This window comes from Melospiza melodia, chromosome 2, assembly GCF_035770615.1.
Source record: "Melospiza melodia melodia isolate bMelMel2 chromosome 2, bMelMel2.pri, whole genome shotgun sequence".
Taxonomy (NCBI): Eukaryota; Metazoa; Chordata; class Aves; order Passeriformes; family Passerellidae; genus Melospiza; species Melospiza melodia.
In genome coordinates, this window is record NC_086195.1 from 49,254,133 (window position 1) to 49,326,221 (window position 72,089).

A 72,089-nucleotide genomic window follows, 5' to 3' on the forward strand; every position below is an offset into this window, starting at 1 on the left:
GAACCATCCTGTGTATCGTGGATTTTCAGGGGCCAGCCAGCCACTCTCAGCCATATGCCCCCAAAAACAAACCACGGCCCTTTTCTCTGGCAAACAAAACTCAACTGCCCCTCTTCTGGATGGCAAATTTTAGGACGCACTTTGTACTACGAAAACCGCCCGACGTGGCACTGGTGCCACCTTGTGTCAGGGAACCATCCTGCATATCGAGCTTTTTAAGGAGCCAGCCGGCCAGGCCCAGCCATATACCCCCAAAAACAAACCACGGACCATTTCTCATGGAAACAAAAATCCGCTGCCCCGCGTCTGGATGGCAGATTTCCGGAGCCACTTTGCACCATCAAACCAGCCCGACTTGGCACTGGTGCCACCTTGGGTCTGGGAACAATCCTGCGTATCGTACATATTCAGGAACCAGCCGAACACTCCCAGCCACAGGCCCCCAAACACAAACAACGGCCCATTTCCCTGGCAAACAAAACTCAGCTGCCCCGCTTCTGGATGGCAGTTTGCAGGAGCCACTTGGGACTATCAAACCAGCCCGACTTGGCACTGGTGCCACCTTGGGTCTGGGAACCATCCTGCGTATGGTGGATTCTAAGGAGCCAGCCGGCCACTCCCAGCCACAGGCCCCCAACAAAAACCACGGCCCTTTTTTCTGGCAAACAAAACTTAGCTGCCTCACTTCTGGATGGCAGATTGCAGGAGCCACTTGGTGTAATCAAACCAGCCCAACTTGGCACTGGTGCCACCTTGGGTCTGGGAACCATCCTGCGTATCGTGGATTCTAAGGAGCCAGCCGGCCACTCCCAGCCACAGGCCCCCAAACACAAACAACGGCGCTGTTCCCTGGAAAACAAAACACGCCTGCCAACTTTTTGATGGAGTTTGCAGGAGCCACTTGGTACTATCAAACCAGCCCGACTTGGCACTGGTGCCACCTTGGGTCTGGGAAACATCCTGCGTATCGTGGATTCTTAGGAGCCAGCCGGCCACTCCTAGCCACAGGCCCCCAGACAAAAACCTAGGCCTATTTCTCTGGCAAACAAAAGTAAGCTGCCCCGCTTCTGGATGGCAGATTGCAGGAGACACTTGGTACTATCAAACCAGCCCAACTTGGCACTGGTGCCACCTTGGATCTGGGAACCATGCTGTGTATCGTGGATATTCAGGGGCCAGCCGGCCACTCTCAGCCATATGTCCCCAAACAGAAACCTCGGCCCGTTTCTCTGGCAAACAAAACTCAACTGCCCCTCTTCTGGATGGCAAATTGCAGGATGAACTTGATACTAAAACCGCAGGCCGACTTGGTAGTGGTGACACCTTGGACCTGGGAACCATCATGCGTATCGAGCATTTTAAGGAGCCAGCCGGCCACTCCCAGCAATATGCCCCCAAAAACAATCCACGGAATTTTTCTCTGGCAAACAAAAATCAGCTGCCCCGCTTCTGGATGGCAGATTGCAGGAGCCACTTTGCACCATCAAACCAGCCCGACTTGGCACTGGTGCCACCTTGCATCTGGGAACCATGCTGCCTAGCGTGGATTTTCAGGAGCCAGCCGGCCACTCTCAGCCATAGGCCCCCAAACAAAACCCACGGCCCGTTTCCCTGGCAAACAAAATTAAGCTGCCCCGCTTCTGGATGGCAGATTGCAGGACGCACTTGGTAGTATCAAACCAGCCCGACTTGGCACTGGTGCCACCTTGGGTCTGGGAACCATCCTGCGTATTGTGGGTTCAAAGGAGCCAGCCGGCCACTCCCAGCCACAGGCCCCCAAATACAAACAACGGCGCTTTTCCCTGGAAAACAAAACTCGCCTGACAACTTTTTGATGGCAGATTGCAGGAGCCACTTGGTACTATCAAACCAGCCCAACTTGGCACTGGTGCCACCATGGGTCTGGTCACCATCCTGCCTATCATAGCTTTTCAGGAGCCAGCCGGTCACTCCCAGCCATAGGTCCCCAGTCACAAACCTCGGCCCGTTTCCCTGGCAAACAAAAGTAAGCTGCCCCGCTTCTGGATGGCAGATTGCAGGAGCCACTTGGTACTATCAAACCAGCCCAACTTGGCACTGGTGCCACCTCTGGTCTGGGAACCATGCTGCGTAACACAGATTCTACGGCGCCAGTTGGCCACTCCCAGCCACAAGCTCCCAAACACAAACAACGGCGCTATTCTCTGGCAAACAAAACTCCACTGCCCCTCTTCTGGATGGCAAATTGCAGGACGCACTTGGTACTATAAAAACAGCCCGACTTGGCACTGGTGCCACCTTGGGTCTGGGAACCATCCTGCGTATCGATCTTTTTAATGAGACAGCCGGCCACTCCCAGCCATATGCCCCCAAACACAACCCACGGCCCTTTTCTCTGGCAAACAAAACTCAACTGCACCGCTTCTGGATGGCAGATTGCAGGAGCCACTTGGTACTATCAAACCAGCCCGACTTGGCACTGGTGCCACCTTGGGTCTGGGAAACATCCTGCGTATCGTGGATTCTAAGGAGCCAGCCGGCCACTCCCAGCCACAGGCCCCCAACAAAAACCACGGCCCTTTTTTCTGGCAAACAAAACTTAGCTGCCTCACTTCTGGATGGCAGATTGCAGGAGCCACTTGGTGTAATCAAACCAGCCCGACTTGGCACTGGTGCCACCTTGGGTCTGGGAACCATCCTGCGTATCGTGGATTCTAAGGAGCCAGCCGGCCACTCCCAGCCACAGGCCCCCAAACAAAATCAACGGCGTTGTTCCCTGGAAAACAAAACACGCCTGCCAACTTTTTGATGGAGTTTGCAGGAGCCACTTGGTACTATCAAACCAGCCCGACTTGGCACTGGTGCCACCTTGGGTCTGGGAAACATCCTGCGTATCGTGGATTCTTAGGAGCCAGCCGGCCACTCCTAGCCACAGGCCCCCAGACAAAAACCTAGGCCTATTTCTCTGGCAAACAAAAGTAAGCTGCCCCGCTTCTGGATGGCAGATTGCAGGAGACACTTGGTACTATCAAACCAGCCCAACTTGGCACTGGTGCCACCTTGGATCTGGGAACCATGCTGTGTATCGTGGATATTCAGGGGCCACCCGGCCACTCTCAGCCATATGTCCCCAAACAGAAACCTCGGCCCGTTTCTCTGGCAAACAAAACTCAACTGCCCCTCTTCTGGATGGCAAATTGCAGGATGAACTTGATACTAAAACCGCAGGCCGACTTGGTAGTGGTGACACCTTGGACCTGGGAACCATCATGCGTATCGAGCATTTTAAGGAGCCAGCCGGCCACTCCCAGCAATATGCCCCCAAAAACAATCCACGGAATTTTTCTCTGGCAAACAAAAATCAGCTGCCCCGCTTCTGGATGGCAGATTGCAGGAGCCACTTTGCACCATCAAACCAGCCCGACTTGGCACTGGTGCCACCTTGCATCTGGGAACCATGCTGCCTAGCGTGGATTTTCAGGAGCCAGCCGGCCACTCTCAGCCATAGGCCCCCAAACAAAACCCACGGCCCGTTTCCCTGGCAAACAAAATTAAGCTGCCCCGCTTCTGGATGGCAGATTGCAGGACGCACTTGGTAGTATCAAACCAGCCCGACTTGGCACTGGTGCCACCTTGGGTCTGGGAACCATCCTGCGTATTGTGGGTTCAAAGGAGCCAGCCGGCCACTCCCAGCCACAGGCCCCCAAATACAAACAACGGCGCTTTTCCCTGGAAAACAAAACTCGCCTGACAACTTTTTGATGGCAGATTGCAGGAGCCACTTGGTACTATCAAACCAGCCCAACTTGGCACTGGTGCCACCATGGGTCTGGTCACCATCCTGCCTATCGTAGCTTTTCAGGAGCCAGCCGGTCACTCCCAGCCATAGGTCCCCAGTCACAAACCTCGGCCCGTTTCCCTGGCAAACAAAAGTAAGCTGCCCCACTTCTGGATGGCAGATTGCAGGAGCCACTTGGTACTATCAAACCAGCCCAACTTGGCACTGGTGCCACCTCTGGTCTGGGAACCATGCTGCGTAACACAGATTCTAAGGCGCCAGTCGGCCACTCCCAGCCACAAGCCCCCAAACACAAACAACGGCGCTATTCTCTGGCAAACAAAACTCCACTGCCCCTCTTCTGGATGGCAAATTGCAGGACGCACTTGGTACTATAAAAACAGCCCGACTTGGCACTGGTGCCACCTTGGGTCTGGGAACCATCCTGCGTATCGATCTTTTTAATGAGACAGCCGGCCACTCCCAGCCATATGCCCCCAAACACAACCCACGGCCCTTTTCTCTGGCAAACAAAACTCAACTGCACCGCTTCTGGATGGCAGATTGCAGGAGCCACTTGGTACTATCAAACCAGCCCGACTTGGCACTGGTGCCACCTTGGGTCTGGGAACCATCCAGCCTATCGTGGATTTTAAGGAGCCAGCCGGCTACTCCCAGCCACAGGCCCCCAACAAAAACCACGGCCCTTTTTTCTGGCAAACAAAACTTAGCTGCCTCACTTCTGGATGGCAGATTGCAGGAACCACTTGGTGTAATCAAACCAGCCCGACTTGGCACTGGTGCCACCTTGGGTCTGGGAACCATCCTGCGTATCGTGGATTCTAAGGAGCCAGCCGGCCACTCCCAGCCACAGGTCCCCAAACAAAATCAACGGCGCTGTTCCCTGGAAAACAAAACACGTCTGCCAACATTTTGATGGAGTTTGCAGGAGCCACTTGGTACTATCAAACCAGCCCGACTTGGCACTGGTGCCACCTTGGGTCTGGGAAACATCCTGCGTATCGTGGATTCTAAGGAGCCAGCCGGCCACTCCTAGCCACAGGCCCCCAGACAAAAACCTAGGCCTATTTCTCTGGCAAACAAAAGTAAGCTGCCCCGCTTCTGGATGCCAGATTGCAGGAGACACTTGGGACTATCAAACCAGCCCAACTTGGCACTGGTGCCACCTTGGATCTGGGAACCATGCTGTGTATCGTGGATATTCAGGGGCCACCCGGCCACTCTCAGCCATATGTCCCCAAACAGAAACCTCGGCCCGTTTCTCTGGCAAACAAAACTCAACTGCCCCTCTTCTGGATGGCAAATTGCAGGATGAACTTGATACTAAAACCGCAGGCCGACTTGGTAGTGGTGACACCTTGGGCCTGGGAACCATCATGCGTATCGAGCATTTTAAGGAGCCAGCCGGCCACTCCCAGCAATATGCCCCCAAAAACAATCCACGGAATTTTTCTCTGGCAAACAAAAATCAGCTGCCCCGCTTCTGGATGGCAGATTGCAGGAGCCACTTTGCACCATCAAACCAGCCCGACTTGGCACTGGTGCCACCTTGCATCTGGGAACCATGCTGCCTAGCGTGGATTTTCAGGAGCCAGCCGGCCACTCTCAGCCATAGGCCCCCATACAAAACCCACGGCCCGTTTCCCTGGCAAACAAAATTAAGCTGCCCCGCTTCTGGATGGCAGATTGCAGGACGCACTTGGTAGTATCAAACCAGCCCGACTTGGCACTGGTGCCACCTTGGGTCTGGGAACCATGCTGCGTATCATGGATTTTCAGGAGCCAGCCGTCCACTGCCAGCCACAGGCCCCGAAACACAAACAACAGCCTTTTTCTCTGGCAAACAAAATTCAGCTGCCCCGCTTCTGGATGGCAGATTGCAGGAACCACTTGGTACTAACAAACCAGCCCGACTTGGCACTGGTGCCACCTTGGGTCTGGGAACCATCCTGCGTATCGTGGATTCTAAGGAGCCAGCTGGCCACTCCCAGCCACAGGCCCCAAAACACACACAAAGGTGCTTTTCCCTGGAAAACAAGACTCGCCTGCCAAACATTTGATGGCAGATTGCAGGAGCCACTTGGTACTATCAAACCAGCCCAACTTGGCACTGGTGCCACCATGGGTCTGGTCACCATCCTGCCTATCGTAGCTTTTCAGGTGCCAGCCAGCCACCCCCAGCCAGAGGCCCCTAGACAAATATTTCGGCCCGTTTCCCTGGCAAACAAAAGTAAGCTACCCCGCTTCTGGATGGCAGATTGCAGGAGCCACTTTGCATCATCAAACCAGCCCAACTTGGCACTGGTGCCACCTCTGGTCTGGGAACCATCCTGCGTATCGTGGGTTCTAAGGAGCCAGCTGGCCACTCCCAGCCACAGGCCCCCAAACACAAACAACGGCGCTTTGCCCTGGAAAACAAAACTCGCCTGCCAACTTTTTGATGGCAGATTGCAGGAGCCACTTGGTACTATCAAACCAGCCCAACTTGGCACTGGTGCCACCATGGGTCTGGTCACCATCCTGCCTATCGTAGCTTTTCAGGAGCCAGCCGGTCACTCCCAGCCATAGGCCCCCAAACACAAACCTCGGCCCGTTTCCCTGGCAAACAAAAGTTAGCTGCCCCGCTTCTGCATGGCAGATTGCAGGAGCTATTTAGTACTATCAAACCAGCCCGACTTGGCAATGGTGACACCTCTGGTCTGGGAACCATCCTGCCTATCGTGGATTTTCAGGGGCCAGCCGGCCACTCTCAGCCATATGCCCCCAAAAACAAACCACGGCCCTTTTCTCTGGCAAACAAAACTCAACTGCCCCTCTTCTGGATGGCAAATTTTAGGACGCACTTTGTACTACGAAAACCGCCCGACGTGGCACTGGTGCCACCTTGTGTCAGGGAACCATCCTGCATATCGAGCTTTTTAAGGAGCCAGCCGGCCAGGCCCAGCCATATACCCCCAAAAACAAACCACGGACCATTTCTCATGGAAACAAAAATCCGCTGCCCCGCGTCTGGATGGCAGATTGCAGGAGCCACTTTGCACCATCAAACCAGCCCGACTTGGCACTGGTGCCACCTTGGGTCTGGGAACAATCCTGCATATCGTGGATTCTAAGGAGCCAGCCGGCCACTCCCAGCCACAGGCCCCCAGACACAAACAACGGCGCTTTTCCCTGGAAAACAAAACTCGCCTGCCAGCTTTTTGATGGCAGATTGCAGGAGCCACTTGGTACTATCAAACCATCCCAACTTGGCACTGGTGCCACTATGGGTCTGGGAACCATCCTGCCTATTGTAGCATTTCAGGAGCCAGCCGGTCACTCCCAGCCATAGTCCCCCAGACACAAACCTCGGCCCGTTTCCCTGGCAAACAAAATTAAGCTGCCCCGATTCTGGATGGCAGATTGCAGGAGCCACTTGGTAGTGTCAAACCAGCCCGACTTGGCACTGGTGCCACCTTGGGTCTGGGAACCATCCTGCGTATCGTGGATTCTAAGCAGCCACCCGGCCACTCTGAGCCACAGGCGCCCAAACACAAACAACGGCGCTTTTCCCTGGAAAACAAAACACGCCTGCCAACATTTTGATGGCAGATTGCAGGAGCCACTTGGTGCTATCAAACCAGCCCAACTTGGCACTGGTGCCACCATGGGTCTGGTCACCATCCTGCCTATCGTAGCTTTTCAGGAGCCAGCCGGTCACTCCCAGCCATAGGTCCCCAGTCAAAAACCTCGGCCCGTTTCCCTGGCAAACAAAAGTAAGCTGCCCCGCTTCTGGATGGCAGATTGCAGGAGCTACTTAGTACTATCAAATCAGCCCGACTTGGCACAGGTGCCACCTTGGATCTGGGAACCATCCTGTGTATCGTGGATTTTCAGGGGCCAGCCAGCCACTCTCAGCCATATGCCCCCAAAAATAAACCACGGACCTTTTCTCTGGCAAACAAAACTCAACTGCCCCTCTTCTGGATGGCAAATTTTAGGACGCACTTTGTACTACGAAAACCGCCCGACGTGGCACTGGTGCCACCTTGTGTCAGGGAACCATCCTGCATATCGAGGTTTTTAAGGAGCCAGCCGGCCACGCCCAGCCATATACCCCCAAAAACAAACCACGGACCATTTCTCATGGAAACAAAAACCCGCTGCCCCGCGTCTGGATGGCAGATTGCAGGAGCCACTTTGCACCATCAAACCAGCCCGACTTGGCACTGGTGCCACCTTGGGTCTGGGAACAATCCTGCGTATCGTACATATTCAGGAACCAGCCGAACACTCCCAGCCACAGGCCCCCAAACACAAACAACGGCCCATTTCCCTGGCAAACAAAACTCAGCTGCCCCGCTTCTGGATGGCAGTTTGCAGGAGCCACTTGGGACTATCAAACCAGCCCGACTTGGCACTGGTGCCACCTTGGGTCTGGGAACCATCCTGCGTATGGTGGATTCTAAGGAGCCAGCCGGCCACTCCCAGCCACAGGCCCCCAACAAAAACCACGGCCCTTTTTTCTGGCAAACAAAACTTAGCTGCCTCACTTCTGGATGGCAGATTGCAGGAGCCACTTGGTGTAATCAAACCAGCCCAACTTGGCACTGGTGCCACCTTGGGTCTGGGAACCATCCTGCGTATCGTGGATTCTAAGGAGCCAGCCGGCCACTCCCAGCCACAGGCCCCCAAACACAAACAACGGCGCTGTTCCCTGGAAAACAAAACACGCCTGCCAACTTTTTGATGGAGTTTGCAGGAGCCACTTGGTACTATCAAACCAGCCCGACTTGGCACTGGTGCCACCTTGGGTCTGGGAAACATCCTGCGTATCGTGGATTCTTAGGAGCCAGCCGGCCACTCCTAGCCACAGGCCCCCAGACAAAAACCTAGGCCTATTTCTCTGGCAAACAAAAGTAAGCTGCCCCGCTTCTGGATGGCAGATTGCAGGAGACACTTGGTACTATCAAACCAGCCCAACTTGGCACTGGTGCCACCTTGGATCTGGGAACCATGCTGTGTATCGTGGATATTCAGGGGCCAGCCGGCCACTCTCAGCCATATGTCCCCAAACAGAAACCTCGGCCCGTTTCTCTGGCAAACAAAACTCAACTGCCCCTCTTCTGGATGGCAAATTGCAGGATGAACTTGATACTAAAACCGCAGGCCGACTTGGTAGTGGTGACACCTTGGACCTGGGAACCATCATGCGTATCGAGCATTTTAAGGAGCCAGCCGGCCACTCCCAGCAATATGCCCCCAAAAACAATCCACGGAATTTTTCTCTGGCAAACAAAAATCAGCTGCCCCGCTTCTGGATGGCAGATTGCAGGAGCCACTTTGCACCATCAAACCAGCCCGACTTGGCACTGGTGCCACCTTGCATCTGGGAACCATGCTGCCTAGCGTGGATTTTCAGGAGCCAGCCGGCCACTCTCAGCCATAGGCCCCCAAACAAAACCCACGGCCCGTTTCCCTGGCAAACAAAATTAAGCTGCCCCGCTTCTTGATGGCAGATTGCAGGACGCACTTGGTAGTATCAAACCAGCCCGACTTGGCACTGGTGCCACCTTGGGTCTGGGAACCATCCTGCGTATTGTGGGTTCAAAGGAGCCAGCCGGCCACTCCCAGCCACAGGCCCCCAAATACAAACAACGGCGCTTTTCCCTGGAAAACAAAACTCGCCTGCCAACTTTTTGATGGCAGATTGCAGGAGCCACTTGGTACTATCAAACCAGCCCAACTTGGCACTGGTGCCACCATGGGTCTGGTCACCATCCTGCCTATCATAGCTTTTCAGGAGCCAGCCGGTCACTCCCAGCCATAGGTCCCCAGTCACAAACCTCGGCCCGTTTCCCTGGCAAACAAAAGTAAGCTGCCCCGCTTCTGGATGGCAGATTGCAGGAGCCACTTGGTACTATCAAACCAGCAAGACTTGGCACTGGTGCCACCTCTGGTCTGGGAACCATGCTGCGTAACACAGATTCTAAGGCGCCAGTCGGCCACTCCCAGCCACAAGCTCCCAAACACAAACAACGGCGCTATTCTCTGGCAAACAAAACTCCACTGCCCCTCTTCTGGATGGCAAATTGCAGGACGCACTTGGTACTATAAAAACAGCCCGACTTGGCACTGGTGCCACCTTGGGTCTGGGAACCATCCTGCGTATCGATATTTTTAATGAGACAGCCGGCCACTCCCAGCCATATGCCCCCAAACACAACCCACGGCCCTTTTCTCTGGCAAACAAAACTCAACTGCACCGCTTCTGGATGGCAGATTGCAGGAGCCACTTGGTACTATCAAACCAGCCCGACTTGGCACTGGTGCCACCTTGGGTCTGGGAACCATCCTGCGTATGGTGGATTCTAAGGAGCCAGCCGGCCACTCCCAGCCACAGGCCCCCAACAAAAACCACGGCCCTTTTTTCTGGCAAACAAAACTTAGCTGCCTCACTTCTGGATGGCAGATTGCAGGAGCCACTTGGTGTAATCAAACCAGCCCGACTTGGCACTGGTGCCACCTTGGGTCTGGGAACCATCCTGCGTATCGTGGATTCTAAGGAGCCAGCCGGCCACTCCCAGCCACAGGCCCCCAAACAAAATCAACGGCGCTGTTCCCTGGAAAACAAAACACGCCTGCCAACTTTTTGATGGAGTTTGCAGGAGCCACTTGGTACTATCAAACCAGCCCGACTTGGCACTGGTGCCACCTTGGGTCTGGGAAACATCCTGCGTATCGTGGATTCTTAGGAGCCAGCCGGCCACTCCTAGCCACAGGCCCCCAGACAAAAACCTAGGCCTATTTCTCTGGCAAACAAAAGTAAGCTGCCCCGCTTCTGGATGGCAGATTGCAGGAGACACTTGGTACTATCAAACCAGCCCAACTTGGCACTGGTGCCACCTTGGATCTGGGAACCATGCTGTGTATCGTGGATATTCAGGGGCCAGCCGGCCACTCTCAGCCATATGTCCCCAAACAGAAACCTCGGCCCGTTTCTCTGGCAAACAAAACTCAACTGCCCCTCTTCTGGATGGCAAATTGCAGGATGAACTTGATACTAAAACCGCAGGCCGACTTGGTAGTGGTGACACCTTGGACCTGGGAACCATCATGCGTATCGAGCATTTTAAGGAGCCAGCCGGCCACTCCCAGCAATATGCCCCCAAAAACAATCCACGGAATTTTTCTCTGGCAAACAAAAATCAGCTGCCCCGCTTCTGGATGGCAGATTGCAGGAGCCACTTTGCACCATCAAACCAGCCCGACTTGGCACTGGTGCCAGCTTGCATCTGGGAACCATGCTGCCTAGCGTGGATTTTCAGGAGCCAGCCGGCCACTCTCAGCCATAGGCCCCCAAACAAAACCCACGGCCCGTTTCCCTGGCAAACAAAATTAAGCTGCCCCGCTTCTGGATGGCAGATTGCAGGACGCACTTGGTAGTATCAAACCAGCCCGACTTGGCACTGGTGCCACCTTGGGTCTGGGAACCATCCTGCGTATTGTGGGTTCAAAGGAGCCAGCCGTCCACTGCCAGCCACAGGCCCCCAAATACAAACAACGGCGCTTTTCCCTGGAAAACAAAACTCGCCTGACAACTTTTTGATGGCAGATTGCAGGAGCCACTTGGTACTATCAAACCAGCCCAACTTGGCACTGGTGCCACCATGGGTCTGGTCACCATCCTGCCTATCGTAGCTTTTCAGGAGCCAGCCGGTCACTCCCAGCCATAGGTCCCCAGTCACAAACCTCGGCCCGTTTCCCTGGCAAACAAAAGTAAGCTGCCCCACTTCTGGATGGCAGATTGCAGGAGCCACTTGGTACTATCAAACCAGCCCAACTTGGCACTGGTGCCACCTCTGGTCTGGGAACCATGCTGCGTAACACAGATTCTAAGGCGCCAGTCGGCCACTCCCAGCCACAAGCCCCCAAACACAAACAACGGCGCTATTCTCTGGCAAACAAAACTCCACTGCCCCTCTTCTGGATGGCAAATTGCAGGACGCACTTGGTACTATAAAAACAGCCCGACTTGGCACTGGTGCCACCTTGGGTCTGGGAACCATCCTGCGTATCGATCTTTTTAATGAGACAGCCGGCCACTCCCAGCCATAGGCCCCCAAACACAACCCACGGCCCTTTTCTCTGGCAAACAAAACTCAACTGCACCGCTTCTGGATGGCAGATTGCAGGAGCCACTTGGTACTATCAAACCAGCCCGACTTGGCACTGGTGCCACCTTGGGTCTGGGAACCATCCAGCCTATCGTGGATTTTAAGGAGCCAGCCGGCTACTCCCAGCCACAGGCCCCCAACAAAAACCACGGCCCTTTTTTCTGGCAAACAAAACTTAGCTGCCTCACTTCTGGATGGCAGATTGCAGGAGCCACTTGGTGTAATCAAACCAGCCCGACTTGGCACTGGTGCCACCTTGGGTCTGGGAACCATCCTGCGTATCGTGGATTCTAAGGAGCCAGCCGGCCACTCCCAGCCACATGTCCCCAAACAAAATCAACGGCGCTGTTCCCTGGAAAACAAAACACGTCTGCCAACATTTTGATGGAGTTTGCAGGAGCCACTTGGTACTATCAAACCAGCCCGACTTGGCACTGGTGCCACCTTGGGTCTGGGAAACATCCTGCGTATCGTGGATTCTAAGGAGCCAGCCGGCCACTCCTAGCCACAGGCCCCCAGACAAAAACCTAGGCCTATTTCTCTGGCAAACAAAAGTAAGCTGCCCCGCTTCTGGATGGCAGATTGCAGGAGACACTTGGGACTATCAAACCAGCCCAACTTGGCACTGGTGCCACCTTGGATCTGGGAACCATGCTGTGTATCGTGGATATTCAGGGGCCAGCCGGCCACTCTCAGCCATATGTCCCCAAACAGAAACCTCGGCCCGTTTCTCTGGCAAACAAAACTCAACTGCCCCTCTTCTGGATGGCAAATTGCAGGATGAACTTGATACTAAAACCGCAGGCCGACTTGGTAGTGGTGACACCTTGGGCCTGGGAACCATCATGCGTATCGAGCATTTTAAGGAGCCAGCCGGCCACTCCCAGCAATATGCCCCCAAAAACAATCCACGGAATTTTTCTCTGGCAAACAAAAATCAGCTGCCCCGCTTCTGGATGGCAGATTGCAGGAGCCACTTTGCACCATCAAACCAGCCCGACTTGGCACTGGTGCCACCTTGCATCTGGGAACCATGCTGCCTAGCGTGGATTTTCAGGCGCCAGCCGGCCACTCTCAGCCATATGTCCCCAAACACAAACCACGGCCCTTTTCTCTGGTAAACAAAACTCAACTGCCCCTCTTCTGGATGGCAAATTGCAGGACGCACTTGGTACTACGAAAACAGCCCGACTTGGCACTGGTGCCACCATGAGTCTGGTAACCATCCTGCCTATCGTAGCTTTTCAGTAGCCAGCCGGTCACTCCCAGCCATAGGCCCCCAGACACAAACCTCGGCCCGTTTCCCTGGGAAACAAAAGTAAGCTGACCCGCTTCTGGATGGCAGATTGCAGGAGCCACTTGGTACTATCAAACCAGCCCAACTTGGCACTGGTGCCACCTTGGCTCTGGGAACCATCCTGCGTATCCTGGGTTCAAAGGAGGCAGCCGGCCACTCCCAGCCACAGGCCTCTAAACAAGAACAACGGCGCTTTTCCCTGGAAAACAAAAGTCGCCTGACAACTTTTTGATGGCAGATTGCAGGAGCCACTTGGTACTATCAAACCAGCCCAACTTGGCACTGGTGCCACCATGGGTCTGGTCACCATCCTGCCTATCGTAGCCTTTCAGGTGCCAGCCAGCCACCCCCAGCCAGAGGCCCCTAGACAAATATTTCGGCCCGTTTCCCTGGCAAACAAAAGTAAGCTACCCCGCTTCTGGATGGCAGATTGCAGGAGCCAGTTGGTACCATCAAACCAGCCCAACTTGGCACTGGTGCCACCTCTGGTCTGGGAACCATCCTGCGTATCGTGGATTCTAAGGAGCCAGCTGGCCAATCCCAGCCACAGGCCCCCAAACACAAACAACGGTGCTTTTTTCTGGCAAACAAAACTTAGCTGCCTCACTTCTGGATGGCAGATTGCAGGAGCCACTTGGTGTAATCAAACCAGCCCGACTTGGCACTGGTGCCACCTTGGGTCTGGGAACCATCCTGCGTATCGTGGATTCTAAGGAGCCAGCCGGCCACTCCCAGCCACAGGTCCCCAAACAAAATCAACGGCGCTGTTCCCTGGAAAACAAAACACGTCTGCCAACATTTTGATGGAGTTTGCAGGAGCCACTTGGTACTATCAAACCAGCCCGACTTGGCACTGGTGCCACCTTGGGTCTGGGAAACATCCTGCGTATCGTGGATTCTAAGGAGCCAGCCGGCCACTCCTAGCCACAGGCCCCCAGACAAAAACCTAGGCCTATTTCTCTGGCAAACAAAAGTAAGCTGCCCCGCTTCTGGATGGCAGATTGCAGGAGACACTTGGGACTATCAAACCAGCCCAACTTGGCACTGGTGCCACCTTGGATCTGGGAACCATGCTGTGTATCGTGGATATTCAGGGGCCAGCCGGCCACTCTCAGCCATATGTCCCCAAACAGAAACCTCGGCCCGTTTCTCTGGCAAACAAAACTCAACTGCCCCTCTTCTGGATGGCAAATTGCAGGATGAACTTGATACTAAAACTGCAGGCCGACTTGGTAGTGGTGACACCTTGGGCCTGGGAACCATCATGCGTATCGAGCATTTTAAGGAGCCAGCCGGCCACTCCCAGCAATATGCCCCCAAAAACAATCCACGGAATTTTTCTCTGGCAAACAAAAATCAGCTGCCCCGCTTCTGGATGGCAGATTGCAGGAGCCACTTTGCACCATCAAACCAGCCCGACTTGGCACTGGTGCCACCTTGCATCTGGGAACCATGCTGCCTAGCGTGGATTTTCAGGAGCCAGCCGGCCACTCTCAGCCATAGGCCCCCATACAAAACCCACGGCCCGTTTCCCTGGCAAACAAAATTAAGCTGCCCCGCTTCTGGATGGCAGATTGCAGGACGCACTTGGTAGTATCAAACCAGCCCGACTTGGCACTGGTGCCACCTTGGGTCTGGGAACCATGCTGCGTATCATGGATTTTCAGGAGCCAGCCGTCCACTGCCAGCCACAGGCCCCGAAACACAAACAACAGCCTTTTTCTCTGGCAAACAAAATTCAGCTGCCCCGCTTCTGGATGGCAGATTGCAGGAACCACTTGGTACTAACAAACCAGCCCGACTTGGCACTGGTGCCACCTTGGGTCTGGGAACCATCCTGCGTATCGTGGATTCTAAGGAGCCAGCTGGCCACTCCCAGCCACAGGCCCCAAAACACACACAACGGTGCTTTTCCCTGGAAAACAAAACTCGCCTGCCAAACATTTGATGGCAGATTGCAGGAGCCACTTGGTACTATCAAACCAGCCCAACTTGGCACTGGTGCCACCATGGGTCTGGTCACCATCCTGCCTATCGTAGCCTTTCAGGTGCCAGCCAGCCACCCCCAGCCAGAGGCCCCTAGACAAATATTTCGGCCCGTTTCCCTGGCAAACAAAAGTAAGCTACCCCGCTTCTGGATGGCAGATTGCAGGAGCCACTTTGCACCATCAAACCAGCCCAACTTGGCACTGGTGCCACCTCTGGTCTGGGAACCATCCTGCGTATCGTGGGTTCTAAGGAGCCAGCTGGCCACTCCCAGCCACAGGCCCCCAAACACAAACAACGGCGCTTTTCCCTGGAAAACAAAACTCGCCTGCCAACTTTTTGATGGCAGATTGCCGGAGCCACTTGGTACTATCAAACCAGCCCAACTTGGCACTTGTGCCACCATGGGTCTGGTCACTATCCTGCCTATCGTAGCTTTTCAGGAGCCAGCCGGTCACTCCCAGCCATAGGCCCCCAAACACAAACCTCGGCCCGTTTCCCTGGCAAACAAAAGTAAGCTGCCCCGCTTCCGCATGGCAGATTGCAGGAGCTATTTAGTACTATCAAACCAGCCCGACTTGGCACTGGTGACACCTCTGGTCTGGGAACCATCCTGCCTATCGTGGATTTTCAGGGGCCAGCCGGCCACTCTCAGCCATATGCCCCCAAAAACAAACCACGGCCCTTTTCTCTGGCAAACAAAACTCAACTGCCCCTCTTCTGGATGGCAAATTTTAGGACGCACTTTGTACTACGAAAACCGCCCGACGTGGCACTGGTGCCACCTTGTGTCAGGGAACCATCCTGCATATTGAGCTTTTTAAGGAGCCAGCCGGCCACGCCCAGCCACATACCCCCAAAAACAAACCACGGACCATTTCTCATGGAAACAAAAATCCGCTGCCCCGCGTCTGGATGGCAGATTGCAGGAGCCACTTTGCACCATCAAACCAGCCCGACTTGGCACTGGTGCCACCTTGGGTCTGGGAACAATCCTGCATATCGTGGATTCTAAGGAGCCAGCCGGCCACTCCCAGCCACAGGCCCCCAAACACAAACAACGGCGCTTTTCCCTGGAAAACAAAACTCGCCTGCCAGCTTTTTGATGGCAGATTGCAGGAGCCACTTGATACTATCAAATCATCCCAACTTGGCACTGGTGCCACTATGGGTCTGGGAACCATCCTGCCTATTGTAGCATTTCAGGAGCCAGCCGGTCACTCCCAGCCATAGTCCCCCAGACACAAACCTCGGACCGTTTCCCTGGCAAACAAAATTAAGCTGCCCCGATTCTGGATGGCAGATTGCAGGAGCCACTTGGTAGTGTCAAACCAGCCCGACTTGGCACTGGTGCCACCTTGGGTCTGGGAACCATCCTGCGTATCGTGGATTCTAAGCAGCCACCCGGCCACTCTGAGCCACAGGCGCCCAAACACAAACAACGGCGCTTTTCCCTGGAAAACAAAACTCGCCTGCCAACATTTTGATGGCAGATTGCAGGAGCCACTTGGTGCTATCAAACCAGCCCAACTTGGCACTGGTGCCACCATGGGTCTGGTCACCATCCTGCCTATCGTAGCTTTTCAGGAGCCAGCCGGTCACTCCCAGCCATAGACCCCCAGACACAAACCTCGGCCCGTTTCCCTGGAAAACAAAAGTAAGCACCCCCGATTCTGGATGGCAGATTGCAGGAGCCACTTGGTACTATGAAATCAGCCCAACTTGGCACTGGTGCCACCATGGGTGTGGTAAACATCCTGCCTATCGTAGCTTTTCAGGAGCCAGACGGTCACTCCCTGCCATAGGCCCCCAGACACAAACCTCGGCCCGTTTCCCTGGCAAACAAAAGTAAACTGCCCCGCTTTTGGATGGCAGATTGCAGGATGCATTTGGTACTATCAAACCTGCCCGACTTGGCCCTCGTGCCACCTTGGCTCTGGGAACCATGCTGCGTAACGTAGATTCTACGAGGACAGGCGGCCACTCCCAGCCACAGGCCTCTAAACAAAAACAACGGCGCTTTTCCCTGGAAAACAAAACTCGCCTGCCAAATTTTTGATGGCAGATTGCAGGAGCCACTTGGTACTATCAAACCAGCCCAACTTGGTACTGGTGCCACCATGGGTCTGGTCACCATCCTGCCTATCGTAGCTTTTCAGGAGCCAGCCGGTCACTCCCAGCCATAGGCCCCCAGACAAATATCTCGGCCCGTTTCCCTGGCAAACAAAAGTAAGCTGCCCCGCTTCTGGATGGCAGATTACAGCAGCCACATGGTACTATCACACCAGGCCAACATGGCACTGGTGCCACCTTGGCTCTGGGAACCATCCTGCCTATCGTGGATTTTCAGGCGCCAGCCGGCCACTCTCAGCCATATGTCCCCAAACACAAACCACGGCCCTTTTCTCTGGTAAACAAAACTCAACTGCCCCTCTTCTGGATGGCAAATTGCAGGACGCACTTGGTACTACGAAAACAGCCCGACTTGGCAGTGATGCCACCTTGGGTCAGGGAACAATCCTGCGTATCGATCTTTTTAAGGAGCCAGCCGGCCACGTCCAGCCATATACCCCCCAAAAAAAACCACGGAACTTTTCTCCAGCAAACAAAAATCCGCTGGCCCGCGTCTGAATGGCAGATTTCAGGAGCTATTTAGTATTATCAAACCAGCCCGACTTGGCACTGGTGCCACCATGAGTCTGGTAACCATCCTGCCTATCGTAGCTTTTCAGTAGCCAGCCGGTCACTCCCAGCCATAGGCCCCCAGACACAAACCTCGGCCCGTTTCCCTGGGAAACAAAAGTAAGCTGACCCGCTTCTGGATGGCAGATTGCAGGAGCCACTTGGTACTATCAAACCAGCCCAACTTGGCACTGGTGCCACCTTGGCTCTGGGAACCATCCTGCGTATCCTGGGTTCAAAGGAGGCAGCTGGCCACTCCCAGCCACAGGCCTCTAAACAAGAACAACGGCGCTTTTCCCTGGAAAACAAAAGTCGCCTGACAACTTTTTGATGGCAGATTGCAGGAGCCACTTGGTACTATCAAACCAGCCCAACTTGGCACTGGTGCCACCATGGGTCTGGTCACCATCCTGCCTATCGTAGCCTTTCAGGTGCCAGCCAGCCACGCCCAGCCAGAGGCCCCTAGACAAATATTTCGGCCCGTTTCCCTGGCAAACAAAAGTAAGCTACCCCGCTTCTGGATGGCAGATTGCAGGAGCCACTTTGCACCATCAAACCAGCCCAACTTGGCACTGGTGCCACCTCTGGTCTGGGAACCATCCTGCGTATCGTGGATTCTAAGGAGCCAGCTGGCCAATCCCAGCCACAGGCCCCCAAACACAAACAACGGTGCTTTTCCCTGGAAAACAAAACTCACCTGCCAACTTTTTGATGGCAAATTGCAGGAGCCACGTGGTACTATCAAACCAGCCCAACTTGGCACTGGTGCCACCATGGGTCTGGTCACCATCCTGCCTATCGTAGCTTTTCAGGAGCCAGCCGGTCACTCCCAGCCATAGGCCCCCAGACACAAAGCTCTACCCGTTTCCCTGGCAAACAAAAGTAAGCTACCCCGCTTCTGGATGGCAGATTGCAGGAGTCACTTTGCACCATCAAACCAGCCCGACTTGGCACTGGTGCCACCTCTGGTCTGGGACCCATCCTGCGTATCGTGGATTCTAAGGAGACAGCTGGCCACTCCCAGCCACAGGCCCCCAAACACAAACAACGGCGCTTTTCCCTGGAAAACAAAACTCGCTTGCCAACTTTTTGATGGCAGATTGCAGGAGCCACTTGGTACTATCAAACCACCCCAACTTGGCAACAAGTGGTTCCTGCAATCTGACATCCAGAAGCGGGGCAGCTTACTTTTGTTTGCCAGGGAAATGGACCGTTGTTTGTGTTTGGAGGCGTATGGCTGGGAGTGGCCGACTGGCTCCTTAAAATCCACGATAGGCAGGATGGTTCCCAGACCCAAGGTGGCACCAGTGCCAAGTCGGGCTGGTTTGATAGTACAAAGTGGCTCCTGCAATCTGCCATCCAGAAGCGGGGCAGCTTACTTTTGTTTGCCAGGGAAACGGGCCGGGCTTTCTGTCTCGGGGCCTATTGCAGGGAGTGACCGCCTGGCTCCTGAAAAGCTACGATAGGCAGGATGGTGACCAGACCCATGGTGGCACCAGTGCCAAGTTGGGCTGGTTTGATAGTACCAAGTGGCTCCTGCAATCTGCCATCAAAAAGTTGGCAGGCGAGTTTTGTTTTCCAGGGAAAAGCGCCATTGTGTGTGTTTGGGGACCTGTGGTTGGGAGTGCCCGGCTGGCTCCTTAGAAACCACGATACGCAGCATGGTTACCAGACAAGAGGTGCCACCAGTGCCAAGTTGTGCTGGTTTGATACTACCAAGTGGTTCCTGCAATCTGCCATCCAGAAGCGGGGCAGCTTACTTTTGTTTGCCACGGAAACGGGCCGTTGTTTGTGTTTGGGGGCCTGTGGCTGGGAGTGGCCGACTGGCTCCTTAGAATCCACGATACGCAGGATGGGTCCCAGACCAGAGGTGGCACCAGTGCCAAGTCGGGCTGGTTTGATAGTACCAAGTGGCTCCTGCAATCTGCCATCCAGAATCGGGGCAGCTTACTTTTGTTTGCCAGGGAAACGGGCCGAGGTTTGTGACTGGGGACCTATGGCTGGGAGTGACCGGCTGGCTCCTGAAAAGTTACGATAGGCAGGATTGTGACCAGACCCATGGTGGCACCAGTGCCAAGTTGGGCTGGTTTGATAGTACCAAGTGGCTCCTGTAATCTGCCATCAAATAGTTGGTAGGCGAGTTTTGTTTTCCAGGGAAAAGCGCAGATGTTTGTGTTTGGGGGCCTGTGGTAGGGAGTGGCCGGCTGGCTAATTAGAATCCACGATACGCAGGATGGTTCCCAGACCAGAGGTGGCACCAGTGCCAAGACGGGCTAGTTTGATGGTGCAAAGTGGCTCCTGCAATCTGCCATCCAGAAGCGGGGTAGCTTACTTTTGTTTGCCAGGGAAATGGGCCGAGCTTTTTGTCTGGGGGCCTATGGCGGGGAATGACCGGCTTGCTCCTGAAAAGATAAGATAGGCAGGATGGTGACCAGACCCATGGTGGCACCAGTGCCAAGTTGGGCTGATTTGATAAAACCAAGTGGCTCCTGCAATCTGCCATCAAAAAGTTGGCAGGAGAGTTTTGTTTTCCAGGGAAAAGCGCCGTTGTTTGTGTTTGGGGGCCTGTGGCTGGGAGTGGCCGGCTGGCTCCTTAGAATCCACGATACGCAGCATGGTATCCAGACCCAAGGTGGCACCAGTGCCAAGTTTTGCTGGTTTGATAGTACCAAGTGGTTCCTGCAATCTGCCATCCAGAAGCAGGGCAGCTTACTTTTGTTTGCCAGGGAAACGGGCCGAGGTTTTTGTCTGGGGGCCTATGGCTGGGAGTGACCGGCTGGCTCCTGAAAAGCTACGATAGGCAGGATGGTGGCCAGACCCATGGTGGCACCAGTCCCAAGTTGGGCTGATTTGATAGTACCAAGTGGCTCCTGCAATCTGCCGTCAAAATTTGGCAGGCGAGTTTTTATTTTCCAGGGAAAAGCGCCGTTGTTTGTGTTTGGGGGCCTGTGGCTGGGAGTGGCCGCCTGGCTGCTTAGAATCCACGATACGCAGGATGGTTCCCAGACCCAAGGTGGCACCAGTGCCAAGTTTTGCTGGTTTGATAGTACCAAGTGGTTCCTGCAATCTGCCATCCAGAAGCAGGGCAGCTTACTTTTGTTTGCCAGGGAAACGGGCCGAGGTTTTTGTCTGGGGGCCTATGGCTGGGAGTGACCGGCTGGCTCCTGAAAAGCTACGATAGGCAGGATGGTGACCAGACCAATGGTGGCACCAGTGCCAAGTCGGGCTGGTTTGATAATACTAAATAGCTCCTGCAATCTGCCATCCAGACGCGGGGCAGCGGATTTTTGCTTGCTGGAGAAAAGTTCCGTGGGTTTTTTTTGGGGGTATATGGCTGGACGTTGCCGGCTGACTCCTTAAAAACATCGATACGCAGGATGGTTCCCTGACCCAAGGTGGCATCACTGCCAAGTCGGGCTCTTTTCGTAGTACCAAGTGGCTCCTGCAATTTGCCATCCAGAAGAGGGGCAGTTGAGTTTTGTTTGCCAGAGAAAAGGGCCGTGGTTTGTGTTTTGGGGCATATGGCTGAGAGTGGCCGGCTGGCGCCTGAAAATCCACGATAGGCAGGATGGTTCCCAGAGCCAAGGTGGCACCAGTGCCATGTTGGCCTGGTTTGATAGTACCATGTGGCTCCTGCAATCTGCCATCCAGAAGCGGGGCAGCTTACTTTTGTTTGCCAGGGAAACGGGCCGAGGTATTTGTCTGGGGGCCTGTGGCTGGGAGTGACCGGCTGGCTCCTGAAAAGCTACGATAGGCAGGATGGTGACCAGACCCATGGTGGCACCAGTGCCAAGTTGGGCTGGTTTGATAGTACCAAGTGGCTCCTGCAATCTGCCATCAAAAAGTTGGCAGGCGAGTTTTGTTTTCCAGGGTAACGCGCCGTTTTTTTTGTTTAGAGGCCTGTGGCTGGGAGTGTCCGCCTGTCCTCTTAGAATCTACGTTACGCAGCATGGTTCCCAGAGCCAAGGTGGCACCAGTGCCAAGTTGGGCTGGTTTGATAGTAGCAAGTGGTTCCTGCAATCTGCCATCCAGAAGAGGGGCAGCTTACTTTTGTTTGCCAGGGAAACGGGCCGAGGTATTTCTCTGGGGGCCTATGGCAGGGAGTGACCGGCCGGCTCCTGAAAAGCTAAGATAGGCAGGATGTTTACCAGACCCATGATGGCACCAGTGCCAAGTTGGGCTAATTTGATACTACCAAGTGGCTCCTGCAATCTGCCATCCAGAATCGGGGGTGCTTACTTTTGTTTTCCAGGGAAACGGGCCGACGTTTGTGTCTGGGGGTTTATGGCTGGGAGTGACCGGCTGGCTCCTGAAAAGCTACGATAGGCAGGATGGTGACCAGACCCATGGTGGCACCAGTGCCAAGTTGGGCTGGTTTGATAGTACCAAGTGGCTCCTGCAATCTGCCATCAAAATGTTGGCAGGCGAGTTTTGTTTTCCAGGGAAAAGCGCCGTTGTTTGTGTTTGGGCGCCTGTGGCACGGAGTGGCCGGGTGGCTGCTTAGAATCCACGATACGCAGGATGGTTCCCAGACCCAAGGTGGCACCAGTGCCAAGTCGGGCTGTTTTGACACTACCAAGTGGCTCCTGCAATCTGCCATCCAGAATCGGGGCAGCTTAATTTTGTTTGCCAGGGAAACGGTCCGAGGTTTGTGATGGGGGCCTATGGCTGGGAGTGACCGGCTGGCTCCTGAAATGGTACAATTGGCAGGATGGTTCCCAGACCCATAGTGGCACCAGTGCCAAGTTGGGATGATTTGATAGTACCAAGTGGCTCCTGCAATCTGCCATCAAAAAGCTGGCAGGCGAGTTTTGTTTTCCAGGGAAAAGCGCCGTTGTTTGTATTTGGGGGCCTGTGGCTGGGAGTGGCCGCCTGGCGCCTTAGAATCTACGTTACGCAGGATGGTTCCCAGACCCAAAGTGGCACCAGTGTCAAGTTGGGCTGGTTTGATAGTACCAAGTGGCTCCTGCAATCTGCCATCCAGAAGCGGGGTAGCTTACTTTTGTTTGCCAGGGAAACGGGCAGAGCTTTCTGTCTGGGGGCCTATGGTTGGGAGTAACCGGCTGGCTCCTGAAAAGCTACGATAGGCAGGATGGTTCCCAGATCCAAGATGGCACCAGTGCCAAGTCGGGGTGGTTTGATGGTGCAACGTGGCTCCTGCAATCTGCCATCCTGACGCGGGGCAGCGGATTTTTGTTTCCAAGAGAAATGGTCCGTGGTTTGTTTTTGGGGCTATATGGCTGGGCGTGGCCTGCTGGCTCCTTAAAAACTACGATAGGCAGGATGGTTCCCTGACACAAGGTGGCACCAGTGCCAAGTCGGGCGGTTTTCGTAGTACAAAGTGCGTCCTAAAATTTGCCATCCAGAAGAGGGGCAGTTGAGTTTTGTTTACCAGGGAAAAGGGCCGTGGTTTGTTTTTGGGGGCATATGGCTGATAGTGGCCGTCTGGCGCCTGAAAATCCACGATAGGCAGGATGGTTCCCAGACCAGAGGTGGCACCAGTGCCAAGTCGGGCTGGTTTGATAGTACTAAATAGCACCTGCAATCTGCCATGCAGAAGCGGGGCAGCTTACTTTTGTTTCCCAGGGAAACGGGCCGAGGTTTGTGTCTGGGGGCCTATGGCTGAGAGTGACCGCCTGGCTCCTGAAAAGCTACGATAGGCAGGATGGTTACCAGACCCATGGTGGCACCAGTGCCAAGTTGGGCTGGTTTGATAGTACCAAGTGGCTCCTGCAATCTGCCATCAAAAAGTTGTCAGGCGAGTTTTGTTTTCCAGGGAAAAGCGCCGTTGTTTGTGTTTGGGGGACTGTTGGTGGGAGTGGCCGGCTGGCTCCTTAGAACACACGATACGCAGGATGGTTCCCAGACCAGAGGTGGCACCAGTGCCACGTCGGGCTGGTTTGATGGTGAAAAGTGGCTCCTGCAATCTGCCATCCTGAAGCGGGGTAGCTTACTTTTGTGTGCCAGGGAAACGGGCCGAGGTTTATGACTGGGGGCCTAGGGCTAGGAGTGACCGGCTGGCTCCTGAAAAGCAACAATAGGCAGGATGGTTCCCAGACCCAAGGTGGCACCAGTGCCAAGTTGGGCTGGTTTGATGGTACCAACTGGCTCCTGCAATCTGCCATCTAAATGTTGTCAGGCGAGTTTTGTTTTCCAGGGAAAAGCGCCGTTGATTTTGTTTGGAGGCCTGTGGCTGGCAGTGGCTGCCTGTCGTCTTAGAATCCGGGTTACGCAGCATGGTTCCCAGAGCCAAGGTGGCACCAGTGCCAAGTTGGGCTGGTTTGATGGTGCAAAGTGGCGCCTGCAATCTGCCATCCAGAAGTGCGGTAGCTTACTTTTGTGTGCCAGGGAAACAGGCCGAGCTTTGTGTCTGGGGGCCTATGGCTGGGAGTGACCGGCTGGCTCCTGAAAAGCTACGATAGGCAGGATGGTGACCAGACCCATGGTGGCACCAGTGCCAAGTTGGGCTGGTTTGATAGTACCAAGTGGCTCCTGCAATCTGCCATCAAAAAGTTGGCAGACGAGTTTTGTTTTCCAGGGAAAAGCGCCGTTGTGTGTGTTTTGGGGCCTGTGGCTGGGAGTGGCCAGCTGGCTCCTTAGAATCCACGATACGCAGGATGGTTCCCAGACCCAAGGTGGCACCAGTGCCAAGTCGGGCTGGTTTGTTAGTACCAAGTGGTTCCTGCAATCTGCCATCCAGAAGCGGGGCAGCTGAATTTTGTTTGCCAGAGAAAAAGGCTGTTGTTTGTGTTTCGGGGCCTGTGGCTGGCAGTGGACGGCTGGCTCCTGAAAATCCATGATACGCAGCATGGTTCCCAGACCCAAGGTGGCACCAGTGCCAAGTTGGGCTGGTTTCAAAGTACCCAGTGGCTCCTGCAATCTGCCATCCAGAAGAGGGGCAGTTGAGTTTTGTTTTCCAGAGAAAAGGGCCGTGGTTTGTGTTTGGGGCCTATGGCTGAGAGTGACCGGCTGGCTCCTGAAAAGCTACGATAGGCAGGATGGTGACCAGACCCATGGTGGCACCAGTGCCAAGTCGGGCTGGTTTGATAATACTAAATAGCTCCTGCAATCTGCCATCCAGACGCGGGGCAGCGGATTTTTGCTTGCTGGAGAAAAGTTCCGTGGGTTTTTTTTGGGGGTATATGGCTGGACGTTGCCGGCTGACTCCTTAAAAACATCGATACGCAGGATGGTTCCCTGACCCAAGGTGGCATCACTGCCAAGTCGGGCTGTTTTCGTAGTACCAAGTGCGTCCTGCAATTTGCCATCCAGAAGAGGGGCAGTTGAGTTTTGTTTACCAGAGAAAAGGGCCGTGGTTTGTGTTTGGGGGCATATGGCTGAGAGTGGCCGGCTGGCGCCTGAAAATCCACGAAAGGCAGGATGGTTCCCAGAGCCAAGGTGGCACCAGTGCCATGTTGGCCTGGTTTGATAGTACCATGTGGCCCCTGCAATCTGCCATCCAGAAGCGGGGCAGCTTACATTTGTTTGCCAGGGAAACGGGCCGAGGTATTTGTCTGGGGGCCTATGGCTGGGAGTGACCGCCTGGCTCCTGAAAAGCTACGATAGGCAGGATGGTGACCAGACCCATGGTGGCACCAGTGCCAAGTTGGGCTGGTTTGATAGTACCAAGTGGCTCCTGCAATCTGCCATCCAGAAGCGGGGTAGCTTACTTTTGTTTGCCAGGGAAACGGGCAGAGCTTTCTGTCTGGGGGCCTATGGTTGGGAGTAACCGGCTGGCTCCTGAAAAGCTACGATAGGCAGGATGGTTCCCAGATCCAAGATGGCACCAGTGCCAAGTCGGGGTGGTTTGATGGTGCAAAGTGGCTCCTGCAATCTGCCATCCTGACGCGGGGCAGCGGATTTTTGTTTCCAAGAGAAATGGTCCGTGGTTTGTTTTTGGGGCTATATGGCTGGGCGTGGCCTGCTGGCTCCTTAAAAAGCTACGATAGGCAGGATGGTTCCCTGACCCAAGGTGGCACCAGTGCCAAGTTGGGCTGGTTTGATAGTACCAAGTGGCTCCTGCAATCTGCCATCCTGAAGCGGGGTAGCTTACATTTGTGTGCCAGGGAAACGGGCCGAGGTTTATGACTGGGGGCCTAGGGCTAGAAGTGACCGGCTGGCTCCTGAAAAGCAACAATAGGCAGGATGGTTCCCAGACCCAAGGTGGCACCAGTGCCAAGTTGGGCTGGTTTGATGGTACCAACTGGCTCCTGCAATCTGCCATCTAAAAGTTGTCAGGCGAGTTTTGTTTTCCAGGGAAAAGCGCCGTTGATTTTGTTTGGAGGCCTGTGGCTGGCAGTGGCTGCCTGTCGTCTTAGAATCCGGGTTACGCAGCATGGTTCCCAGAGCCAAGGTGGCACCAGTGTCAAGTTGGGCTGGTTTGATAGTACCAAGTGGCTCCTGCAATCTGCCATCCAGAAGCGGGGCAGCTTACTTTTGTTTGCCAGGGAAACGGGCCGAGGTATTTGTCTGGGGACCTATGGCTGGGAGTGACCGGCTGGCTCCTGAAAAGCTACGATAGGCAGGATGGTTCCCTGACCCAAGGTGGCACCAGTGCCAAGTCGGGCGGTTTTCGTAGTACAAAGTGCGTCCTAAAATTTGCCATCCAGAAGAGGGGCAGTTGAGTTTTGTTTACCAGAGAAAAGGGCCGTGGTTTGTTTTTGGGGGCATATGGCTGATAGTGGCCGTCTGGCCCCTGAAAATCCACGATAGGCAGGATGGTTCCCAGACCAGAGGTGGCACCAGTGCCAAGTCGGGCTGGTTTGATAGTACTAAATAGCACCTGCAATCTGCCATGCAGAAGCGGGGCAGCTTACTTTTGTTTGCCAGGGAAACGGGCCGAGGTTTGTGTCTGGGGGCCTATGGCTGGGAGTGACCGCCTGGCTCCTGAAAAACTACGATAGGCAGGATGGTGACCAGACCCATGGTGGCACCAGTGCCAAGTTGGGCTGGTTTGATAGTACCAAGTGGCTCCTGCAATCTGCCATCAAAAAGTTGGCAGGCGAGTTTTGTTTTCCAGGGAAAAGCGCCGTTGTTTGTGTTTGGGGGACTGTGGCTGGGAGTGGCCGGCTGGCTCCTTAGAACACACGATACGCAGGATGGTTCCCAGAACCAAGGTGGCACCAGTGCCACGTCGGGCTGGTTTGATAGCACCAAGTGGCTCCTGCAATCTGCCATCCAGAAGCGGGGCAGGTTACTTTTGTTTTCCAGGGAAACGGACCGAAGTTTTTTTCTGTGGGCCTATGGCTGGGAGTGACCGCCTGGCTCCTGAAAAGCTACGATAGGCAGGATGGTGACCAGACCCATGGTGGCACCAGTGCCAAGTCGGGCTGGTTTGATAGTACCAAGTGGCTCCTGCAATCTGCCATCAAAATGTTGGCAGGCGAGTTTTGTTTTCCAGGGAAAAGCGCCGTTGTGTGTATTTTGGGGCCTGTGGCTGGGAGTGGCCAGCTGGCTCCTTAGAATCCACGATACGCAGGATGGTTCCCAGACCCAAGGTGGCACCAGTGCCAAGTCGGGCTGGTTTGTTAGTACCAAGTGGTTCCTGCAATCTGCCATCCAGAAGCGGGGCAGCTGAATTTTGTTTGCCAGAGAAAAAGGCTGTTGTTTGTGTTTCGGGGCCTGTGGCTGGCAGTGGACGGCTGGCTCCTGAAAATCCATGATACGCAGCATGGTTCCCAGACCCAAGGTGGCACCAGTGCCAAGTAGGGCTAGTTTCATAGTACCCAGTGGCTCCTGCAATCTGCCATCCAGAAGAGGGGCAGTTGAGTTTTGTTTTCCAGAGAAAAGGGCCGTGGTTTGTGTTTGGGGCCTATGGCTGAGAGTGACCGGCTGGCCCCTGAAAATCCACGATAGGAAGGATGGTTCCCAGATCCAAGGTGGCAGCAGTGCCATGTTGTGCTGGTGTGATAGTCCCAAGTGGCTCCTGCAATCTGCCATCCAGAAGTGGGGCAGCTGAATTTTGTTTGCCAGAGAAAAAGGCTGTGGTTTTTGTTTGGGGGCCTATGGCTGGGAGTGGCCGGCTGGCTCCTGAAAATCCATGATACGCAGCATGGTTCCCAGACCCAAGGTGGCACCAGTGCCAAGTGGGGCTGGTTTCACAGTGTCAAGTGCCTCCTGCAATCTCCCATCCAGAAGCGGGGCAGCTGAGTTTTGTTTGCCTGTGAAACGGGCCGTTGTTTTTGATTGGGATCTGTGGCCGAGAATGTTCAGCTGGCTCCTGACAATCCACAATACGCAGGATGGTTCCCAGACCCAAGGTGGCACCAGTTCCAAGTTGGGCTGGTTTGATAGTACCAAGTGGCTCCTGCAATCTGCCATCCAGAAGCGGTGCAGCTGAGTTTTGTTTGCCAGAGGAAAGGGCCGTGGGTTGTGTTTGGGGGCATATGGCTGGGAGTGGCCGGCTGTCTCATTAAAAAGATCGATACGCAGGATGGTTCCCAGACCCAAGGTGGCACCAGTGCCAAGTCGGGCTGTTTATATACTACCAAGTGCGTCCTGAAATTTGCCATCCAGAAGAGGGGCAGTGGAGTTTTGTTTGCCAGAGAATAGCGCCGTTGTTTGTGTTTGGGGGCTTGTGGCTGGGAGTGGCCGACTGGCGCCTTAGAATCTGTGTTACGCAGCATGGTTCCCAGAACAGAGGTGGCACCAGTGCCAAGTTGGGCTAGTTTGATGGTGCAAAGTGGCTCCTGCAATCTGCCATCCAGAAGCGGGGCAGCTTACTTTTGTTTGCGAGGGAAACGGGCCGAGGTTTGTGTCTGGGGGCCTATGGCTGGGAGTGACCGCCTGGCTCCTGAAAAGCTACGATAGGCAGGATGGTGACCAGACCCATGGTGGCACCAGTGCCAAGTTGGGCTGATTTGATAGTACCAAGTGGCTCCTGCAATCTGCCATGAAAAAGTTGGCAGGCGAGTTTTGTTTTCCAGGGAAAAGCGCCGTTGTTTCTGTTTGGGGGCCTGTGGCTGGGAGTGGCCGGCTGGCTCCTTAGAATCCACGATACGCGGCATGGTTCCCAGACCAGAGGTGGCACCAGTGCCAAGTTGGGCTGGTTTGATAGTACCAAGTGCGTCCTGCAATCTGCCATCCAGAAGCGGGGCAGCTTACTTTTGTTTGCCAGGGAAACGGGCCGAGGTTTGTGTCTCAGGGCCTACGGCTGGGAGTGACCGCCTGGCTCCTGAAAAGCTACGATAGGCAGGATGGTGACCAGACCCATGGTGGCACCAGTGCCAAGTTGGGCTGATTTGATAGTAGCAAGTGGCTCCTGCAATCTGCCATCAAAATGTTGGCAGGCGAGTTTTGTTTTCCAGGGAAAAGCGCCGTTGTTTGTGTTTGGTGGCCTGTGGCTGGGAGTGACCGGCTGGCTCCTTAGAATCCACGATACGCAGGATGGTTCCCAGACCCAAGGTGGCACCAGTGCCAAGTTGGGCTGGTTTGATAGTACCAAGTGGCTCCTGCAATCTGCCATCCAGAAGCGGGGCAGCTTACTTTTGTTTGCCAGGGAAACGGGCCGAGGTTTTTCTCTGGGGGCCTATGGCTTGGAGTGACCGGCTAGGTCCTGAAAAGCTACGATAGGCAGGATGGTGACCAGATCCATGGTGGCACCAGTGCCAAGTTGGGCTGGTTTGATAGTACCAAGTGGCTCCTGCAATCTGCCATCAAAAAGTTGGCAGGCGAGTTTTGTTTTCCAGGGAAAAGCGCTGTGGTTTGTGTTTGGGGGCCTGTGGCTGGGAGTGGCCGGCTGGCTCCTTAGAATCCACGATACGCAGGATGGTTCCCAGACCAGAGGTGGCACCAGTGCCAAGTCGGGCTGGTTTGATGGTGAAAAGTGGTTCCTGCAATCTGCCATCCAGAAGCGGGATAACTTACTTTTTTTTGCCAGGGAAACGGGCCAAGGTTTTTGTCTGGGGGCCTATGGCTGGGAGTGACCGGCTGGCTCCTGAAAAGCTACGATAGGCAGGATGGTGACCAGACCCATGGTGGCACCAGTGTCAAGTTGGGCTGGTTTGATAGTACCAAGTGGCTCCTGCAATCTGCCATCAAAAAGTTGGCAGGCGAGGTTTGTTTTCCAGGGAAAAGCGCCGTTGTTTTTGTTTGGGGGCCTGTGGGTGGGAGTGGCCAGATGGCTAATTAGAATCCACGATACGCAGCATGGTTCCCAGACCTGAGGTGGCACCAGTGCCAAGTCGGGCTGGTTTGATACTATCAAGTGCGTCCTGCAATCTGCCATCCAGAAGCGGGGTAGCTTACTTTTGTTTGCCAGGGAAACGGGCCGAGGTTTGTGTCTGGGGGCCTATGGCTGCGAGTGACCGGCTGGCTCCTGAAAAGCTACGATAGGCAGGATGGTGACCAGACCCATGGTGGCACCAGTGCCAAGTTGGGCTGGTTTGATAGTACCAAGTGGCTCCTGCAATCTGCCATCATAAAATTGGCAGGCGAGTTTTGTTTTCCAGGGAAAAGCGCCGTTGTTTTTGTTTGGAGGCCTGTGGGTGGGAGTGGCCGGCTGGCTCCTTAGAATCCACGATACGCAGGATGGTTCCCAGACCAGAGGTGGCACCAGTGCCAAGTCGGGCTAGTTTGATGGTGCAAAGTGGCTCCTGCAATCTGCCATCCAGAAGCGGGGCAGCTTACTTTTGTTTGCCAGGGAAACGGGCCGAGTATTGTTTCTCTGGGGGCCTATGGCTGGGAGTGACCGGCTGGCTCCTGAAAAGCTACGATAGGCAGGATGGTGACCAGACCCATGGTGGCACCAGTGCCAAGTTGGGCTGATTTGATAGTACCAAGTGGCTCCTGCAATCTGCCATCAAAAAGTTGGCAGGCGAGTTTTGTTTTCCAGGGAAAAGCGCCGTTGTTTGTGTTTGGGGGCCTGTGGCTGGGAGTGGACGGATGGCTCCTTAGAACCACGATACGCAGGATGGTTCCCAGACCAGAGGTGGCACCAGTGCCAAGTCGGGCTGGTTTGATAATACAAGGTGGTTCCTGCAATCTGCCATCCAGAAGCGGGGCAGCTTACTTTTGTATGCCAGGGAAACGGGCCGAGGTTTTTGTCTGGGGGCCTATAGCTGGGAGTGACCGTCTGGCTCCTGAAAAGCTACGATAGGCAGGATGGTGACCAAACGCATGGTGGCACCAGTGCCAAGTTGGGCTGATTTGATAGTACCAAGTGGCTCCTGCAATCTGCCATCAAAATGTTGGCAGGCGAGTGTTGTTTTCCAGGGAAAAGCGCCGTTGTTTGTGTTTGGGGGCCTGTGGCTGGGAGTGGCCGGCTGGCTGCTTAGAATCCACGATACGCAGGATGGTTCCCAGACCAGAGGTGGCACCAGTGCCACGTCGGGCTGGTTTGATACTACCAAGTGCGTCCTGCAATCTGCCATCCAGAAGCGGGGCAGCTTACTTTTGTTTGCCAGGGAAACGGGCCGAGGTTTGTGTCTGGGGGCCTATGGCTGGGAGTGACCGGCTGGCTCCTGAAAAGCTACGATAGGCAGGATGGTGACCAGACCCATGGTGGCACCAGTGCCAAGTTGGGCTGGTTTGATAGTACCAAGTGGCTCCTGCAATCAGCCATCAAAAAGTTGGCAGGCGAGTTTTGTTATCCAGGGAAAAGCGCCGTTGTTTGTGTTTGGGGGCCTGTGGCTGGGAGTGGACGGATGGCTCCTTAGAATCCACGATACACAGCATGGTTCCCAGACCAGAGGTGGCACCAGTGCCAAGTTGGGCTAGTTTGATGGTGCAAAGTGGCTCCTGCAATCTGCCATCCAGAAGCGGGGCAGCTTACTTTTGTTTGCGAGGGAAACGGGCCGAGGTTTGTGTCTGGGGGCCTATGGCTGGGAGTGACCGCCTGGCTCCTGAAAAGCTACGATAGGCAGGATGGTGACCAGACCCATGGTGGCACCAGTGCCAAGTTGGGCTGATTTGATAGTACCAAGTGGCTCCTGCAATCTGCCATGAAAAAGTTGGCAGGCGAGTTTTGTTTTCCAGGGAAAAGCGCCGTTGTTTCTGTTTGGGGGCCTGTGGCTGGGAGTGGCCGGCTGGCTCCTTAGAATCCACGATACGCGGCATGGTTCCCAGACCAGAGGTGGCACCAGTGCCAAGTTGGGCTGGTTTGATAGTACCAAGTGCGTCCTGCAATCTGCCATCCAGAAGCGGGGCAGCTTACTTTTGTTTGCCAGGGAAACGGGCCGAGGTTTGTGTCTCAGGGCCTACGGCTGGGAGTGACCGCCTGGCTCCTGAAAAGCTACGATAGGCAGGATGGTGACCAGACCCATGGTGGCACCAGTGCCAAGTTGGGCTGATTTGATAGTAGCAAGTGGCTCCTGCAATCTGCCATCAAAATGTTGGCAGGCGAGTTTTGTTTTCCAGGGAAAAGCGCCGTTGTTTGTGTTTGGTGGCCTGTGGCTGGGAGTGACCGGCTGGCTCCTTAGAATCCACGATACGCAGGATGGTTCCCAGACCCAAGGTGGCACCAGTGCCAAGTTGGGCTGGTTTGATAGTACCAAGTGGCTCCTGCAATCTGCCATCCAGAAGCGGGGCAGCTTACTTTTGTTTGCCAGGGAAACGGGCCGAGGTTTTTCTCTGGGGGCCTATGGCTTGGAGTGACCGGCTAGGTCCTGAAAAGCTACGATAGGCAGGATGGTGACCAGATCCATGGTGGCACCAGTGCCAAGTTGGGCTGGTTTGATAGTACCAAGTGGCTCCTGCAATCTGCCATCAAAAAGTTGGCAGGCGAGTTTTGTTTTCCAGGGAAAAGCGCTGTGGTTTGTGTTTGGGGGCCTGTGGCTGGGAGTGGCCGGCTGGCTCCTTAGAATCCACGATACGCAGGATGGTTCCCAGACCAGAGGTGGCACCAGTGCCAAGTCGGGCTGGTTTGATGGTGAAAAGTGGTTCCTGCAATCTGCCATCCAGAAGCGGGATAACTTACTTTTTTTTGCCAGGGAAACGGGCCAAGGTTTTTGTCTGGGGGCCTATGGCTGGGAGTGACCGGCTGGCTCCTGAAAAGCTACGATAGGCAGGATGGTGACCAGACCCATGGTGGCACCAGTGTCAAGTTGGGCTGGTTTGATAGTACCAAGTGGCTCCTGCAATCTGCCATCAAAAAGTTGGCAGGCGAGGTTTGTTTTCCAGGGAAAAGCGCCGTTGTTTTTGTTTGGGGGCCTGTGGGTGGGAGTGGCCAGATGGCTAATTAGAATCCACGATACGCAGCATGGTTCCCAGACCTGAGGTGGCACCAGTGCCAAGTCGGGCTGGTTTGATACTATCAAGTGCGTCCTGCAATCTGCCATCCAGAATCGGGGTAGCTTACTTTTGTTTGCCAGGGAAACGGGCCGAGGTTTGTGTCTGGGGGCCTATGGCTGCGAGTGACCGGCTGGCTCCTGAAAAGCTACGATAGGCAGGATGGTGACCAGACCCATGGTGGCACCAGTGCCAAGTTGGGCTGGTTTGATAGTACCAAGTGGCTCCTGCAATCTGCCATCATAAAATTGGCAGGCGAGTTTTGTTTTCCAGGGAAAAGCGCCGTTGTTTTTGTTTGGAGGCCTGTGGGTGGGAGTGGCCGGCTGGCTCCTTAGAATCCACGATACGCAGGATGGTTCCCAGACCAGAGGTGGCACCAGTGCCAAGTCGGGCTAGTTTGATGGTGCAAAGTGGCTCCTGCAATCTGCCATCCAGAAGCGGGGCAGCTTACTTTTGTTTGCCAGGGAAACGGGCCGAGTATTGTTTCTCTGGGGGCCTATGGCTGGGAGTGACCGGCTGGCTCCTGAAAAGCTACGATAGGCAGGATGGTGACCAGACCCATGGTGGCACCAGTGCTAAGTTGGGCTGATTTGATAGTACCAAGTGGCTCCTGCAATCTGCCATCAAAAAGTTGGCAGGCGAGTTTTGTTTTCCAGGGAAAAGCGCCGTTGTTTGTGTTTGGGGGCCTGTGGCTGGGAGTGGACGGATGGCTCCTTAGAACCACGATACGCAGGATGGTTCCCAGACCAGAGGTGGCACCAGTGCCAAGTCGGGCTGGTTTGATAGTACAAGGTGGTTCCTGCAATCTGCCATCCAGAAGCGGGGCAGCTTACTTTTGTATGCCAGGGAAACGGGCCGAGGTTTTTGTCTGGGGGCCTATAGCTGGGAGTGACCGTCTGGCTCCTGAAAAGCTACGATAGGCAGGATGGTGACCAAACGCATGGTGGCACCAGTGCCAAGTTGGGCTGATTTGATAGTACCAAGTGGCTCCTGCAATCTGCCATCAAAATGTTGGCAGGCGAGTGTTGTTTTCCAGGGAAAAGCGCCGTTGTTTGTGTTTGGGGGCCTGTGGCTGGGAGTGGCCGGCTGGCTGCTTAGAATCCACGATACGCAGGATGGTTCCCAGACCAGAGGTGGCACCAGTGCCACGTCGGGCTGGTTTGATACTACCAAGTGCGTCCTGCAATCTGCCATCCAGAAGCGGGGCAGCTTACTTTTGTTTGCCAGGGAAACGGGCCGAGGTTTGTGTCTGGGGGCCTATGGCTGGGAGTGACCGGCTGGCTCCTGAAAAGCTACGATAGGCAGGATGGTGACCAGACCCATGGTGGCACCAGTGCCAAGTTGGGCTGGTTTGATAGTACCAAGTGGCTCCTGCAATCAGCCATCAAAAAGTTGGCAGGCGAGTTTTGTTATCCAGGGAAAAGCGCCGTTGTTTGTGTTTGGGGGCCTGTGGCTGGGAGTGGACGGATGGCTCCTTAGAATCCACGATACACAGCATGGTTCCCAGACCAGAGGTGGCACCAGTGCCAAGTTGGGCTAGTTTGATGGTGCAAAGTGGTTCCTGCAATCTGCCATCCAGAAGCGGGGCAGCTTACTTTTGTTTGCCAGGGAAACGGGCCGAGGTTTGTGTCTGGGGGCCTATGGCTGGGAGTGACCGGCTGGCTCCTGAAAAGCTACGATAGGCAGGATGGTGACCAGACCCATGGTGGCACCAGTGCCAAGTTGGGCTGATTTGATAGTACCAAGTGGCTCCTGCAATCTGCCATCAAAATGTTGGCAGGCGAGTTTTGTTTTCCAGGGAAAAGCGCCGTTGTTTGTGTTTGGGGGCCTGTGGCTGGGAGTGGCCGGCTGGCTCCTTAGAATCCACGATACGCAGGATGGTTCCCAGACCAGAGGTGGCACCAGTGCCAAGTTGGGCTGGTTTGATAGTACCAAGTGCGTCCTGCAATCTACCATCCAGAAGCGGGGCAGCTTACTTTTGTTTGCCAGGGAAACGGGCCGAGGTTTGTGTCTCAGGGCCTATGGCTGGGAGTGACCGGCTGGCTCCTGAAAAGCTACGATAGGCAGGATGGTGACCAGACCCATGGTGGCACCAGTGCCAAGTTGGGCTGGTTTGATAGTACCAAGTGGCTCCTGCAATCTGCCATCAAAAAGTTGGCAGGCGAGTTTGTTATCCAGGGAAAAGCGCCGTTGTTTGTGTTTGGGGGTCTCTGGCTGGGAGTGGCCGGCTGGCTCCTTAGAATCCATGATACGCAGGATGGTTCCCAGACCAGAGGTGGCACCAGTGCCAAGTAGGGCTGGTTTGATGGTGAAAAGTGGCTCCTGCAATCTGCCATCCAGAAGCGGGATGACTTACTTTTGTTTGCCAGGGAAACGGGCCGAGGTTTTTGTCTGGGGGCCTATGGCTGGGAGTGACCGGATGGCTCCTGAAAAGCTACGATAGGCAGGATGGTGAGCAGACCCATGGTGGCACCAGTGCCAAGTTGGGCTGGTTTGATAGTACCAAGTGGCTCCTGCAATCTGCCATCAAAATGTTGGCAGGCGAGTTTTGTTTTCCAGGGAAAAGTGCCGTTGTTTTTGTTTGGGGGCCTGTGGGTGGGAGTGACCGGCTGGCTCCTTAGAATCCACGATACGCAGGATGGTTCCCAGACCAGAGGTGGCACCAGTGCCAAGTCGGGCTAGTTTGATGGTGCAAAGTGGCTCCTGCAATCTGCCATCCAGAAGCGGGGCAGCTTACTTTTGTTTGCCAGAGAAAAATTCCGTGGATTGTTTTTGGGGGCATATTGCTGGGAGTGGCCGGCTGGCTCCTTAAAATGCTCGATACGCATGATGGTTCCCAGGTCCAAGGTGTCACCACTACCAAGTCGGCCTGCGGTTTTAGTATCAAGTTCATCCTGCAATTTGCCATCCAGAAGAGGGGCAGTTGAGTTTTGTTTGCCAGAGAAACGGGCCGAGGTTTCTGTTTGGGGACATATGGCTGAGAGTGGCCGGCTGGCCCCTGAATATCCACGATACACAGCATGGTTCCCAGATCCAAGGTGGCACCAGTGCCAAGTTGGGCTGGTTTGATAGTACCAAGTGTCTCCTGCAATCTGCCATCCAGAAGCGGGGCAGCTTACTTTTGTTTGCCAGAGAAATAGGCCTAGGTTTTTTTCTGGGGGCCTGTGGCTAGGAGTGGCCGGCTGGCTCCTAAGAATCCACGATACGCAGGATGTTTCCCAGACCCAAGGTGGCACCAGTGCCAAGTCGGGCTGGTTTGATAGTACCAAGTGGCTCCTGCAAACTCCAGCAAAAAGTTGGCAGGCGTGTTTTGTTTTCCAGGGAACAGCGCCGTTGATTTTGTTTGGGGGCCTGTGGCTGGGAGTGGCCGGCTGGCTCCTTAGAATCCACGATACGCAGGATGGTTCCCAGACCCAAGGTGGCACCAGTGCCAAGTCGGGCTGGTTTGATTACACCAAGTGGCTCCTGCAATCTGCCATCCAGAAGTGAGGCAGCTAAGTTTTGTTTGCCAGAAAAAAGGGCCGTGGTTTTTGTTGGGGGCCTGTGGCTGGGAGTGGCCGGCTGGCTCCTTAGAATCCACCATACGCAGGATGGTTCCCAGACCCAAGGTGGCACCAGTGCCAAGTCGGGCTGGTTTGATAGTCCCAAGTGGCTCCTGCAAACTGCCATCCAGAAGCGGGGTAGCTGAGTTTTGTTTGCCAGGGAAATGGGCCGTTGTTTGTGTTTGGGGGCCTGTGGCTGGGAGTGTTCGGCTGGTTCCTGAATATGTACCATACGCAGGATTGTTCCCAGACCCAAGGTGGCACCAGTGCCAAGTCGGGCTGGTTTGATGGTGCAAAGTGGCTCCTGCAATCTGCCATCCAGACGCGGGGCAGCGGATTTTTGTTTCCATGAGAAATGGTCCGTGGTTTGTTTTTGGGGGTATATGGCTGGGCCTTGCCGGCTGGCTCCTTAAAAAGCTCGATATGCAGGATGGTTCCCTGACACAAGGTGGCACCAGTGCCACGTCGGGCGGTTTTCGTACTACAAAGTGCGTCCTAAAATTTGCCATCCAGAAGAGGGGCAGTTGAGTTTTGTTTGCCAGAGAAAAGGTCCGTGGTTTGCTTTTGGGGGCATATGGCTGAGAGTGGCTGGCTGGCCCCTGAAAATCCACGATACACAGGATGGTTCCCAGATCCAAGGTGGCACCTGTGCCAAGTCGGGCTGATTTGATAGTACTAAGTAGCTCCTGCAATCTGCCATCCAGAAGCGGGACAGCTTACTTTTGTTTGCCAGGGAAACGGGCCGAGGTTTGTGTTTGGGGGCCTATGGCTGAGAGTGACCGGCTGGCTCCTGAAAAGCTACAATAGGCAGGATGGTGACCAGACCCATGGTGGCACCAGTGCCAAGTTGGGCTGGTTTGATAGTACCAAGTGGTTCCTGCAATCTGCCATCCAGAAGCAGGGCAGCTGAGTTTTGTTTGCCAGAGAAAAGGGCCTTGGTTTGTGTTTGGGGGCATATGGCTGGGTGTGGCCAGCTGGCTCCTTAAAATGCACGATATGCAACATGGCTCCCAGACCCAAGGTGGCACCAGTGCCAAGTTGGGCTGGTTTGATAGTACCAAGTGGCTCCTGCAATCTTCCATGATCACGTGGAGAAATACTTTCTGGTTTCAGCCTCATGCTCTTTCTTCTCTCCCTCAACTTCTCTATCACCTCTCATCTGGTTCACATGCGCTGTCTTCAAGGTCCACAGGCTACTTTTCACAGAATCTTCTGGCCTGATGAAGTAAGAATGATGAATAGAACAGAGCTGGGATCTATTTTCCAGTTTGGATAAAATGCATTCTGCACACAAATCCAAGGAGAACGTGCTGCCCCAATGCCCAGAAAATCTTTCACTCCTGCTAGTGTTCTACGTCAACCGCAACTTAGTCTGAAAGAAAAGCTTTTTCTCTGAGAGCATCTGAGAGGTTTGCATGAAGCACTGATATCTGACATATGCAATTTTGAATAGGAGAGGAAAAAGAAAATGGCAAGGAGTTTTTAATTTTAGTGGTTTCAATTTTAATTTCCGTGCACTTTTTCAAAACTTGTCAGCTCAAATGCCCATCAACATCTTTTAGTCATCTGTAAGTCAGTATTCATATAAAATGTGCTTCAAATCCAAAGAATTTCAAATTTGCACTCCAAGCTTCTATGCCTAGATTTATGATTTCCTACACATATTAGATGAAAGGAAGGCCTTTTTTACTGTGGGAGTGCTGGAACACTGGAACAGGTTGCCCAGAGAAGTTGTGGGTGTCCCATCCCTGAAAGTATTCAAGGTCACCTTGGACGGGGCTTGGAGCAGCAACAAAGGAGAAGCTTGATGGTAGAGAAACAAAGTCGGACTATAGAAGAAACTCGGATTGAAGTATAGGATCAAGTTTTCTCTCAGCTCTTGGGGTAAATTCAAAGTTGTACAAAATGACATTTATCTGTGCTATTCACTACTGTAACAGAAAGTTTCATGAAAACTGTACAGAAGATAGTAAATTTTAAAAGAGATAAGAATTACAGCATAAAATCCATGGGATAGGTTACAACATGAGACACTCTCTAAGAGAAAATCTCTTTGTTTCAGCACTTCATCGGGGTAAGATTTCATGAAGTGCCAAAGAAGGCGGCAAAATATCATTCGGGACATTATTTACTGGAATTCAGCCTGGCCATTAGTAGGAACTGCCTTTGAACATATCATGTAGATATACCACACACACTTTCCCTTCACTGAAAAATTACTGTTTACAACAAATAAGCAATTGACGATCAAAATTGATTGAAAGCATCTTAAACATGTCAAGTATTTCATTGTAGATGATCTGTGATCCAAATGCTTCTTCCACCTTCGAGAGGGACAGAAGAATTCTTCCATATCATGATGGTTTAAAATTGTATCAACCAATGTTTTCTGCTGAAAAGATATCATCTATTTTTTTCTATTTTTGGAAGAAAATATTCCTAGACATACAACAGGTGAGAACTAAGTAATTTTAAAGAAACAAATGAAATGAAAATATTCTGTAAATAGAATGAAATGAAAAGCTGTGTTTTAAATAGGAGCTAAATATTAAACAGAATTTTTGTACCAGGCATTTGAATTACTGCACCAGCTCTTTTGCCCATCAAGAGAGGCATTTAGCATTTCAGTCTTTTCCAAGGTGTTCATGATCTGCTATGCTGATCTCTGTGTGTGCCTAGGTGTGTGTGGAGGGGGGGGCATATGAAGGGGAGTGTGTATGTTTGCTTTACAATTGTTGTGGCAGATTCATGCCTCAGCTCCACATTTTGTTTTAAAAAGGTCACACCGAGTGGATATGAAGTTTACTATCAACAAGAGATCGATTCCCAAATCATCCATTTGACTCTCCCTTATAAATCATGTGCTTTGTTGCATATTTTATCAAATATACTTTCAAGCCAGATGGAGGAAGGAGGATGTGGGAATCCCTCCACCATCTTGCAACTTTTATGTAAGTAGGTTTTCAAGAAAATCATCATTTCTCTTTTAAATATGTCTGGAACAGGCATGATGGTAGTGTCAACCTGTTGGAGTTTTTGTTGCTGGAAGAAGTTGTACAAAAGGATTGGTTTTTACATTGACCAGTTACTGAATCAAGCGCAGGAATACATTGGAAATTTAGCTGGGGGTTCCTTTTCCCAGCAGACTACTTCTAGAACGAGCTTGTACACTGAAGCTGACTCTTTTGCTCTCTTTTTGTTTCTTTCCTATTTTCTTGGCTTCTTTGCCACTATCTAGACAATTTTGGAACTTTGTTCCCAACTAAAATGGTTTCAATAGTCTGATTGTGATCATACATTTTTACAAGGAATTTTTAAAATCTTTCCTCGAGTCCAGAAAGTCAAGGACTTAGATCTTTTTCTTCCCTTATCAATATTGCCATGAAATTGATAAATAAAGACCAACTCTTTATTTTTGTTTTTAACCCACGTAGATAATTCCCATCCATTAATCCATTTTGTGGACCAATAGCTGCCATTCTGATGGAAGCTGTCACTTCTTAACAATAGGCATTCTGTGACTATGTTGACTGCACTTTGGGTGAAGATCCTAACTGGTCTTAGATATACATAGGGAGAAATTTGCTCAGCCAGTGTCAGTCTTAAGCATGCGTATCAGAAGATCTTTCTAGAGCTGGGAATTTTCCCATGAAAGGGATTCAGTTAGGGAAGAGACACTTGTGCCAGAGTTTTACATTCTTCTTGAACACTGCTTAAGGAACTTAGATGCCATGTCCATTTGGATCTCTGTCTGCACAGAACTTTGTCATGCCAGCGCTTTGAAATGCATCTTGAAGAGAATTCACTAGCACAGAATGAAAGAGAGTGGAAGGGGTTGGTGGGGCTAACCAGGCCCAACCCCCCTGCCTAAACCAGGATACCTAGAGCCTCTTGCCCAGGATTCTATCTGGGTGTACTTTTAATGTCTTCAAAGATCCAGGCTCCACAATCTTTCTGGGCAGTCTGTGCCGTGGTTCAGTCACCCTGACAGTAAAGAAACATTTACTGATGTTCAAAGGCAATCTCCTGTATTTCAGTGTGTGCCCACTGCCTCTTGTCTTTTCCCTCAGCATCACTGAAAAGACACTGATTCCCTCCCCTTTGCACTATTGCTTCCATATGTATGTGTGATGCCATGTAGAGGTATGTCAAAAACCTCCCTGAAGCCCAGGCAGATAATATTCCCTTCATCTACCAGTCAAGTTGATTCATCAGAGGAGTTTAAAGTGATGTTCAGCATGAAATTCCCCTGAAAAATCATGCTAACTACATTATTTGGTCATCTGTCATGTGCCTGGCAAGGATTTCCAGGAAGAGCTGCTTCATCAACTTCCTGGGGATAAAAAAGAGGCTGGCTGGTTTGTACTATGGCGAGTCCTCTTAATTGCCTTTTTTGAAGATGGGTGTCATTTGCTAACATCCACTCTTTAGCTCCTCTTCTCATCTACACCTCGGCAAAAAGCTTTTCCACTATGTCTGGCTAGGAAAAACTGTGCCAGCACAGAAAACATCTCCCATCGTGTTCTAGAAGTTGCACGGATGTCTGCCAAGTGTTTGGCAGGAAGAAAAGAAAAGTTGTCCAAAACAGCTTCCAATCGAATGTTCCTGTGATTGGAAAAGTCAGGAGAGTGCAAAGGTACTGTTTTCTATCAGTTGGCAAGGTGCGCACACAATCCCAGTGTTGTACAGCTTGCTTCTTCACCTTCCCGAAGCTGCCGCTCTCGCCGGCTGCCGGAGCCCAAGAAGCGGCTTCGCGCAAAGACGATTGTGCCGCTCACAGTGCTCTCCTTAGCGCGGCTTCTGCCGAAAGACGCCCGGCAGCGGCTCTTACCTCCGGAGAGCATCCTACCTTCGTCTTTAGCTCCTCTTCTCATCTACACCTCGGCAAAACGCTTTTCCACTATGTCTGGCTAGGAAAAACTGTGCCAGCACAGAAAACATCTCCCATCGTGTTCTAGAAGTTGCACGGATGTCTGCCAAGTGTTTGGCAGGAAGAAAAGAAAAGTTGTCCAAAACAGCTTCCAATCGAATGTTCCTGTGATTGGAAAAGTCAGGAGAGTGCAAAGGTACTGTTTTCTATCAGTTGGCAAGGTGCGCACACAATCCCAGTGTTGTACAGCTTGCTTCTTCACCTTCCCGAAGCTGCCGCTCTCGCCGGCTGCCGGAGCCCAAGAAGCGGCTTCTTCGCGCAAAGACGATTGTGCCGCTCACAGTGCTCTCCTTAGCGCGGCTTCTGCCGAAAGACGCCCGGCAGCGGCTCTTACCTCCTGAGAGTGGCAGCTTCGGGAAGGTGAAGAAGCAAGCTGTACAACACTGGGATTGTGTGCGCACCTTGCCAACTGATAGAAAACAGTACCTTTGCACTCTCCTGACTTTTCCAATCACAGGAACATTCGATTGGAAGCTGTTTTGGACAACTTTTCTTTTCTTCCTCCCAAACACTTGGCAGACATATCTGCAACTTCTAGAAAACGATGGGAGATGTTTTCTGGGCTGGCACGGTTTTTCCTAGCCAGACATAGTGGAAAAGCGTTTTGCTAAGATGTAGACTACATAAGACGCGAAAGACGAAGGTAGGATGCTCTCCGGAGGTAAGAGCCGCTGCCGGGCGTCTTTCGGCAGAAGCCGCGCTAAGGAGAGCACTGTGAGCGGCACAATCGTCTTTGCGCGAAGAAGCCGCTTCTTGGGCTCCGGCAGCCGGCGAGAGCGGCAGCTTCGGGAAGGTGAAGAAGCAAGCTGTACAACACTGGGATTGTGTGCGCACCTTGCCAACTGATAGAAAACAGTACCTTTGCACTCTCCTGACTTTTCCAATCACAGGAACATTCGATTGGAAGCTGTTTTGGACAACTTTTCTTTTCTTCCTGCCAAACACTTGGCAGACATCCGTGCAACTTCTAGAACACGATGGGAGATGTTTTCTGTGCTGGCACAGTTTTTCCTAGCCAGACATAGTGGAAAAGCGTTTTGCTAAGATGTAGACTACAAAAGACGCGAAAGACGAAGGTAGGATGCTCTCCGGAGGTAAGAGCCGCTGCCGGGCGTCTTTCGGCAGAAGCCGCGCTAAGGAGAGCCCTGTGAGCGGCACAATCGTCTTTGCGCGAAGAAGCCGCTTCTTGGGCTCCGGCAGCCGGCGAGAGCGGCAGCTTCGGGAAGGTGAAGAAGCAAGCTGTACAACACTGGGATTGTGTGCGCACCTTGCCAACTGATAGAAAACAGTACCTTTGCACTCTCCTGACTTTTCCAATCACAGGAACATTCGATTGGAAGCTGTTTTGGACAACTTTTCTTTTCTTCCTGCCAAACACTTGGCAGACATCCGTGCAACTTCTAGAACACGATGGGAGATGTTTTCTGTGCTGGCACAGTTTTTCCTAGCCAGACATAGTGGAAAAGCGTTTTGCTAAGATGTAGACTACAAAAGACGCGAAAGACGAAGGTAGGATGCTCTCCGGAGGTAAGAGCCGCTGCCGGGCGTCTTTCGGCAGAAGCCGCGCTAAGGAGAGCACTGTGAGCGGCACAATCGTCTTTGCGCGAAGAAGCCGCTTCTTGGGCTCCGGCAGCCGGCGAGAGCGGCAGCTTCGGGAAGGTGAAGAAGCAAGCTGTACAACACTGGGATTGTGTGCGCACCTTGCCAACTGATAGAAAACAGTACCTTTGCACTCTCCTGACTTTTCCAATCACAGGAACATTCGATTGGAAGCTGTTTTGGACAACTTTTCTTTTCTTCCTGCCAAACACTTGGCAGACATCCGTGCAACTTCTAGAACACGATGGGAGATGTTTTCTGTGCTGGCACAGTTTTTCCTAGCCAGACATAGTGGAAAAGCGTTTTGCTAAGATGTAGACTACAAAAGACGCGAAAGACGAAGGTAGGATGCTCTCCGGAGGTAAGAGCCGCTGCCGGGCGTCTTTCGGCAGAAGCCGCGCTAAGGAGAGCACTGTGAGCGGCACAATCGTCTTTGCGCGAAGAAGCCGCTTCTTGGGCTCCGGCAGCCGGCGAGAGCGGCAGCTTCGGGAAGGTGAAGAAGCAAGCTGTACAACACTGGGATTGTGTGCGCACCTTGCCAACTGATAGAAAACAGTACCTTTGCACTCTCCTGACTTTTCCAATCACAGGAACATTCGATTGGAAGCTGTTTTGGACAACTTTTCTTTTCTTCCTGCCAAACACTTGGCAGACATCCGTGCAACTTCTAGAACACGATGGGAGATGTTTTCTGTGCTGGCACAGTTTTTCCTAGCCAGACATAGTGGAAAAGCGTTTTGCTAAGATGTAGACTACAAAAGACGCGAAAGACGAAGGTAGGATGCTCTCCGGAGGTAAGAGCCGCTGCCGGGCGTCTTTCGGCAGAAGCCGCGCTAAGGAGAGCACTGTGAGCGGCACAATCGTCTTTGCGCGAAGAAGCCGCTTCTTGGGCTCCGGCAGCCGGCGAGAGCGGCAGCTTCGGGAAGGTGAAGAAGCAAGCTGTACAACACTGGGATTGTGTGCGCACCTTGCCAACTGATAGAAAACAGTACCTTTGCACTCTCCTGACTTTTCCAATCACAGGAACATTCGATTGGAAGCTGTTTTGGACAACTTTTCTTTTCTTCCTGCCAAACACTTGGCAGACATCCGTGCAACTTCTAGAACACGATGGGAGATGTTTTCTGTGCTGGCACAGTTTTTCCTAGCCAGACATAGTGGAAAAGCTTTTTGCCGAGGTGTAGATGAGAAGAGGAGCTAAAGACGAAGGTAGGATGCTCTCCGGAGGTAAGAGCCGCTGCCGGGCGTCTTTCGGCAGAAGCCGCGCTAAGGAGAGCACTGTGAGCGGCACAATCGTCTTTGCGCGAAGAAGCCGCTTCTTGGGCTCCGGCAGCCGGCGAGAGCGGCAGCTTCGGGAAGGTGAAGAAGCAAGCTGTACAACACTGGGATTGTGTGCGCACCTTGCCAACTGATAGAAAACAGTACCTTTGCACTCTCCTGACTTTTCCAATCACAGGAACATTCGATTGGAAGCTGTTTTGGACAACTTTTCTTTTCTTCCTGCCAAACACTTGGCAGACATCCGTGCAACTTCTAGAACACGATGGGAGATGTTTTCTGTGCTGGCACAGTTTTTCCTAGCCAGACATAGTGGAAAAGCGTTTTGCTAAGATGTAGACGACAAGAGAGGCTAAAGAGTGGATGTTAGCAAATGACACCCATCTTCAAAAAAGGCAATTAAGAGGACTCGCCATAGTACAAACCAGCCAGCCTCTTTTTTATCCCCAGGAAGTTGATGAAGCAGCTCTTCCTGGAAATCCTTGCCAGGCACATGACAGATGACCAAATAATGTAGTTAGCATGATTTTTCAGGGGAATTTCATGCTGAACATCACTTTAAACTCCTCTGATGAATCAACTTGACTGGTAGATGAAGGGAATATTATCTGCCTGGGCTTCAGGGAGGTTTTTGACATACCTCTACATGGCATCACACATACATATGGAAGCAATAGTGCAAAGGGGAGGGAATCAGTGTCTTTTCAGTGATGCTGAGGGAAAAGACAAGAGGCAGTGGGCACACACTGAAATACAGGAGATTGCCTTTGAACATCAGTAAATGTTTCTTTACTGTCAGGGTGACTGAACCACGGCACAGACTGCCCAGAAAGATTGTGGAGCCTGGATCTTTGAAGACATTAAAAGTACACCCAGATAGAATCCTGGGCAAGAGGCTCTAGGTATCCTGGTTTAGGCAGGGGGGTTGGGCCTGGTTAGCCCCACCAACCCCTTCCACTCTCTTTCATTCTGTGCTAGTGAATTCTCTTCAAGATGCATTTCAAAGCACTGGCATGACAAAGTTCTGTGCAGACAGAGATCCAAATGGACATGGCATCTAAGTTCCTTAAGCAGTGTTCAAGAAGAATGTAAAACTCTGGCACAAGTGTCTCTTCCCTAACTGAATCCCTTTCATGGGAAAATTCCCAGCTCTAGAAAGATCTTCTGATACGCATGCTTAAGACTGACACTGGCTGAGCAAATTTCTCCCTATGTATATCTAAGACCAGTTAGGATCTTCACCCAAAGTGCAGTCAACATAGTCACAGAATGCCTATTGTTAAGAAGTGACAGCTTCCATCAGAATGGCAGCTATTGGTCCACAAAATGGATTAATGGATGGGAATTATCTACGTGGGTTAAAAACAAAAATAAAGAGTTGGTCTTTATTTATCAATTTCATGGCAATATTGATAAGGGAAGAAAAAGATCTAAGTCCTTGACTTTCTGGACTCGAGGAAAGATTTTAAAAATTCCTTGTAAAAATGTATGATCACAATCAGACTATTGAAACCATTTTAGTTGGGAACAAAGTTCCAAAATTGTCTAGATAGTGGCAAAGAAGCCAAGAAAATAGGAAAGAAACAAAAAGAGAGCAAAAGAGTCAGCTTCAGTGTACAAGCTCGTTCTAGAAGTAGTCTGCTGGGAAAAGGAACCCCCAGCTAAATTTCCAATGTATTCCTGCGCTTGATTCAGTAACTGGTCAATGTAAAAACCAATCCTTTTGTACAACTTCTTCCAGCAACAAAAACTCCAACAGGTTGACACTACCATCATGCCTGTTCCAGACATATTTAAAAGAGAAATGATGATTTTCTTGAAAACCTACTTACATAAAAGTTGCAAGATGGTGGAGGGATTCCCACATCCTCCTTCCTCCATCTGGCTTGAAAGTATATTTGATAAAATATGCAACAAAGCACATGATTTATAAGGGAGAGTCAAATGGATGATTTGGGAATCGATCTCTTGTTGATAGTAAACTTCATATCCACTCGGTGTGACCTTTTTAAAACAAAATGTGGAGCTGAGGCATGAATCTGCCACTACAATTGTAAAGCAAACATACACACTCCCCTTCATATGCCCCCCCCTCCACACACACCTAGGCACACACAGAGATCAGCATAGCAGATCATGAACACCTTGGAAAAGACTGAAATGCTAAATGCCTCTCTTGATGGGCAAAAGAGCTGGTGCAGTAATTCAAATGCCTGGTACAAAAATTCTGTTTAATATTTAGCTCCTATTTAAAACACAGCTTTTCATTTCATTCTATTTACAGAATATTTTCATTTCATTTGTTTCTTTAAAATTACTTAGTTCTCACCTGTTGTATGTCTAGGAATATTTTCTTCCAAAAATAGAAAAAAATAGATGATATCTTTTCAGCAGAAAACATTGGTTGATACAATTTTAAACCATCATGATATGGAAGAATTCTTCTGTCCCTCTCGAAGGTGGAAGAAGCATTTGGATCACAGATCATCTACAATGAAATACTTGACATGTTTAAGATGCTTTCAATCAATTTTGATCGTCAATTGCTTATTTGTTGTAAACAGTAATTTTTCAGTGAAGGGAAAGCGTGTGTGGTATATCTACATGATATGTTCAAAGGCAGTTCCTACTAATGGCCAGGCTGAATTCCAGTAAATAATGTCCCGAATGATATTTTGCCGCCTTCTTTGGCACTTCATGAAATCTTACCCCGATGAAGTGCTGAAACAAAGAGATTTTCTCTTAGAGAGTGTCTCATGTTGTAACCTATCCCATGGATTTTATGCTGTAATTCTTATCTCTTTTAAAATTTACTATCTTCTGTACAGTTTTCATGAAACTTTCTGTTACAGTAGTGAATAGCACAGATAAATGTCATTTTGTACAACTTTGAATTTACCCCAAGAGCTGAGAGAAAACTTGATCCTATACTTCAATCCGAGTTTCTTCTATAGTCCAACTTTGTTTCTCTACCATCAAGCTTCTCCTTTGTTGCTGCTCCAAGCCCCGTCCAAGGTGACCTTGAATACTTTCAGGGATGGGACACCCACAACTTCTCTGGGCAACCTGTTCCAGTGTTCCAGCACTCCCACAGTAAAAAAGGCCTTCCTTTCATCTAATATGTGTAGGAAATCATAAATCTAGGCATAGAAGCTTGGAGTGCAAATTTGAAATTCTTTGGATTTGAAGCACATTTTATATGAATACTGACTTACAGATGACTAAAAGATGTTGATGGGCATTTGAGCTGACAAGTTTTGAAAAAGTGCACGGAAATTAAAATTGAAACCACTAAAATTAAAAACTCCTTGCCATTTTCTTTTTCCTCTCCTATTCAAAATTGCATATGTCAGATATCAGTGCTTCATGCAAACCTCTCAGATGCTCTCAGAGAAAAAGCTTTTCTTTCAGACTAAGTTGCGGTTGACGTAGAACACTAGCAGGAGTGAAAGATTTTCTGGGCATTGGGGCAGCACGTTCTCCTTGGATTTGTGTGCAGAATGCATTTTATCCAAACTGGAAAATAGATCCTAGCTCTGTTCTATTCATCATTCTTACTTCATCAGGCCAGAAGATTCTGTGAAAAGTAGCCTGTGGACCTTGAAGACAGCGCATGTGAACCAGATGAGAGGTGATAGAGAAGTTGAGGGAGAGAAGAAAGAGCATGAGGCTGAAACCAGAAAGTATTTCTCCACGTGATCATGGAAGATTGCAGGAGCCACTTGGTACTATCAAACCAGCCCGACTTGGCACTGGTGCCACTATGGGTCTGGGAGCCATGTTGCATATCGTGCATTTTAAGGAGCCAGCTGGCCACACACAGCCATATGCCCCCAAACACAAACCAAGCCCTTTTCTCTGGCAAACAAAACTCAGCTGCCCTGCTTCTGGATGGCAGATTGCAGGAGCCACTTGGTACTATCAAACCAGCCCAACTTGGCACTGGTGCCACCTTGGCTCTGGGAACCATCCTGCCTATTGTAGCTTTTCAGGAGCCAGCCGGTCACTCCCAGCCATAGGCCCCCAAACAGAAACCTCGGCCCGTTTCCCTGGCAAACGAAAGTAAGCTGCCCCGCTTCTGGATGGCAGATTGCAGGAGCTACTTAGTACTATTAAATCAGCCCGACTTGGCACAGGTGCCACCTTGGATCTGGGAACCATCCTGTGTATCGTGGATTTTCAGGGGCCAGCCGGCCACTCTCAGCCATATGCCCCCAAACACAAACCACGGACCTTTTCTCTGGCAAACAAAAATCAGCTGCCCCACTTCTGGATGGCAGATTGCAGGAGCCACTTGGGACTATCACACCAGCACAACATGGCACTGCTGCCACCTTGGATCTGGGAACAATCCTGCGTATCGTACATATTCAGGAACCAGCCGAACACTCCCAGCCACAGGCCCCCAAACACAAACAACGGCCCATTTCCCTGGCAAACAAAACTCAGCTGCCCCGCTTCTGGTGTGGCAGTTTGCAGGAGCCACTTGGGACTATCAAAGCAGCCCGACTTGGTAATGGTACCATCTTGGATCTGGGAACCATCCGGCGTATCGTGGATTTTCAGGGGCCAGCCGGTCATTCCCAGCCATATGCTCCCAAGCACAAACCTCGGCCCTTTTCTCTGGCAAACAAAACTCAACTGCCCCTCTTCTGGATGGCAAATTTTAGGACGCACTTGGTACTACAAAAAGAGCCCGACTTGGCAGTGGTGCCACCTTGGCTCTGGGAACCATCCTGCGTATCGAGCATTTTAAGGAGCCAGCCGGCAATTCCCAGCCGTATGCCCCAAAAAGAAACCCCGGACCTTTTCTCTGGCAAAAAAAACTCAGCTGTCCCGCTTCTGGATGGCAGATTGCAGGAGTCACTTTGAACCATACAACCAGCCTTACTTGGCACTGGTGCCACCTTGGATCTGGGAACCATCCTGCCTATCGTTGATTTTCAGGGGCCAGCCTACCACTCTCGGCCATAGGCCCCCAAACACAAACCACAGCCCTTTTCTCTAGTAAACAAAATTTAGCTGCCCCGCTTCTGGATGGCAAATTGCAGGAGCCACTGGGTACTACAAAAACAGCCCGACTTGGCACTGGTGCCACCTTGCGTCTGGTTACCATGCGGCGTATCGTGCATTTTAAGGAGCCAGGTGGCCACTCCCAGCCATATGCCCCCAAACACAACCCACGGCCCTTTTCTCTGGCAAACAAAACTCAGCTGCCCCGCTTCTGGATGGCAGAGTGCAGGAGACACTTGGTACTATCAAACCAGCCCGACTTGGCACTGGTGCCACCTTTGGTCTGGGAACCACCCTGCGTATTGTGGATTGTCAGGAGACAGCCGACCACTCTCGGCCACAGACCCCAATCAAAAACAAAGGTCCGTTTCCCTGGCAAAAAAAACTCAGCTGCCCCGCTTCTGGATGGGAGATTGCAGGAGGCACTTGACACTGTCAAACGAGCCCCACTTTGTACTGGTGCCACCTTGGGTCTGGGAACCATGCTGCGTATCGTGGATTTTCAGGAGCCAGCCGGCCACTGCCAGCCACAGGCCCCCAAACAAAAACCACAGCCTTTTTCTCTGGCAAACAAAACTCAGCTGCCCCGCTTCTGGATGGCAGATTGCAGGAGCCACTTGGTACTATCAAACCAGCCCGACTTGGCACTGGTGCCACCTCTGGTCTGGGAACCATCCTGCCTATTGTGGATTTTAAGGAGCCAGCCGGCTACTCCCAGCCACAGGCCCCCAACAAAAACCACGGCCCTTTTTTCTCGCAAACAAAACTTAGCTGCCTCACTTCTGGATGGCAGATTGCAGGAGTCACTTGGTGTAATCAAACCAGCCCGACTTGGCACTGGTGCCACCTTGGGTCTGGGAACCATCCTGCGTATCGTGGATTCTAAGGAGCCAGCCGGCCACTCCCAGCCACAGGCCCCCAAACAAAATCAACGGCGCTGTTCCCTGGAAAACAAAACACGCCTGCCAACTTTTTGATGGAGTTTGCAGGAGCCACTTGGTACTATCAAACCAGCCCAACTTGGCACTGGTGCCACCATGGGTCTGGTAAACATCCTGCGTATCGTGGATTCTTAGGAGCCAGCCGGCCACTCCTAGCCACAGGCCCCCAAACAAAAACCTAGGCCTATTTCTCTGGCAAACAAAAGTAAGCTGCCCCGCTTCTGGATGGCAGATTGCAGGAGACACTTGGGACTATCAAACCAGCCCAACTTGGCACTGGTGCCACCTTGGATCTGGGAACCATGTTGTGTATCGTGGATTTTCAGGGGCCAGCCGGCCACTCTCAGCCATATGCCCCCAAACAGAAACCTCGGCCCGTTTCTCTGGCAAACAAAACTCAACTGCCCCTCTTCTGGATGGCAAATTGCAAGATGAACTTGATACTAAAACCGCAGGCCGACTTGGTAGTGGTGAAACCTTGGGCCTGGGAACCATCATGCGTATCGAGCATTTTAAGGAGCCAGCCGGCCACTCCCAGCAATATGCCCCCAAAAACAATCCACGGAATTTTTCTCTGGCAAACAAAAATCAGCTGCCCCACTTCTGGATGGCAGATTGCAGGAGCCACTTTGACCCATCAAACCAGCCCGACTTGGCACTGGTGCCACCTTGCATCCTGGAACCATGCTGCCTAGCGTGGATTTTCAGGGGCCAGCCGGCCACTCTCAGCTATATGCCCCCAAACAAAACCCACGGCCCGTTTCCCTGGCAAACAAAAGGAAGCTGCCCCGCTTCTGCATGGCAGATTGCAGGACGCACTTGGTAGTATCAAACCAGCCCGACTTGGCACTGGTGCCACCTTGGGTCTGGGAACCATCCTGCGTATCGTGGATTCTAAGGAGCCAGCCGGCCACTCCCAGCCACAGGCCCCCAAATACAAACAACGGCGCTTTTCCCTGGAAAACAAAACTCGCCTGCCAACTTTTTGATGGCAGATTGCAGGAGCAACTTGGTACTATCAAACCAGCCCAACTTGGCACTGGTGCCACCATGGGTCTGGTAACCATCCTGCCTATTGTAGCTTTCCCGGAGCCAGCCGGTCACTCCCAGCCATAGGCCCTGAGACACAAACCTCGGCCCGTTTCCCTGGCAAACAAAAGTAAGCTGCCCCGCTTCTGGATGGCAGATTGGAGGAGCCACTTGGTGCTATCAAACCAGCCCGACTTGGCACTGGTGCCACCTTGGGTCTGGGAACCATGCTGCGTATCGCAGATTCTAAGGCGCCAGTCGGCCACTCCCAGCCACAAGACCCCAAACACAAACAACGGCGCTTTTCTCTGGCAAACAAAACTCAACTGCCCCTCTTCTGGATGGCAAATTGCAGGACGCACTTGGTACTATCAAACCAGCACGACTTGGCACTGGTGCCACCTTGGGTCTGGGAACCATCCTGCGTATTGTGGATTGTCAGGAGCCAGCTGGACACTCTCGGCCACAGACCCCAATCAAAAACAACGGCCCGTTTCACGGGCAAACAAAACTCAGCTGCCCCGCTTCTGGATGGGAGATTGCAGGAGGCACTTGACACTGTGAAACCAGCCCCACTTGGCACTGGTGCCACCTTGGGTCTGGGAACCATGCTGAGTATCATGGATTTTCAGGAGCCAGCCGGCCACTCCCAGCCATAGGCCCCCAAACAAAAACCACAGCCTTTTTCTCTGGCAAACAAAATTCAGCTGCCCCGCTTCTGGATGGCAGATTGCAGGAGCCACTTGGGACTATCACACCAGCACAACATGGCACTGGTGCCACCTTGGATCTGGGAATCATCCTTCCTATCGTGGATTTTCAGGGGCCGGCAGGTCACTCTCAGCCATAGGCCCCAAACACCAACCTCGGCCCGTTTCCCTGGCAAACAAAAGTAAGCTGCCCCGCTTCTGGATGGCAGAATGCAGGAGCCACTTGGTACTATCAAACCAGCCCAACTTGGAACTGGTGCCACCTTGGGTCTGGGAACCATCCTGCATATTGTGGATTGTCAGGAGCCAGCTGAACATTCTCGGCCACAGACCCCAATCAAAAACAACGGCCCGTTTCACAGGCAAACAAAACTCAGCTGCCCCGCTTCTGGATGGGAGATTGCAGGAGGCACTTGACACTGTGAAACCAGCCCCACTTGGCACTGGTGCCACCTTGGGTCTGGGAACCATGCTGCGTATCATGGATTTTCAGGAGCCAGCCGGCCACTCCCAGCCATAGGCCCCCAAACAAAATCCACAGCCTTTTTCTCTGGCAAACACAATTCAGCTGCCCCACTTCTGGATGGCAGATTGCAGGAGCCACTTGGGACTATCACACCAGCACAACATGGCACTGGTGCCACCTTGGATATGGGAACCATCCTTCCTATCGTGGATTTTCAGGGGCCAGCCGGTCACTCTCAGCCATAGGCCCCAAACACAAACCACGGCCCTTTTCTCTGGAAAACAAAACTCAACTGCCCCTCTTCTGGATGGCAGATTGCAGGAGCCACTGGGTACTATGAAACTAGTCCTACTTGGCACTGGTGCCACCTTGGGTCTGGGAACCATGCTGCGTATCATGGATTTTCAGGAGCCAGCCGTCCACTGCCAGCCACAGGCCCCGAAACACAAACAACAGCCTTTTTCTCTGGCAAACAAAATTCAGCTGCCCCGCTTCTGGATGGCAGATTGCAGGAACCACTTGGTACTAACAAACCAGCCCGACTTGGCACTGGTGCCACCTTGGGTCTGGGAACCATCCTGCGTATCGTGGATTCTAAGGAGCCAGCTGGCCACTCCCAGCCACAGGCCCCAAAATACACACAACGGCGCTTTTCCCTGGAAAACAAAACTCGCCTGCCAACTTTTTGATGGCAGATTGCAGGAGCCACTTGGTACTATCAAACCAGCCCAACTTGACACTGGTGCCACCATGGGTCTGGTCACCATCCTGCCTATCGTAGCTTTTCAGGAGCCAGCCGGTCACTCCCAGCCATAGGCCCCCAGAAAAAAACCTCGGTCCGTTTCCCTGGAAAACAAAAGTAAGCTGCCCCGCTTCTGGATGGCAGATTGCAGGAGCCACTTGGTGCTATCAAACCAGCCCGACTTGGCACTGGTGCCACCTTGGGTCTGGGAACCATCCTGCGTATCCTGTGTTCTAAGGAGCCAGCCGGCCACTCCCAGCCACAGTCCCCCAAACACAAACAACGGCGCATTTCCCTGGAAAACAAAACTGACCTGCCAACTTTTTGATGGCAGATTGCAGGAGCAACTTGGTACTATCAAACCAGCCCAACTTGGCACTGGTGCCACCATGGGTCTGGTCACCATCCTGCCTATCGTAGCTTTTCAGGAGCCAGCCGGTCACTCCCAGCCATAGGTCCCCAGACAAATACCTCGGCCCGTTTCCCTGGCAAACAAAAGTAAGCTGCCCCGCTTCTGGATGGCAGATTGCAGGAGCCACTTGGTGCTATCAAACCAGCCCGACTTGGCACTGGTACCACCTTGGGTCTGGGAACCATCCTGCCTATCGTGGATTTTAAGGAGCCAGCCGGCTACTCCCAGCCACAGGCCCCCAACAAAAACCACGGCCCTTTTTTCTGGCAAACAAAACTTAGCTGCCTCACTTATGGATGGCAGATTGCAGGAGCCACTTGGTGTAATCAAACCAGCCCGACTTGGCACTGGTGTCACCTTGGGTCTGGGAACCATCCTGCGTATCGTGGATTCTAAGGAGCCAGCTGGCCACTCCCAGCCACAGGCCCCCAAACAAAATCAACGGCGCTGTTCCCTGGAAAACAAAACACGCCTGCCAACTTTTTGATGGAGTTTGCAGGAGCCACTTGGTACTATCAAACCAGCCCAAATTGGCACTGGTGCCACCATGGGTCTGGTAAACATCCTGCGTATCGTGGATTCTTAGGAGCCAGCAGGCCACTCCTAGCCACAGGCCCCCAAACAAAAACCTAGGCCTATTTCTCTGGCAAACAAAAGTAAGCTGCCCCGCTTCTGGATGGCAGATTGCCGGAGACACTTGGGACTATCAAACCAGCCCAACTTGGCACTGGTGCCACCTTGGATCTGGGAACCATGTTGTGTATCGTGGATTTTCAGGGGCCACCCGGCCACTCTCAGCCATATGTCCCCAAACAGAAACCTCGGCCCGTTTCTCTGGCAAACAAAACTCAACTGCCCCTCTTCTGGATGGCAAATTGCAGGGTGAACTTGATACTAAAACCGCAGGCCGACTTGGTAGTGGTGACACCTTGGGCCTGGGAACCATCATGCGTATCGAGCATTTTAAGGAGCCAGCCGGCCACTCCCAGCAATATGCCCCCAAAAACAATCCACGGAATTTTTCTCTGGCAAACAAAAATCAGCTGCCCCGCTTCTGGATGGCAGATTGCAGGAGCCACTTTGCACCATCAAACCAGCCCGACTTGGCACTGGTGCCACCTTGCATCTGGGAACCATGCTGCCTAGCGTGGATTTTCAGGGGCCAGCGGGCCACTCTCAGCTATATGCCCCCAAACAAAACCCACGGCCCGTTTCCCTGGCAAACAAAAGTAAGCTGCCCTGCTTCTGGATGGCAGATTGCAGGAACCACTTGGTAGTATCAAACCAGCCCGACTTGGCACTGGTGCCACCTTGGGTCTGGGAACCATCCTGCGTATCGTGGATTCTAAGGAGCCAGCCGGCCACTCCCAGCCACAGGCCCCCAAACACAAACAACGGCGCTTTTCCCTGGAAAACAAAACTCGCCTGCCAAGTTTTTGATGGCAGATTGCAGGAGCAACTTGGTACTATCAAACCAGCCCAACTTGGCACTGGTGCCACCATGGGTCTGGTCACCATCCTGCCTATTGTAGCTTTCCAGGAGCCAGCCGGTCACTCCCAGCCATAGGCCCCCAAACACAAACCTCGGCCCGTTTCCCTGGCAAACAAAAGTAAGCTGCCCCGCTTCTGGATGGCAGATTGCAGGAGCCACTTGGTACTATCAAACCAGCCCAACTTGGAACTGGTTCCACCTTGGGTCTGGGAACCATGCTGCGTATCGCAGATTCCAAGGCGCCAGTCGGCCACTCCCAGCCACAAGCCCCCAAACACAAACAACGGCGCTTTTCTCTGGCAAACAAAACTCAACTGCCCCTCTTCTGGATGGCAAATTGCAGGACGCACTTGGTACTATAAAAACAACCCGACTTGGCACTGGTGCCACCTTGGGTCTGGGAACCATCCTGCGTATCGATCTTTTTAATGAGACAGCCGGCCACTCCCAGCCATATGCCCCCAAACACAACCCACGGCCCTTTCCTCTGGCAAACAAAACTCAGCTGCACCGCTTCTGGATGGCAGATTGCAGGAGCCACTTGGTACTATCAAACCAGCAAGACTTGGCACTGGTGCCACCTTGGGTCTGGGAACCATCCTGCATATTGTGGATTGTCAGGAGCCAGCTGAACATTCTCGGCCACAGACCCCAATCAAAAACAACGGCCCGTTTCACAGGCAAACAAAACTCAGCTGCCCCGCTTCTGGATGGGAGATTGCAGGAGGCACTTGACACTGTGAAACCAGCCCCACTTGGCACTGGTGCCACCTTGGGTCTGGGAACCATGCTGCGTATCATGGATTTTCAGGAGCCAGCCGGCCACTCCCAGCCATAGGCCCCCAAACAAAAACCACAGCCTTTTTCTCTGGCAAACAAAATTCAGCTGCCCCACTTCTGGATGGCAGATTGCAGGAGCCACTTGGGACTATCACACCAGCACAACATGGCACTGCTGCCACCTTGGATCTGGGAACCATCCTTCCTATCGTGGATTTTCAGGGGCCAGCCGGTCACTCTCAGCCATAGGCCCCAAACACAAACCACGGCCCTTTTCTCTGGAAAACAAAACTCAACTGCCCCTCTTCTGGATGGCAGATTGCAGGAGCCACTGGGTACTATGAAACTAGTCCTACTTGGCACTGGTGCCACCTTGGGTCTGGGAACCATGCTGCGTATCATGGATTTTCAGGAGCCAGCCGTCCACTGCCAGCCACAGGCCCCGAAACACAAACAACAGCCTTTTTCTCTGGCAAACAAAATTCAGCTGCCCCGCTTCTGGATGGCAGATTGCAGGAACCACTTGGTACTAACAAACCAGCCCGACTTGGCACTGGTGCCACCTTGGGTCTGGGAACCATCCTGCGTATCGTGGATTCTAAGGAGCCAGCTGGCCACTCCCAGCCACAGGCCCCAAAATACACACAACGGCGCTTTTCCCTGGAAAACAAAACTCGCCTGCCAACTTTTTGATGGCAGATTGCAGGAGCCACTTGGTACTATCAAACCAGCCCAACTTGGCACTGGTGCCACCATGGGTCTGGTCACCATCCTGCCTAACGTAGCTTTTCAGGAGCCAGGCGGTCACTCCCAGCCATAGGCCCCCAGAAAAAAACCTCGGTCCGTTTCCCTGGAAAACAAAAGTAAGCTGCCCCGCTTCTGGATGGCAGATTGCAGGAGCCACTTGGTGCTATCAAACCAGCCCGACTTGGCACTGGTGCCACCTTGGGTCTGGGAACCATCCTGCGTATCCTGTGTTCTAAGGAGCCAGCCGGCCACTCCCAGCCACAGTCCCCCAAACACAAACAACGGCGCTTTTCCCTGGAAAACAAAACTGACCTGCCAACTTTTTGATGGCAGATTGCAGGAGCAACTTGGTACTATCAAACCAGCCCAACTTGGCACTGGTGCCACCATGGGTCTGGTCACCATCCTGCCTATCGTAGCTTTTCAGGAGCCAGCCGGTCACTCCCAGCCATAGGTCCCCTGAGAAAAACCTCGGCCCGTTTCCCTGGCAAACAAAAGTAAGCTGCCCCGCTTCTGGATGGCAGATTGCAGGAGCCACTTCGTACAATCAAACCAGCCCAACTTGACACTGGTGCCACCTTGGCTCTGAGAACCATGCTGCGTAACCCGGATTCTAAGACGACAGGCAGCCACTGCCAGCCACAGGCCTCCAAACAAAATCAACGGCGCTTTTCCCTGGAAAACAAAACTCGCCTGACAACTTTTAGATGGCAGATTGCAGGAGCCAGTTGGTACCATCAAACCAGCCCAACTTGGCACTGGTGCCACCTTGGGTCTGGGAATCATCCTGCCTATTGTTGCTTTTCAGGAGCCAGCCGGTCACTTCTAGCCCTAGGCCCCCAGTCATAAACCTCGGCCCGTTTCCCTGGCACACAAATGTAAGCTACCCCGCTTCAGGATGGCAGATTGCAGGAGCCACTTTTCACCATCAAACCAGCCCGACGTGGCACTGGTGCCACCTTGGGTCTGGGAACCATCCTGCGTATCGTGTGTTCTAAGGAGCCAGCCGGCCACTCCCAGCCACAGTCCCCCAAACACAAACAACGGCGCTTTTCCCTGGAAAACAAAACTGGCCTGCCAACTTTTTGATGGCAGATTGCAGGAGCCACTTGGTACTATCAAACCAGCCCAACTTGGCACTGGTGCCACCATGGGTCTGGTCACCATCCTGCCTATCGTAGCTTTTCAGGAGCCAGGCGGTCACTCCCAGCCATAGGCCCCCAGACACAAACCTCGGCCCGTTTCCCTGGCAAACAAAAGTAAGCTGCCCCGCTTCTGCATGGCAGATTGCAGGTGCTATTTAGTACTATCAAACCAGCCCGACTTGGCACTGGTGCCACCTCTGGTCTGGGAACCATCCTGCCTATCGTGGATTTTCAGGCGCCAGACGGCCACTATCAGCCATATGCCCCCAAAAACAAACCCCGGCCCTTTTCTCTGGTAAACAAAACTCACCTGCCCCTCTTCTGGATGGCAAATTTTAGGACGCACTTTGTACTACAAAAACCGCCCGACTTGGCACTGGTGCCACCTTGGGTCAGGGAACCATCCTGCCTATCGTAGCTTTTCAGGAGCCAGCCGGTCACTCCCAGCCATAGGTCCCCAGACAAATACCTCGGCCCGTTTCCCTGGCAAACAAAAGTAAGCTGCCCCGCTTCTGGATGGCAGATTGCAGGAGCCACTTAGTACTATCAAACCAGCCCAACTTGACACTGGTGCCACCTTGGCTCTGGGAACCATGCTGCGTAACCCGGATTCTAAGACGACAGGCAGCCACTGCCAGCCACAGGCCTCCAAACAAAATCAACGGCGCTTTTCCCTGGAAAACAAAACTCGCCTGACAACTTTTAGATGGCAGATTGCAGGAGCCAGTTGGTACCATCAAACCAGCCCAACTTGGCACTGGTGCCACCTTGGGTCTGGGAATCATCCTGCCTAATGTTGCTTTTCAGGAGCCAGCCGGTCACTTCTAGCCCTAGGCCCCCAGTCACAAACCTCGGCCCGTTTCCCTGGCACACAAATGTAAGCTACCCCGCTTCAGGATGGCAGATTGCAGGAGCCACTTTTCACCATCAAACCAGCCCGACGTGGCACTGGTGCCACCTTGGGTCTGGGAACCATCCTGCGTATCGTGTGTTCTAAGGAGCCAGCCGGCCACTCCCAGCCACAGTCCCCCAAACACAAACAACGGCGCTTTTCCCTGGAAAACAAAACTGGCCTGCCAACTTTTTGATGGCAGATTGCAGGAGCCACTTGGTACTATCAAACCAGCCCAACTTGGCACTGGTGCCACCATGGGTCTGGTCACCATCCTGCCTATCGTAGCTTTTCAGGAGCCAGGCGGTCACTCCCAGCCATAGGCCCCCAGACACAAACCTCGGCCCGTTTCCCTGGCAAACAAAAGTAAGCTGCCCCGCTTCTGCATGGCAGATTGCAGGTGCTATTTAGTACTATCAAACCAGCCCGACTTGGCACTGGTGCCACCTCTGGTCTGGGAACCATCCTGCCTATCGTGGATTTTCAGGGGCCAGACGGCCACTATCAGCCATATGCCCCCAAAAACAAACCACGGCCCTTTTCTCTGGTAAACAAAACTCAACTGCCCCTCTTCTGGATGGCAAATTTTAGGACGCACTTTGTACTACGAAAACCGCCCGACTTGGCACTGGTGCCACCTTGGGTCAGGGAACCATCCTGCCTATCGTAGCTTTTCAGGAGCCAGCCGGTCACTCCCAGCCATAGGTCCCCAGACAAATACCTCGGCCCGTTTCCCTGGCAAACAAAAGTAAGCTGCCCCGCTTCTGGATGGCAGATTGCAGGAGCCACTTGGTACTATCAAACCAGCCCAACTTGACACTGGTGCCACCTTGGCTCTGGGAACCATGCTGCGTAACCCGGATTCTAAGACGACAGGCAGCCACTGCCAGCCACAGGCCTCCAAACAAAATCAACGGCGCTTTTCCCTGGAAAACAAAACTCGCCTGACAACTTTTAGATGGCAGATTGCAGGAGCCAGTTGGTACCATCAAACCAGCCCAACTTGGCACTGGTGCCACCTTGGGTCTGGGAACCATCCTGCGTATCGATCTTTTTAATGAGACAGCCGGCCACTCCCAGCCATATGCCCCCAAACACAACCCACGGCCCTTTCCTCTGGCAAACAAAACTCAGCTGCACCGCTTCTGGATGGCAGATTGCAGGAGCCACTTGGTACTATCAAACCAGCAAGACTTGGCACTGGTGCCACCTTGGGTCTGGGAACCATCCTGCATATTGTGGATTGTCAGGAGCCAGCTGAACATTCTCGGCCACAGACCCCAATCAAAAACAACGGCCCGTTTCACAGGCAAACAAAACTCAGCTGCCCCGCTTCTGGATGGGAGATTGCAGGAGGCACTTGACACTGTGAAACCAGCCCCACTTGGCACTGGTGCCACCTTGGGTCTGGGAACCATGCTGCGTATCATGGATTTTCAGGAGCCAGCCGGCCACTCCCAGCCATAGGCCCCCAAACAAAAACCACAGCCTTTTTCTCTGGCAAACAAAATTCAGCTGCCCCACTTCTGGATGGCAGATTGCAGGAGCCACTTGGGACTATCACACCAGCACAACATGGCACTGCTGCCACCTTGGATCTGGGAACCATCCTTCCTATCGTGGATTTTCAGGGGCCAGCCGGTCACTCTCAGCCATAGGCCCCAAACACAAACCACGGCCCTTTTCTCTGGAAAACAAAACTCAACTGCCCCTCTTCTGGATGGCAGATTGCAGGAGCCACTGGGTACTATGAAACTAGTCCTACTTGGCACTGGTGCCACCTTGGGTCTGGGAACCATGCTGCGTATCATGGATTTTCAGGAGCCAGCCGTCCACTGCCAGCCACAGGCCCCGAAACACAAACAACAGCCTTTTTCTCTGGCAAACAAAATTCAGCTGCCCCGCTTCTGGATGGCAGATTGCAGGAACCACTTGGTACTAACAAACCAGCCCGACTTGGCACTGGTGCCACCTTGGGTCTGGGAACCATCCTGCGTATCGTGGATTCTAAGGAGCCAGCTGGCCACTCCCAGCCACAGGCCCCAAAATACACACAACGGCGCTTTTCCCTGGAAAACAAAACTCGCCTGCCAACTTTTTGATGGCAGATTGCAGGAGCCACTTGGTACTATCAAACCAGCCCAACTTGGCACTGGTGCCACCATGGGTCTGGTCACCATCCTGCCTAACGTAGCTTTTCAGGAGCCAGGCGGTCACTCCCAGCCATAGGCCCCCAGAAAAAAACCTCGGTCCGTTTCCCTGGAAAACAAAAGTAAGCTGCCCCGCTTCTGGATGGCAGATTGCAGGAGCCACTTGGTGCTATCAAACCAGCCCGACTTGGCACTGGTGCCACCTTGGGTCTGGGAACCATCCTGCGTATCCTGTGTTCTAAGGAGCCAGCCGGCCACTCCCAGCCACAGTCCCCCAAACACAAACAACGGCGCTTTTCCCTGGAAAACAAAACTGACCTGCCAACTTTTTGATGGCAGATTGCAGGAGCAACTTGGTACTATCAAACCAGCCCAACTTGGCACTGGTGCCACCATGGGTCTGGTCACCATCCTGCCTATCGTAGCTTTTCAGGAGCCAGCCGGTCACTCCCAGCCATAGGTCCCCTGAGAAAAACCTCGGCCCGTTTCCCTGGCAAACAAAAGTAAGCTGCCCCGCTTCTGGATGGCAGATTGCAGGAGCCACTTCGTACAATCAAACCAGCCCAACTTGACACTGGTGCCACCTTGGCTCTGAGAACCATGCTGCGTAACCCGGATTCTAAGACGACAGGCAGCCACTGCCAGCCACAGGCCTCCAAACAAAATCAACGGCGCTTTTCCCTGGAAAACAAAACTCGCCTGACAACTTTTAGATGGCAGATTGCAGGAGCCAGTTGGTACCATCAAACCAGCCCAACTTGGCACTGGTGCCACCTTGGGTCTGGGAATCATCCTGCCTATTGTTGCTTTTCAGGAGCCAGCCGGTCACTTCTAGCCCTAGGCCCCCAGTCATAAACCTCGGCCCGTTTCCCTGGCACACAAATGTAAGCTACCCCGCTTCAGGATGGCAGATTGCAGGAGCCACTTTTCACCATCAAACCAGCCCGACGTGGCACTGGTGCCACCTTGGGTCTGGGAACCATCCTGCGTATCGTGTGTTCTAAGGAGCCAGCCGGCCACTCCCAGCCACAGTCCCCCAAACACAAACAACGGCGCTTTTCCCTGGAAAACAAAACTGGCCTGCCAACTTTTTGATGGCAGATTGCAGGAGCCACTTGGTACTATCAAACCAGCCCAACTTGGCACTGGTGCCACCATGGGTCTGGTCACCATCCTGCCTATCGTAGCTTTTCAGGAGCCAGGCGGTCACTCCCAGCCATAGGCCCCCAGACACAAACCTCGGCCCGTTTCCCTGGCAAACAAAAGTAAGCTGCCCCGCTTCTGCATGGCAGATTGCAGGTGCTATTTAGTACTATCAAACCAGCCCGACTTGGCACTGGTGCCACCTCTGGTCTGGGAACCATCCTGCCTATCGTGGATTTTCAGGCGCCAGACGGCCACTATCAGCCATATGCCCCCAAAAACAAACCCCGGCCCTTTTCTCTGGTAAACAAAACTCACCTGCCCCTCTTCTGGATGGCAAATTTTAGGACGCACTTTGTACTACAAAAACCGCCCGACTTGGCACTGGTGCCACCTTGGGTCAGGGAACCATCCTGCCTATCGTAGCTTTTCAGGAGCCAGCCGGTCACTCCCAGCCATAGGTCCCCAGACAAATACCTCGGCCCGTTTCCCTGGCAAACAAAAGTAAGCTGCCCCGCTTCTGGATGGCAGATTGCAGGAGCCACTTAGTACTATCAAACCAGCCCAACTTGACACTGGTGCCACCTTGGCTCTGGGAACCATGCTGCGTAACCCGGATTCTAAGACGACAGGCAGCCACTGCCAGCCACAGGCCTCCAAACAAAATCAACGGCGCTTTTCCCTGGAAAACAAAACTCGCCTGACAACTTTTAGATGGCAGATTGCAGGAGCCAGTTGGTACCATCAAACCAGCCCAACTTGGCACTGGTGCCACCTTGGGTCTGGGAATCATCCTGCCTAATGTTGCTTTTCAGGAGCCAGCCGGTCACTTCTAGCCCTAGGCCCCCAGTCATAAACCTCGGCCCGTTTCCCTGGCACACAAATGTAAGCTACCCCGCTTCAGGATGGCAGATTGCAGGAGCCACTTTTCACCATCAAACCAGCCCGACGTGGCACTGGTGCCACCTTGGGTCTGGGAACCATCCTGCGTATCGTGTGTTCTAAGGAGCCAGCCGGCCACTCCCAGCCACAGTCCCCCAAACACAAACAACGGCGCTTTTCCCTGGAAAACAAAACTGGCCTGCCAACTTTTTGATGGCAGATTGCAGGAGCCACTTGGTACTATCAAACCAGCCCAACTTGGCACTGGTGCCACCATGGGTCTGGTCACCATCCTGCCTATCGTAGCTTTTCAGGAGCCAGGCGGTCACTCCCAGCCATAGGCCCCCAGACACAAACCTCGGCCCGTTTCCCTGGCAAACAAAAGTAAGCTGCCCCGCTTCTGCATGGCAGATTGCAGGTGCTATTTAGTACTATCAAACCAGCCCGACTTGGCACTGGTGCCACCTCTGGTCTGGGAACCATCCTGCCTATCGTGGATTTTCAGGGGCCAGACGGCCACTATCAGCCATATGCCCCCAAAAACAAACCACGGCCCTTTTCTCTGGTAAACAAAACTCAACTGCCCCTCTTCTGGATGGCAAATTTTAGGACGCACTTTGTACTACGAAAACCGCCCGACTTGGCACTGGTGCCACCTTGGGTCAGGGAACCATCCTGCCTATCGTAGCTTTTCAGGAGCCAGCCGGTCACTCCCAGCCATAGGTCCCCAGACAAATACCTCGGCCCGTTTCCCTGGCAAACAAAAGTAAGCTGCCCCGCTTCTGGATGGCAGATTGCAGGAGCCACTTGGTACTATCAAACCAGCCCAACTTGACACTGGTGCCACCTTGGCTCTGGGAACCATGCTGCGTAACCCGGATTCTAAGACGACAGGCAGCCACTGCCAGCCACAGGCCTCCAAACAAAATCAACGGCGCTTTTCCCTGGAAAACAAAACTCGCCTGACAACTTTTAGATGGCAGATTGCAGGAGCCAGTTGGTACCATCAAACCAGCCCAACTTGGCACTGGTGCCACCTTGGGTCTGGGAACCATCCTGCGTATCGATCTTTTTAATGAGACAGCCGGCCACTCCCAGCCATATGCCCCCAAACACAACCCACGGCCCTTTCCTCTGGCAAACAAAACTCAGCTGCACCGCTTCTGGATGGCAGATTGCAGGAGCCACTTGGTACTATCAAACCAGCAAGACTTGGCACTGGTGCCACCTTGGGTCTGGGAACCATCCTGCATATTGTGGATTGTCAGGAGCCAGCTGAACATTCTCGGCCACAGACCCCAATCAAAAACAACGGCCCGTTTCACAGGCAAACAAAACTCAGCTGCCCCGCTTCTGGATGGGAGATTGCAGGAGGCACTTGACACTGTGAAACCAGCCCCACTTGGCACTGGTGCCACCTTGGGTCTGGGAACCATGCTGCGTATCATGGATTTTCAGGAGCCAGCCGGCCACTCCCAGCCATAGGCCCCCAAACAAAAACCACAGCCTTTTTCTCTGGCAAACAAAATTCAGCTGCCCCACTTCTGGATGGCAGATTGCAGGAGCCACTTGGGACTATCACACCAGCACAACATGGCACTGCTGCCACCTTGGATCTGGGAACCATCCTTCCTATCGTGGATTTTCAGGGGCCAGCCGGTCACTCTCAGCCATAGGCCCCAAACACAAACCACGGCCCTTTTCTCTGGAAAACAAAACTCAACTGCCCCTCTTCTGGATGGCAGATTGCAGGAGCCACTGGGTACTATGAAACTAGTCCTACTTGGCACTGGTGCCACCTTGGGTCTGGGAACCATGCTGCGTATCATGGATTTTCAGGAGCCAGCCGTCCACTGCCAGCCACAGGCCCCGAAACACAAACAACAGCCTTTTTCTCTGGCAAACAAAATTCAGCTGCCCCGCTTCTGGATGGCAGATTGCAGGAACCACTTGGTACTAACAAACCAGCCCGACTTGGCACTGGTGCCACCTTGGGTCTGGGAACCATCCTGCGTATCGTGGATTCTAAGGAGCCAGCTGGCCACTCCCAGCCACAGGCCCCAAAATACACACAACGGCGCTTTTCCCTGGAAAACAAAACGCGCCTGCCAACTTTTTGATGGCAGATTGCAGGAGCCACTTGGTACTATCAAACCAGCCCAACTTGGCACTGGTGCCACCATGGGTCTGGTCACCATCCTGCCTAACGTAGCTTTTCAGGAGCCAGGCGGTCACTCCCAGCCATAGGCCCCCAGAAAAAAACCTCGGTCCGTTTCCCTGGAAAACAAAAGTAAGCTGCCCCGCTTCTGGATGGCAGATTGCAGGAGCCACTTGGTGCTATCAAACCAGCCCGACTTGGCACTGGTGCCACCTTGGGTCTGGGAACTATCCTGCGTATCCTGTGTTCTAAGGAGCCAGCCGGCCACTCCCAGCCACAGTCCCCCAAACACAAACAACGGCGCTTTTCCCTGGAAAACAAAACTGACCTGCCAACTTTTTGATGGCAGATTGCAGGAGCAACTTGGTACTATCAAACCAGCCCAACTTGGCACTGGTGCCACCATGGGTCTGGTCACCATCCTGCCTATCGTAGCTTTTCAGGAGCCAGCCGGTCACTCCCAGCCATAGGTCCCCTGAGAAAAACCTCGACCCGTTTCCCTGGCAAACAAAAGTAAGCTGCCCCGCTTCTGGATGGCAGATTGCAGGAGCCACTTCGTACAATCAAACCAGCCCAACTTGACACTGGTGCCACCTTGGCTCTGAGAACCATGCTGCGTAACCCGGATTCTAAGACGACAGGCAGCCACTGCCAGCCACAGGCCTCCAAACAAAATCAACGGCGCTTTTCCCTGGAAAACAAAACTCGCCTGACAACTTTTAGATGGCAGATTGCAGGAGCCAGTTGGTACCATCAAACCAGCCCAACTTGGCACTGGTGCCACCTTGGGTCTGGGAATCATCCTGCCTATTGTTGCTTTTCAGGAGCCAGCCGGTCACTTCTAGCCCTAGGCCCCCAGTCATAAACCTCGGCCCGTTTCCCTGGCACACAAATGTAAGCTACCCCGCTTCAGGATGGCAGATTGCAGGAGCCACTTTGCACCATCAAACCAGCCCGACGTGGCACTGGTGCCACCTTGGGTCTGGGAACCATCCTGCGTATCGTGTGTTCTAAGGAGCCAGCCGGCCACTCCCAGCCACAGTCCCCCAAACACAAACAACGGCGCTTTTCCCTGGAAAACAAAACTGGCCTGCCAACTTTTTGATGGCAGATTGCAGGAGCCACTTGGTACTATCAAACCAGCCCAACTTGGCACTGGTGCCACCATGGGTCTGGTCACCATCCTGCCTATCGTAGCTTTTCAGGAGCCAGGCGGTCACTCCCAGCCATAGGCCCCCAGACACAAACCTCGGCCCGTTTCCCTGGCAAACAAAAGTAAGCTGCCCCGCTTCTGCATGGCAGATTGCAGGTGCTATTTAGTACTATCAAACCAGCCCGACTTGGCACTGGTGCCACCTCTGGTCTGGGAACCATCCTGCCTATCGTGGATTTTCAGGCGCCAGACGGCCACTATCAGCCATATGCCCCCAAAAACAAACCCCGGCCCTTTTCTCTGGTAAACAAAACTCACCTGCCCCTCTTCTGGATGGCAAATTTTAGGACGCACTTTGTACTACAAAAACCGCCCGACTTGGCACTGGTGCCACCTTGGGTCAGGGAACCATCCTGCCTATCGTAGCTTTTCAGGAGCCAGCCGGTCACTCCCAGCCATAGGTCCCGAGACAAATACCTCGGCCCGTTTCCCTGGCAAACAAAAGTAAGCTGCCCCGCTTCTGGATGGCAGATTGCAGGAGCCACTTGGTACTATCAAACCAGCCCAACTTGACACTGGTGCCACCTTGGCTCTGGGAACCATGCTGCGTAACCCGGATTCTAAGACGACAGGCAGCCACTGCCAGCCACAGGCCTCCAAACAAAATCAACGGCGCTTTTCCCTGGAAAACAAAACTCGCCTGACAACTTTTAGATGGCAGATTGCAGGAGCCAGTTGGTACCATCAAACCAGCCCAACTTGGCACTGGTGCCACCTTGGGTCTGGGAACCATCCTGCCTATTGTTGCTATTCAGGAGCCAGCCGGTCACTTCTAGCCCTAGGCCCCCAGTCATAAACCTCGGCCCGTTTCCCTGGCACACAAATGTAAGCTACCCCGCTTCAGGATGGCAGATTGCAGGAGCCACTTTTCACCATCAAACCAGCCCGACGTGGCACTGGTGCCACCTTGGGTCTGGGAACCATCCTGCGTATCGTGTGTTCTAAGGAGCCAGCCGGCCACTCCCACCCACAGTCCCCCAAACACAAACAACGGCGCTTTTCCCTGGAAAACAAAACTGGCCTGCCAACTTTTTGATGGCAGATTGCCGGAGCCACTTGGTACTATCAAACCAGCCCAACTTGGCACTGGTGCCACCATGGGTCTGGTAACCATCCTGCCTATCGTAGCTTTTCAGGAGCCAGGCGGTCACTCCCAGCCATAGGCCCCCAGACACAAACCTCGGCCCGTTTCCCTGGCAAACAAAAGTAAGCTGCCCCGCTTCTGCATGGCAGATTGCAGGTGCTATTTAGTACTATCAAACCAGCCCGACTTGGCACTGGTGCCACCTCTGGTCTGGGAACCATCCTGCCTATCGTGGATTTTCAGGGGCCAGACGGCCACTATCAGCCATATGCCCCCAAAAACAAACCACGGCCCTTTTCTCTGGTAAACAAAACTCAATTGCCCCTCTTCTGGATGGCAAATTTTAGGACGCACTTTGTACTACGAATACCGCCCGACTTGGCACTAGTGCCACCTTGGGTCAGGGAACCATCCTGCCTATCGTAGCTTTTTAAGGAGCCAGCAGGCCACGCCCAGCCATATAGCCCCAAAAACAAACCACGGACCATTTCTCTTGGAAACAAAAATCCGCTGCCCCGCGTCAGGATGGCAGATTGCAGGAGCCACTTTGCACCATCAAACCACCCCGACTTGGCACTGGTGCCATCTTGGATCTGGGAACCATCCTGCCTATCGTAGCTTTTCAGGAGCCAGGCAGTCACTCCCAGCCATAGGCCCCCAGACAAATACCTCGGCCCGTTTCCCTGGCAAACAAATGTAAGCTGCCCCGCTTCTGGATGGCAGATTGCAGGAGCCACATGGTACTATCAAACCAGGCCAACATGGCACTGGTGCCACCTTGGCTCTGGGAACCATCCTGCCTATCGTGGATTTTCAGGCGCCAGCCGGCCACTCTCAGCCATATGCCCCCAAACACAAACCACGGCCCTTTTCTCTGGTAAACAAAACTCAACTGCCCCTCTTCTGGATGGCAAATTGCAGGACGCACTTGGTACTACGAAAACAGCCCGACTTGGCAGTGATGCCACCTTGGGTCAGGGAACCATCCTGCGTATCGATGTTTTTAAGGAGTCAGCCGGCAACGTCCAGCCATATACCCCCAAAAAAAACCCACGGAACTTTTCTCCAGCAAGCAAAAATCCGCTGCCCCGCGTCTGGATGGCAGATTGCAGGAGCTATTTAGTATTATCAAACCAGCCCGACTTGGCACTGGTGCCACCATGGGTCTGGTCACCATCCTGCCTATCGTAGCTTTTCAGGAGCCAGCCGGTCACTCTCAGCCATAGGCCCCAAACACAAACCACGGCCCTTTTCTCTGGAAAACAAAACTCAACTGCCCCTCTTCTGGATGGCAGATTGCAGGAGCCACTGGGTACTATGAAACCAGCCCTACTTGGCACTGGTGCCACCTTGGGTCTGGGAACCATGCTGCGTATCATGGATTTTCAGGAGCCAGCCGTCCACTCCCAGCCACAGGCCCCGAAACACAAACAACAGCCTTTTTCTCTGGCAAACAAAATTCAGCGGCCCCGCTTCTGGATGGCAGATTGCAGGAACCACTTGGTACTAACAAACCAGCCCGACTTGGCACTGGTGCCACCTTGGGTCTGGGAACCATCCTGCGTATCGTGGATTCTAAGGAGCCAGCTGGCCACTCCCAGCCACAGGCCCCAAAACACACACAACGGCGCTTTTCCCTGGAAAACAAAACTCGCCTGCCAACTTTTTGATGGCAGATTGCAGGAGCCACTTGGTACTATCAAACCAGCCCAACTTGGCACTGGTGCCACCATGGGTCTGGTCACCATCCTGCCTATCGTAGCTTTTCAGGAGCCAGCCGGTCACTCCCAGCCATAGGCCCCCAGACACAAACCTCGGCCGGTTTCCCTGGCACACAAAAGTAAGCTACCGCACTTCTGGATGGCAGATTGCAGGAGCCACTTTGCACCATCAAACCAGCCCAACTTGGCACTGGTGCCACCTTGGCTCTGGGAACCATGCTGTGTAACCCGGATTCAAAGAAGACAGGCAGCCACTGCCAGGACAGGCCTCCAAACAAAATCAACGGCGCTTCTCCCTGGAAAACAAAACTCGCCTGACAACTTTTAGATGGCAGATTGCAGGAGCCAGTTGGTACCATCAAACCAGCCCAACTTGGCACTGGTGCCACCTTGGGTCTGGGAACCATCCTGCCTATTGTTGCTTTTCAGGAGCCAGCCGGTCACTCCTAGCCCTAGGCCCCCAGTCATAAACCTCGGCCCGTTTCCCTGGCACACAAAAGTAAGCTACCCCGCTTCAGGATGGCAGATTGCAGGAGCCACTTTTCACCATCAAACCAGCCCGACGTGGCACTGGTGCCACCTTGGGTCTGGGAACCATCCTGCGTATCGTGTGTTCTAAGGAGCCAGCCGGCCACTCCCACCAACAGTCCCCCAAACACAAACAACGGCGCTTTTCCCTGGAAAACAAAACTGGCCTGACAACTTTTTGATGGCAGATTGCAGGAGCCACTTGGTACTATCAAACCAGCCCAACTTGGCACTGGTGCCACCATGGGTCTGGTCACCATCCTGCCTATCGTAGCTTTTCAGGAGCCAGCCGGTCACTCCCAGCCATAGGCCCCCAGACACAAACCTCGGCCCGTTTCCCTGGCAAACAAAAGTAAGCTGCCCCGCTTCTGCATGGCAGATTGCAGGTGCTATTTATTACTATCAAACCAGCCCGACTTGGCAATGGTGCCACCTCTGGTCTGGGAACCATCCTGCCTATCCTGGATTTTCAGGCGCCAGACGGCCACTATCAGCCATATGCCCCCAAAAACAAACCACGGCCCTTTTCTCTGGTAAACAAAACTCAATTGCCCCTCTTCTGGATGGCAAATTTTAGGACGCACTTTGTACTACGAAAACCGCCCGACTTGGCACTGGTGCCACCTTGGGTCAGGGAACCATCCTGCCTATCGTAGCTTTTTAAGGAGCCAGCAGGCCACGCCCAGCCATATAGCCCCAAAAACAAACCACGGACCATTTCTCTTGGAAACAAAAATCCGCTGCCCCGCGTCAGGATGGCAGATTGCAGGAGCCACGTTGCACCATCAAACCACCCCGACTTGGCACTGGTGCCATCTTGGATCTGGGAACCATCCTGCCTATCTTAGCTTTTCAGGAGCCAGCCGGTTACTCCCAACCATAGGCCCCCAGACAGAAAGCTCTGCCCGTTTCCCTGGCAAACAAAAGTAAGCTACCCCGCTTCTGGATGGCAGATTGCAGGAGCCACTTGGTACTATCAAACCAGCCCAACTTGACACTGGTGCCACTTTGGGTCTGGGAACCATGCTGCGTAACGTAGATTCTAAGGCGCCAGGCGGCCACTCCCAGCCACAGGCCCCCAAATAAAAACAACGGCGCTTTTCCCTGGAAAACAAAACTCGCCTGCCAGCTTTTTGATGTCAGATTGCAGGAGCCACTTGGTACTATCAAATCATCCCAAATTGGCACTGGTGCCACTATGGGTCTGGGAACCATCCTGCCAATTGTACCATTTCCGGAGCCAGCCGGTCACTCCCAGCCATAGGCCCCCATCACAAACCTCGGACCGTTTCCCTGGCAAACAAAATTAAGCTGCCCCGATTCTGGATGGCAGATTGCAGGAGCCACTTGGTAGTGTCAAAACAGCCCGACTTGGCACTGGTGCCACCTTGGGTCTGGGAACCATCCTGCGTATCGTGGATTCTAAGCAGCCACCCGGCCACTCCGTGCCACAGGCGCCCAAACACAAACAACGGCGCTTTTCCCTGGAAAACAAAACTCGCCTGCCAACATTTTGATGGCAGATTGCAGGAGCCACTTGGTACTATCAAACCAGCCCAACTTGGCACTGGTGCCACCATGGGTCTGGTCACCATCCTGCCTATCGTAGCTTTTCAGGAGCCAGCCGGTCACTCCCAGCCATAAACCCCCAGACACAAACGTCGGCCCGTTTCCCTGGAAAACAAAAGTAAGCTGCCCCGCTTCTGGATGGCAGATTGCAGGAGCCACTTGGTAGTATCAAATTAGCCCAACTTGGCACTGGTGCCATCATGGGTCTGGTAAACATCCTGCCTATCTTAGCTTTTCAGGAGCCGGCCGGTCACTCCCAGCCATAGGCCCCCAGAGAAATACCTCGGCCCGTTTCCCTGGCAAACAAAAGTAAGCTGCCCCTCTTCTGGATGGCAGATTGCAGGAACCACTTTCTACTATCAAACCAGCCCAACTTGGCACTGGTGCCACCTTGGCTCTGGGAACCATGCTGCGTAACGTAGATTCTAAGAGGACAGGCGGACACTCCCAGCCACAGGCCTCTAAACAAAAACAACGGCGCGTTACCCTGGAAAACAATACTCGCCTGCCAACATTTTGATGGCAGATTGCAGGAGCCACTTGGTACTATCAAACCAGCCCAACTTGGCACTGGTGCCACCATGGGTCTGGTCACCATCCTGCCTATCGTAGCTTTTCAGGAGCCAGCCGGTCACTCCCAGCCATAGGCCCCCAGACAAATACCTCGGCCCGTTTCCCTGGCAAACAAAAGTAAGCTGCCCCGCTTCTGGATGGCAGATTGCAGGAGCCACATGGTACTATCAAACCAGGCCAACATGGCACTGGTGCCACCTTGGCTCTGGGAACCATCCTGCCTATC